Source organism: Dermochelys coriacea, chromosome 1 (genome assembly GCF_009764565.3).
Source record: "Dermochelys coriacea isolate rDerCor1 chromosome 1, rDerCor1.pri.v4, whole genome shotgun sequence".
NCBI lineage: Eukaryota > Metazoa > Chordata > Testudines > Dermochelyidae > Dermochelys > Dermochelys coriacea.
The window spans coordinates 156,365,898-156,437,224 of NC_050068.2; the positions used below are offsets into that span (position 1 = coordinate 156,365,898).

A 71,327-nucleotide genomic window follows, 5' to 3' on the forward strand; every position below is an offset into this window, starting at 1 on the left:
CCAAGAAGCCCAAGAATGTGGATTGGGGAGGTTCCAGGCACCCAGCCACTCCACTCCAGAGGATGGCCCAAGCAAGAAAAGGCTGTAATTCAAACAGTTTTGATTTGTAGTGTGGCTACAAATCAAAAATGTGGCCTTGTCCTTTCCTCCTCCCCCACCCGACCCGGGCTACCTTGTCAATTATCTCACTTTTTTTTTAATTAATAAAGAAAGAATGCATGGTTTCAAAACAATAGAGACTTTATTTCCTTTGCCAGCTGTGATTGAAGGGGGGACAGTGGTTGGCTTACAGGGAATTAAAATCAACAAAGGGGGCGGTTTTGCAGCAAGGAGAAACACACACAACTGTCACACCGTAGCCTGGCCAGTCATGAAACTAGTTTTCAAAGCCTCTCTGATGTGCAGCATGCCTAGCTGTGCTCTTCTAATCGCCCTGGTGTCTGGCTGCTCAAAATCGGCTGCCAGGTGATTTACTTCAACCTCCTACCCCTCCATAAATGTCTCCCCCTTACTCTCACAGATACAATGGAGCATACGGTAAGCAGCAATAAAAATGGGAATATTGGTTGCGCTGAGGTCTAATCTAATCAGCAAACAGCACCAGTGAGCTTTTAAATGTCCAAAGGCACATTCTACCACCATTCTGCACTTGCTCAGCCTATAGTTGAACTGCTCCTTACTACTGTCCAGGCTGCCTGTGTACGGCTTCATAAGCCATGGGAGTAAGGGGTAGGGTGGGTCCCCAAGGATAACTATAGGCATTTCAACATCCCCAACAGTAATTTTCTGGTCTGGGAAGTAAGACCCTACTTGCAGCTGCTCGAACAGCCCGGAGTTCCTAAAGATGCAAGCGTCATGCACTTTTCCCGGCCATCCCACGCTGATGTTTATGAAACGTCCTTTGTGATCCACTAGTGCTTGCAGCACCATTGAGAAGTACCCCTTGCAGTTTACATACTGATTGGCAAGATGGTCTGGTGCCAAGATAGGGATATGCGTTCCGTCTATCGCCCCACCACAATTAGGGAACCCCATTGCAGCAAAGCCATCCACTATGACCTGCACATTTCCCAGAGTCACTATCCTTGTTAGCAGAAGGTCAGTTATTGCATTGGCTACTTGGATCACAGCAGCCCCCGCAGTAGATTTGCCCACTCCAAATTGATTCCCGACTGACCTGTAACAGTCAGGTGTTGCAAGCTTCCACAGGGCTATTGCCACTCGCTTCTCAACTATCAGGGCGGCTCTCATCTTGGTATTCCTGTGCTTCAGGGCGGAGGAAAGCAACTCACAAAGTTCCATGAAAGTGGCCTTATGCATTCAAAAGTTTCGCAGCCACTGGGAATCATCCCATACCTGCAACACTATGCGGTCCCATCAGTCTGTGCTTGTTTGCTGGGCCCAGATTCAGCACTCCACTGTATCAACCTGCCCCACTGCTGCCATGATGTCTCAATTGCCACATCCTGTGCTTTTAGGAATGTCTGTGTCCATGTCCTCCTCACAATCGTACTCGTGCTGGCGGTTCCTAGCCAGGTTCTGCACATATTGCAGGATAATGCGCAAGGTGTTTACAATGCTCACAACAGCAGTGGTGAGTTGAGTGGGCTCCATGCTTGCCATGCTATGCTCACAGGTAACCCAGGAAAAAAGGTGTGAAACGATTGTCTGCCATTACTTTCACGGAGGGAGGGAGGGAGGGAAGGGCGACTGATGACATGTACCCAAAACCATCAGCAACAATGTTTTTGCCCCATCAGGCATTCGGAGCTTAACCCAGAATTCCAATGGGCAGTGGAGATTGCGGTGGACTGTGGGATAGCTACCCACAGTGCACCGCTCCATGAGTTGATGCTAGCTATGGTATTGAGGACGCACTCCGCCAACTTAATGTGCTTAGTGGGGACATACACAATCGACTGTATAAAATCTCTTCCTAAAGATCGACTTCTATAAAATCAACCTAATTTCGTAGTGTAGACATACCCTAAGTGCCTGATGGTGGGAGAAGGCATAGTTGCAGTCCTATGCTGCAGCTGTGATGGACACTAAATTCTTTTTCCCAGTACTACAAGATCTACACAAATCTAGATGAGTGAAGCTGTTCAGAGTGGTGGGCAACCTGCTGAGTATGGGCTGCTTGCTCAGAAACCAAGGTGACAGTTTCTCATTGAGCAGGATGAGCTGCCTCAGGGGTTCTCAGCCTGGGGGGCTCACAAACAGGTGTCAAGGGTTCACAACAGCACTGCCCTTTCCACATTAATAAGTGTGGGGTGGGAGTTGGGAGGCAGGGCCTTGGCTAGATGGGAGAGAAGTCCCAGTGGGGACCCAGTGTGGAAAAAGGGGCTCATGATTGAAGCTGGTTAAAAAAAAAGGCATTATTCTCCACATGGAAAATATCTACTTTTTGTAAAAACATGCACACACACACACTCCTACCTACCTACCCTGAAGTTGTCAGCCAAAAGCCAACTTTTTTTTTATTTTGCAACAAAAAATCAATATTTTTTCACTGACCTTCCCCTCCCCTATTTTCCAAGATGCTCTAATCCTGAGCTCTGAAATCGTATTGGTTAGTGTGAGCCTGCATTTGCAATACTCATCTGTAAGCCCAAGAATTTGCTCACAGATAGGCTGGATATGAAGGAAGTGTTTCTGAGTTTTATGGAGAAGTTGAAATGGATGAAAATAGATTGTCTTTAGTGCGGCTTGTTGTCTACAAGAGCCATGCTTTTGTTAATTGTGTTTTTATTGCATAAATATGCCGAGGCTTACGCTATTTCTAAACAAACAATATACAAATACATAGAATAATAAATAATGAATAAATTCACAGCTATAGTTTGTTGTGCAAGAGGAGGGGGGATCAGTGAGAGCATGGTTAATTTAGGTGAGCTGGGAACTGGTAACCAGGAAAAAAGAATTTGGAGAAGATTATGGGCAGGGATTGGGACACAGCATCAACCAGGTCATTCCACATATAGAGTGAGCAAAGGGCAAACGCTGGCCTAATAGCTTGAGACACTGAGTGTCCCAGTGTCAAGTAGATGTCAAGAATGCCTGCTACCACTAATGTAAGTGTGCTGGAGGGTATTGGTGGCTCATAGAAAGCATGCCTTTGATCTGTGGGCAATCACAGACCTCACTGAAGCTGATAGGCGTGCTGGCTGCCTTTAAATCAGACTAAATGGAAGGAGCAGATTTTAGCAGATGACAGAACGAGGAGTAATGGTCTCAAGTTGCAATGGGGGAGGTTTAGATTGGATATTAGGAAAAACTTTTTCACTAAGAGGGTGGTGAAACACTGGAATGCGTTACCTAGGGAGGTGGTAGAATCTCCTTCCTTAGAGGTTTTTAAGGTCAGGCTTGACAAAGCCCTGGCTGGGATGATTTAACTGGGACTTGGTCCTGCTTTGAGCAGGGGGTTGGACTAGATGACCTTCTGGGGTCCCTTCCAACCCTGATATTCTATGATTCTATGATTCTATGAGCAATTAAAGTCATTTTAGTATAAGATAGCTGGAGACAATGGAAGCCACCCCCAAGGCACTGAGCCACATGGGAAGGCCTAAGAAAGCTCAAACTCAGGGATAATGAAAGGTTTTTCCATGGGAATAACTGAAAATGTAGGGGTTGGGGCATTGATTGGTGGAGCTGTTTTTGTCAGAAGCAGAAAGGAACCAGAAAGTGAGCAAACAATGAGAGAGAGAGTGTGTGAATGTGGCTTCAAGGGGAAGCCAAAAGAGTTTCTTTAGGGCAGAGTACTGGCCAGAAAGGCAGGCTTGGAAATTATGACAAAGAAATTGCCTCTTATTTGTTTTTATGAAACAAGACATCGTACATGCTTTGTAAATAAACAAATCTGCCCCAGAGAAATTCCTTCAGCATCAATTTCTCCTCCGAACAGATATCACAGACAAGGTCCCATATATTAGCTAAAACACTCAAGCAAAGGGGCAGTAATTCTTTCAGAAATGTTAAAAGTAGTTCATTAATGTTTTCATGCAATGTATTCATGGGGAAAAGTGTTTCCTATCAGTCAGATGGTAGATTTAACAAATGGGGTCTGATTTTATTGTAAGAGAGCATGGGTACAGTAGAACCTCAGAGTTACGAACACCAGAGTTACAAACTGACGGATCAACCATACACTTCATTTGGAACCAGAAGTACACAATTAGGCAGCAGCAGAGACCAAAAATAAAAGGCAAACACAGTACAGTACTTTGTTAAACAAACTACTAAAAATATAAAGGGAAAGCTTAAAAAAAATTTGATCAGGTAAGGAAACTGTTTCTATGCTTGTTTCATTTAAATTAAGATGGTTAAAAGCAGCATTTTTCTCTGCATAGTAAAGTTGCAAAGCTGCACTAAGTCAATGTTCAGTTATAAACCTTTGAAAGAACAACTCTAACGTTTTGTTCAGAGTTACAAACAACCTCCATTCCCGAGGTGTTCAGAACTCTAAGGTTCTACTGTATTCTAATTCTGAAAAGGACTGAGATACCTGAACATTACATGGCAATTGGCAGTTTAAGAAAGTCATTGGGACACATTATTAAATATCCCCCAGTAATAGCTTGTTCCACTGTTATCCTCATCCATTCGCTTTGTTCCACTTCCTCACTCCAACTCCCATATTTAAAAGATAATACTGCTAAAAGATCAAAAAAGGCCCGTGCAATAACTAGCTTTTGCAGTTTATAGTGAACCCATGTTTTAAAAATCCTCTAAATATTTTCACATGAATCACTGTAGGATTTTGAATCAATATTTATGCTCTGTGACATTTACAGCATAATGTTTAGCCAAACAGGAAGGTGATGAAGCTGGAAGATCAAATGTTGCTGAGCATTTATTATTAGGTGGTACTTCACCACTAACTTCCAGTGAAGCAAGCTGTAGTTAGTGTGGTTATTCCTTTCATTCCACAAGACCCACTATGCTACTTATCTTAGAGACTAACAAATTTATTTGAGCATAAGCTTTCGTGAGCTACAGATCACTTCATCAGATGCATGCAGTGCATGTGATGAAGTGAGCTGTAGATCACAAAAGCTTATGCTCAAATAAATTTGTTAGTCTCTAAGGTGCCACAAGTACTCCTGTTCTTTTTGTGGATACAGACTAACACAGCTGCTACTCTGTAATCTATGCTACATATGTGAGTCATTCCCTCAATCCTGACTTGTATCAGCACTTCCTCATTTAACGCAGGGAGTTGGTTGCAGTACTACATTCGATTTTCAGCCCTCTTAAGCAAAATATCAGGAAAATCCAGAGACAAGTAAGTTGGTTCTTTTCAATATAAGGGGGGAAAAAACTATCGGTGCTGCATCTAAGACATGAGCTTATATTGATCTTTTTACATTGGCTTCAGGAGTGGTGTGTATCTAGAAAACAGGGAGTGAGAAATGAAAGTTGTTTCTGCTGTAGGTAGCAATGTGCTGGGGGAGATCAAAAAAACCCCAACGTTACAATCCCCAATGTCTTGTAAATGCCATTTGCTTTAGTTTTGAATTGGGGGCTGGGGGGAGTGTGAAAAGTGACTGCTTAAAAACTAATTGTAGAAGAGAAAAACAAATCAAGCCACTAAAAGCATACCGGTGAGAACAAAGCTAGCTCTCACCTGAAGCTAAATGTTATCTGCACTATTTGCTCAATTAACTAAATGGCATGCACTTTGTACTCACTTTTCTTGAGCATTGTATTGAATGAGATTTTGGCATCAACTTTGCTGCAAATATGAAGTTCAGATTAGTTTGCAGAAAGTGAATGCTGAACTCAAACATAATTACTCACACTGAACACTTGATGCTGCATAAAGAAAAGCAGTACTTGTGGCACCTTAGAGACTAACAAATTTATTAGAACATAAGCTTTCGTATCCGATGAAGTGAGCTGTAGCTCACGAAAGCTTATGCTCTAATAAATTTGTTAGTCTCTAAGGCGCCACAAGTACTGCTTTTCTTTTTGCGAATACAGACTAACACGGCTGCTCTTCCAGTCTGGGAAGAGAAACTGTAACAAACCAATCTATTAGTCACATCACTAAACACACTTTAAAGTTTCACAAAAAGAAAAGGAGTACTTGTGGCACCTTAGAGACTAACAAATTTATTTGAGCATAAGCTTTCGTGAGCTACAGCTCACTTCATCGGATGCATTTGGTGGAAAATGCAGTGGGGAGATTTATATTCAGTCCCTTTGGTATGATGTCCATCTGGTTGCATTTGGAGAGGAAGATGATGTCTGTCTGTATCTGTATGAGTTTTTTCATGAAGTTGACAGATTTCCACTTTATATGGCTAAATTCAGTGCCTTGCATAATGACAGGTTTCAGAGTAGCAGCTGTGTTAGTCTGTATTCGCAAAAAGAAAAGGAGTACTTGTGGCACCTTAGAGACTAACAAATTTATTTGAAATCTCCCCACTGTATTTTCCACCAAATGCATCTGATGAAGTGAGCTGTAGCTCACGAAAGCTTATGCTCAAATAAATTTGTTAGTCTCTAAGGTGTCACAAGTACTCCTATTCTTTTTGCGAATACAGACTAACACGGCTGCTACTCTGAAACCTTTAAAGTTTCAGATGCAGAGTGTTCCTAATGATTTGCTTGTGACCAATTCACAGAAGAAGAGTCAACTGCTGAAATTATCCAGCAAATATTGAAAAACAAATAAATTCAAGAAAATCTCAAGCTGCTGACAGACAATTGACTTACTGAATTATTATTTATTATTGCTATCGCAGTAACATCTAAGGACCCCAATGAGAGGTTAGGGTCCCATTATACTAAGCAAGTAATAAAGATGTGCCCAAAATAGCTCAGGTGAATTTGCATAAACTATGTAAGTCACAGAGATCAAAGTAGTCAGAGGTGTTTGTTATTTTAGCTAGTGGTAGTGATTTGTACACATCATGACAAAGGCATGCTTTAGGAGTTATGTAAGACGATAAGTTGTTGGTATTGTGAATTTTCATGGGAGTTTGTATTCAGTACAGTACTTGCTACAAATTACTCACTTATGTCTTCACTACCTGCTGGATTGGCGGGCAGCGATCGATCCAGCGTGGATCAATTTATCGCGTCTAGTCTAGATGCGATAAATCGAGCCCCGAGCTCTCTCCCGTCAACTCCTGTACTCCAGCTCTGCGAGAGGCGCAGGCCGAGTTGACGGGGGAGCAACAGCAGTCTACTCACTGTGGTGGAGACACCACGGTAAGTCAAACTAAGTAGGTCGACTTCAGCTACGTTATTCACATAGCTGAAGTTGCATAACTTAGATCGATTTTCCCCCCCAATGTAGACCAGGACTTAGTGCTACTCACAGAGGTGGTATATACTAATCATAGGTAATGGAGAAACCTGAAGCACACATATGAGTGAACTGGCATGACATTAAGAGAGCAGAACGTTTTTAAAATGTAAATATAAATAGTTACCGATCATGTCCAAAACTGTAAATAAATGGACCGTCTGATTTGGGCTAAACTGCCCCCACTATTCCTCAGAGGCAAGCTTAAACCATGATCATAATCAGACCAAAGCTAGAGGAAGTTTTTCCACCAAAAAGTTAGTTTTCCAAAAGCTGGGAGGTTCCCTAAGTCCCATTTTCAAATGAGATTGAGGCTTCCAAGTCTCACTGAAAATCTATAGGACTTAGGCTTCTAAGTCACTTATGAACTTTTTGAAAAATTGACTTGAGATAACTTAAATGATGGAGGACTGAAAGTACAGTGAAACCACATTTAGGTCATAGAATCATAGACTATCAGGGTTGGAAGGGACCTCAGGACGTCATCTAGTCCAACCCCCTGCTCAAGGTCTGGTCTACACTTGGGAGGGGGGATAGCGATCTAAATTACGCAACTTCGGCTACGTGAATAACGTAGCTGAAGTCGATATACTTCGATCTACTTACTGCGGTGTCTTCACTGCGATAAGTCGATGGCTGACACTCCCCCGTCGACTCCATCTGTGCGTCACCCTGGTGGAATACCAGAGTCGACAGGAGGGTGCTCAGCAGTCAATTTATCGCGTCTAGACTAGATGTGATAAATCAACCCCCACTGGATCGATCGCTGCCCGTCAATCCAGCTGGTAATATAGACAAGCCCTAACATCTCAGTCAGTCTGAAACCCAAAGGTCTGCTGCAATTTGCAGTCTGCCTCTTAGCCCCAGTCTACGTTACAAATTTACGTTGGTATAACTATGCTGCTCTGGGATGCTGGAAAATCCACACCTCTGAACGACGGGGTTACACTGACTGAATTCCCTGGACAGACAGCACTATGTTGATGGAACGGTTTCTCCCACTGACATAGCTACCGCCTCTTGGGAAGGTGGAGTACCTACACCGATGGGAGAAGCTCTCCCGTTGACATAGGTAGCATCTTCACTATGTGCTACAGATGGTGCAGCTGCACCGCTGCAGTGCAGTAAGTGTAGACAAGTTCTTAGTAATATAGTGTATGCAACACAAAAATGCAGGGACTGTTGAAGCTGATCCTCCTCAGGAAGCCAAAGAATATTTTCAAGAAGTAACAGTTGCCTTTTCCACCTAACATTAGGTCATCGAAATGTTTTCAAAATTCAATCAGTCACTTGCAAAGATTCTCTCATCAGTTAGTGATGTTCTAATAGAACGTTTCTCAAGTGGATATTCCTCACTTGGCAATGCAAAGTGCTCCTTCAGTCCTGTGAAAAGTCAAATGCCTTTGCTGAGCTTTCCTCTGATGGCATGAGTGTGCCCCTCTTCAAAGGAAGCCACCCCGAGAAAACTAAGTAACATTCTATTCTTTAAGAGCAGGCCAGCTGGCTCCCGCTCTCTCTGTGCTATGTTCACTTCATTTATAGTTGATTTTAAGTCAACAAAAACAAAGCCTTTTAAAAAAGGATTGTGAAAACTAAAATAAGTTTGATTAGTCACCTCTGAACCTCACTGCGTAACATCCTGCTCTGGTTCCCCTTCCCTCTTTCGTTGCAGAAATCATACCCAACGTAAGTCGGCTCTAATGTCCTGCACGAACTCTCACCAGAAGTAACATTGCTTCCACACTTGTTTTTTTCCTCCTTAAATATTTGCTTCCCTCTTTTGCTCCATCACCATCTGCCCCTCTCCCTGTTTGAGTCTCAGCCCCACATCTGCTTTAGTCACTAAGGGCTTGGCTACACTTGCAAGTTAGAGCACATTAAATCATCCCTGGGCACCCTAACTCCTGACCCATCCACACTGGCAAGGCACTTAGAGTGCCTGGACTCTGCAGCTGGAGAGCCCCTGGTACTCCACCTCCACGAGAAGCATAGAGCTTGCTGCGCCCCGGCTGAAATGCCCGGGTGTCAGTGTGGACAACGTGTTGCATTACTGTGCTGTGATTGGCCTCTGGAAATATCCCATAATCCCCTGAAGTAAAGTGGCCACTCTTGTCATTGTTTTGAACTCAGCTGCAGGCATGCAGATATCCCCTTTCAAAGCTCTGTTTCTGACAGCCAGCATGCTTATCTGCTCCAAGACAAAGCAACCATTACTGTGGAATGCTGCTGCTGAGAGTGTGTGTGTGAGAGAGAGGTGCGTGTGTGTGTGGGGGGGGTCTGCTGCTGTCTGAATTTACAAGACAGCATGCTGACATGCTCTCTGACCCCCAAAACACACTGTCTCTCCCCCCACATGCACACAACACACTCCTTGTCACACTCCACTGCTCACCCCATTTGAAAAGCATGCTGCAGCCACTTGCACACTGGGATAGCTACCGCAATGCACTGCTCTTTGTGGCGTTGCAAGAGCTGCTAATGTGGCCACACCAGTGCGTTTGCAGCTGACAGTGTAAACACACAGCAACATTTTCCCTGGTGCGGTCTCTGAAGGTTGATTTAACTCCCAGCGCTCTACATCTGCAAGTGTAGCCAAGTCCTAAGGACCAGAATCTAATATCCTTACTCATGCTAATTATCAGCTTATTGCATGAGTAGTCACAGTTAGGTCTATGGGTCTATTTTTGCTTCTCAGGGTGAGTAAGGGTATCAGAATCCGGGTCTCGGGGTTTCATTAGGACTTTCATTAGGACTTAGAAAGAAGCTCTGAAAACATTTTGTTCCTGGTAGATAAGATTGTTTGAAAAAAAAAATTAACTGGTTTCTCTCCCCCTCTTTTTTTGCTGAACTTATTTCATGACATTAGCTCCTTGTAAATAGGAAATGCCTTCCCTTCCAGTCCAGTGACAGCAATCCATGTAGGCAGCTTTCACTGTCATTCATGAGAGTTAAAGAATAATCTTCCTACAAAAGCATTGGAAAAGAGATCAGACAGTTGGTGACTAACATACAGATGGCAATGGAGCAATTTTATTTGGTTAGCAAGTTTTGGAGGACAATAAAATTGCATAAAAGTAATTAGTACTTGAGTAGACATTTCATGGACATAGGGCAAGTTCAGTGGTAAAGGAGCATAGTGAATTCTGATGTGTATTATTGAATTTCGTGGGCGAAGGTCAGCCAGTTATCAGTACATCACTCCCTCCAGATTATTTCAAGGCAGATCAAAATCCGTAGTAGGCAATTATTGGTCAGGTTTTTACACAGTATCTATTAATAATGATGACAGTGCCCCTGCCTGCTTGTCCTTTACTCAATTCTGTTTATTAGTGTGTATAATAGTCACATAAACTTTTATGTACACACACTATGCATTTATAATATATACACACACTGTCCTGCTAACATTTACATACAAGTAATTTTACTCACATAGATAATCCCACTGCTGCAATTAATTGCATCTTTGCACGTTCTTCATTTAAATAGGCTAAATTCAAACTACAGGATTCTCATTTCTTTGTGTACATAAATGTTTGCAGGATCAGGCCCCAGGAAGAGTAAGGTGTATCAGTGTAAAGGAAAAGGAGCCACTGTGACTTACAGATTACCTACATACAATGAAACACATTTAAAGTAATTTAAATCTGACACCTCCAATTTTGCAATTTTTAAAAATCATTGTAAGCACTGAACACATGACAGCCTGAGAAGCAGAGATATCATCTAGCTATTTCAATAAAGGAAGGGCAGAGGCAACTTCACTGCATATATTCTAAAAGAAATTATTCACTGGAGAAAACAGTGGGCCAAATTGTTCTCTGGTACATCCATGTAGGACCATTAACTTCAGTGGCCTGGAACAGAATTTAGTCCACAGTCAGTATGAAATATAAAAATGAAAAAGAACCACTTTTCTAACTGCAAACTCTTAACACAGAGAGAGAAGTTTTCTAGAGAAGCCTAAGTAAAGGCTAAACCAGGAATTGCTCCCACTAGCCCAGTGGTTCTCAACTCTGGTCCACGGCTTGTTCAGGGAAAGCCCCTGGTGGGCGGGGCCGGTTTCTTTACCTGCAGCGTCCGCAGGTTCGGCCGATCGCGGCTCCCACTGGCTGCGGTTCGCCGCTCCAGGCCAATGGGGGCTGCGGAAAGGGCGGCCAGCATGTCCCTTTGTCTGTGCTGCTTCCCGCAGCCCCCATTGGCCTGGAGCGGCGAACCGCGGCCAGTGGGAGCTGCGATCGGCCGAACCTGCAGACACGGCAGGTAAACAAACCGGCCCGGCCCGCCAGGGGCTTTCCCTGAACAAGCCGTGGACCAGAGTTGAGAACCACTACAGTAGCCCATCTTCACTCCCTCAAGACCTTGATATATCATCTCTGTTGCATTGAGGCAGTGAGCTGCCCGCCCCAGTAAGACTAATAGGAGGAAGGAAGTTCATACTTCTGAGTCATTCATTCAGGCTGCCTGATGATGCAAGATAAAAACGCTGCATCAGTTACACTCATTCACATTTGGAACATTATTTTGCGCAACCATGAGGGCTAGAAACTTCCTATTTTTTAAATTAAATCTTAGATACTACAACCTTATAATATGCCTAGCACACTCCAGATACCATCAAGATGCACAGGCCTTTGACAAACCCGCTCTATAGATTATTATGCCTGGGAGTGTTTTGACTTCCTCTAGCCCAAAAAGTTTAAAGGCATACTGGCGAGAAGAGGCAGAGTCATCTACAAACAGCTCCAGACATGAAGGATCTGCTTCTGGTTTCATGTCTATTTAACTATGCAAATGCTTATAAGGAATGTGATTCAGTGAAGATTAGTCATAGATTTTCTAAGAGATTTCTAGTTCAAAATAATTTAACCCCCCCCGAAAAAAACCATAATTTGTGTCCACACAACAAGGCTGTAACTTGGTTAGTAACCATAGCAGCTAATAGTGCATCCCTCTTGCCACAGCCATAGGTTGGCACATAAGGTATGGTTACACTGCACACTCCTTTTGGCAGCACGTAGAGCATATACACTACACGCCTCCCGAGCATGGGTATCAATAGCAATGTAAATGGTGAGGCCTGGCTTATGTGAGCAGTGTAGACACTCCAAAACCTTAGGGTACGTATCCTACATGGTTCTCTAGATGCCCAAGCAATGCCTCCTCCCTTAACACTGTTATTTTTAGCAGCGTAGCATCCTGACTCCAGCAGAGGAAGACTCCAGTAGCTCCCCGCTTCTGCTCCTTTGCCCGCTGCCAGAGCTTTTCACTGACAAGTGTAACTACACACCGCAGTGTGGACACAGCCTGCTTTTCACTGTGGCATGTAGCTATACACCCTACATTCTGCCACAATGTAGCAGTGTATGGTATGCAGTGTAGATGTATTCTGGTATGCAGTGTAGATGTACCCAGAGTGGTCGTACTGTCACTGGGTCAGCATGCTGTTGGTTAAGTATACTGTTGGTAGAGGAGGGTTTGCTTTGAGGACAGGTGCTGTGGCCATGCCTCTAACCAATTTGGCTAGTCCTCTGCTTTCCCAGATCTCTGTGCAGCTGGAAATCCCACAGTGCTTCACCCCACACACTGCTGGTGTCATTCTACATCTCTGTCCTCTGGACATGCTGCTCCCTGCTAAAGCGCTGTGGAAAAGCTGCCCATGCTTCAGATTCATGCACAGTGGGAACTGCATTTTGGCAGCATAGTAGATTTGCACACAAGCTTGTGACAGCAGAAAAGCTGTTATTTGGACACAAATAGAACCATGTTACATGTAGTTGGTTAAGATGACCATGCCTCCAATGAGTTACAAAAATTGTAGTTGTACTTGCAATGTGGACTTATACTGATCCAAAGCAGAGCTGAGCAACACTCACACTGCAGGCATCAGCACCACTCACGAATATGAAAATATGTGTCACCGAGCTGTGTGGAACTCAGTGGTTTCACTTTGCAGGGTTTCACTTGGGCATTTTATTCAGTTTCAGTCCATGCGATTTCACACACAGAGTTTCACTTTGGATTGAAACTCACAAGTCATAAGCGTAACTCAGCTGAAGCCACAAACCTATGTCTTTATACAAGTTCAAAGCTAAACTGTAATTTGACCTCCTTTGGTTTGAAACAGAGTTTGTTTGACTGAAAGGATCAAGAATTTTAGCTAATCTTGTAATAAGTCTCATGTTATTATTCAAGTTTGTAATGAAACCCGAAACAAGGTAAATTGCATACAGGTCTTTATACCAGCATTGTTAAATTTGGCTTACTAGGGCCAAAGATCCTCTGTATTGTTTTGTTTATTTTCTCTTCCAATTCCTCATGACCAGCAGCTGGCAAGATTCTGAATAATGGGCTGGAAGAGGAAGGGGGTCTCAATGCACAAACAGGGAAAAGCAAGAAGTTGTTTAGCTGTGGAGTCCAGATCCATTTCCCAGCTAAACATTTCTCAAAGAGGGATTATAATCTTTTAATCTACCCTGTGCATTTAGGCTGTGGATTTCTGCAAATTAACAAGGTTTCTGCATTTCCCTCTCAATCCACTGCACCATATGATGGGACTTCTGAACCAATGTATTGCTTCTATAAAAATGAACTTGCTCTCTGGGCACAGTTACTGACTGGATGGAGAAATTAGTTGCTGCTGTTTCTGGGATATTTTTGAGCTGTGGCTGAGGAGCTTCTTGCTAGCATGTCTGACAACACTGAGTCCTTTGTCTGCTATTTTGCTTTAGGAGGAGTAGCCAGTTCTCCCGCTCCATCCTGACCAACTCTTTCTGGAACCTTTCTTTTTTAGGGGTGGATTTTAGGGATTTGTTTTGTTTTACCCCCGCAAGGCTAAAGATGCTCATGCAAACTCTCAAATTCGGTATAGAGCTGGCAGTTGGACTATTTTTTCATTGTGAGAGTTCCACAGGGAAAAAAAAGACAACGTAAAATTGTTATGCTCCCAAGCCACGGGTGCTAATCTGAAAGTTGTTCTGCTTATGTTGTTCCAGTTGTGCTGAACTTCATCGCCCCAAACAGTGTTGCTTTTCCCTTCTCCCCAGTGTACACCACCATCTGGGGTGGGCCACATCCATTTGGAGCTAGGAGGGCAGGGCACAGCACAGCCTTCATCAGAGTAAGAATTAGTTTTGTGATTTTTTTTGTTTTCTAAGACTCAAGGCAGCAGAAGGGACTTCAGTGCCCTGCTGTGTAAATTCCTCATCTTGAACAACAGTTGGAACTGCTCTCAGGATGTTATTCTAGAATCTTCTTTTGAGAACAGGTATCTGCCACTTGGTGACTTCCAAAGAGTAAAACTAGGATGCAGCTTGGTATGGTGGAGAGGGAGGCAAACAGGGTGGGTTCTATTCCCACCTGTGCTGCTACTGAGCTGCTATAGGACCTAAGGCAAATCACATTACCTCTCTGTGCTTCCGTTTTGGTCGTGGCTATTTAAAATGTATGCTCTTTGGGACCCAGACTATCTCCAACTAGGTGTTTGGGGCCCTCTTGGACTGGACCATTGTATAGTCTCAGCTAGGGACTCTACCCTCTACCATACTACAAACACAAAACAATAAAACATTTATTGTTCAGAAGTGTCTTCATGAGCCATGGAGTCGTTCCTAGCAGAAAAGCCCTGAGCAGTATCCAGAGTAGAGGGTAACGAGGGGATTGTTGTGCTAGAAGCAATGACACCTACCGCTCCAGGTAAAACACTGCTGTGCTTGGTCTCCAGTATGTTCCCACATGCCTGTTGTATACATTTCTATAGAATATATGTGCAAAAGTGCTAACATAACCCCAAAGGTCTCACTTTCTCGCGTCCATTTTTATAGGAATTTCTTCCTATGCCAGTCTATGGGAATTGCTTCATCATGCTGTTGCTGAATCAATCAATCCTGACGGCTCCATGCTGCCATATGTTATCTTGTTCTTTGGTTCTCCCATTCTTGAGGCTGTTGGGTGGCTTCCAGTCTGCCCTCCGGGGGTCCACTGGTTATTTCCACTTGATGCCTTCTTCAGCCGATGGATGCTGAATTCTTAGGCTGGCACCTCCCTGATCATTCAGTTATTATCCTCACCAAGCATCCATCCATATCCATCCTCTATCTCTATTTTAATCACAATTGTTAACAAAGCGAGATGAATACAACAAAAGGGCGGGGAGTCTCTGGGTGCTGTTTCTGTTGTTACAGAGTATTGCTTTGAGTCTCTCTCTCTGTGAGTAGTTGTTGTTACAAAGAATTGCTTTGAGAACAGACTCTGTCTTAGGATGTACTAACACAATTACAGCTTGCAAGTTTCACACGGAAAGGGAGAGAAACCAAGAGACCTCTTAATTAGTAATACCCTGGAATTTAAACTATGGGGAATCAAACTCATTTGTGATTTTAATACAGAACTTCTTTAATATGATCCAACGGGGTGGGGGGGTCTGAAAGTTATTATAGTGGGGTGGTTGTGGTACTACTACCACCCTTACTTCTGCACTGGTGGCAATGCTGCCTTCAGAGCTGGGCCAGCTGGAGAGCGGCAGCTGCTGGCCAGGAGCCCAGCTCTGAAGGCAGAGCCGCCGCCAGCAGCAGCGCAGAAGTACGGGTGGCATGGTATGGTATGGTATTGCCACCCTTACTTCTGTGCTGCTACGTGCAGAGCTGGGCCCTCAGTCAGTAGCCATCACTCTCCAACTGTTCCGCTCTGAAGGCAGCACAGAAGTAAGGTTGGCAAGACTGTGATCCCCTACCTCCTAAAATAACCTTGTGACCACCCCTGCAACTCCCTTTTGGGACAGGACCCCCCAGAAATGCTGATCTCCCCGTGAAATCTATATAGTATAGGGTAAAAGCACATAAGACCAGAGTTCATGGGGGGGGGGGGGAGGGAAGACCAGATTTCACGGTTTGTGATGCGTTTTTCATGGCCGTGAATTTGGTAGGGCCCTATTCATTGATTTCCATTCCTCTTGTTTACCAGTCATAATTTTAACACAGTCCTTGAAGTATATAAATAGGCCTTTTTGTTTTAGCTAATTCAGTCTGTCTCCCTTTCGCAACTTTTATCATCAACATTTATTATGATAAGATATCATAATATATGAACTGACATTCACTTTTTACAGTTGAGCTCACAATTAGAGTACTTTTGTAGACCCAATTATCACAACATGCCTCTGCTCATTTTAAGAAAAAATGAATAGCTCACATGAAGAAGAGGGTTTCTGTGGAAAAGCCATTTACAAAACACTTTGAGAATTTGTTGTGGCACGATAAAGCAAGCCCAAAGGTCGGAGCCAGCAAACCAACCAAAACAAGACATTTTGTCGGTACTTCCAACATGAAACTAAAACATTAGGATTCCTAACATGATATGATATTTCTACTAATCCTAACAGAAGAAAATCCAGAACAAATAAGAGGTAACATTACATTCATTACAGACGAGATTTATCATCCTCTCAGGAATTATACATTGGGGTCCAAATTCAGCAAAACATTTAAGACCGTCTCTATTCATCAAAGCTTTTAAACCCTTGTTTAACTTTAAACACATGCTTGAGTCCCATTAACATCAATGGGATAACATATGCTTAAAGCTAAGCGCACGTAAAGCGCTTTGCTGAATGGGCATGGACTGCTGAATCAGGGCTTGAATGAGGCTTCCATATTATAAGACAAAATAAAAGTAAAACAAAGGCGTGTTTTAATAAACACATCTATCAGAAAACTACTGCTAGCAAACTGCAGTTGCTTGGACGATGTGGATTTATATCCTCTTTAGTTCAGCCATTTGGCTCCCATCTGTTTCATGTTACCCTATGGTTAGTTTAAAATCCTTGTGGGTTTTGTGGTGATGACGGCTATGTAAGGGAAGGGAGGCGCTGTTATTCCGTCTTCTGCATACTGCTCCTTTAAACAAAGTCTTTCTGACTCATGAAGGGCAGTTGCCATTTTCTGTGTTACATTTCAGATGCGGAACGTTACAGAGAGAATCAGTGGTCTCTCACTCGCTCACATACGCACGGAGGGCTAGACCCTCAGCCGATATAAGTCAGTGTAGTTCTGTCCATTGGAAGAGGTCAGTGAAGTGTCACCAATGGCTACCAGCTGAGGACCTGACTTGAATAGGTTAGATTGTTCTCTCTTTGTCTTAATCTGAAATAGAAGTAATCTAGATTGGGAAAAAAAAATAACACCACATTATTTGTTCCAATTGTTCCTGCTTCATGCCTCTTTGGTAACTCACAGCAGGAGTAAAGCCGCTCAACCTGCTACCCAGGAATCCATCCTGTGGAGGGGAAATCCCTGACTGGTGTAGAACCACTGTATCAGCTCCACCCCTCGTCTGTAGCCTGGGATAAAGGAAGCATGTTGGGGAGTGGCTAGCAGAACTACTAGATCAGCTCCACGCTTTAATCACGTGTGTAGTCTGGGATATAGGAAGCATGCTGGGGAGTGGCTGGCTGAAAAAGGGGACATGCCTGGAATGTCATGGCATGCCAACTATTCTTGGCTTTTAGCAGCCAAGGGTAGGTTAGAGCATCCTGGGGGCTGCTGTAGTTTATACCAGTAATCAGTACAATACCTGGCTGGCTCCAAAATCTAGGAGGCCCCAGAGAGGATTCAGAGACATTTACCTTCACCCCAAGCTATAGCTCAGAACTGGGGTCAATATCTTTCAACTCAGGTTCCCACTTCAGCGCTATCTTGAATGGCTCATTTTGTCTCATCTTTCATCCGCCTCCATCATTCTCCCTTGAACAAGTTTTTTTTTTATTATTATTATTATTATTATTATTTTTATTATTACTTTATTTAAACACAGCTTGGAAGAGGTGAAAGAAAGGGCAGTGTGCAGTAGTATTAGGTTTGATCCTTTAAGTTGACATGTTTCATGCAAGACCCAAGGCCACTTGTGAAATTGACAGAAAGCCTTGTATCCCAGTATAACAACGTAGTAGGGAAGGATCTAAGGACCACAGCAGCAGCAACCAGGCATGATACTGGGAAGAGGGATCCCAATTTGGACTGCATATGTGAGAGCAATACAGTAGTTTTGTTTGTGGTGGAAACTTACACAATGAGGAGGGGAGCTGGTTGCCTAGTTTTGGAAGCGGCTGTGTTGAGAGGTCTGTACCAGTCAACTGTTTCCTTCACATTCTACAGCTGTATTTTTCTGACTGTTTTCTATAAATCTTGTTATATTGCACTTCATATAAGTGACATGTTAGTCAGTGCCCAGGACACTGCAGAAATCAAAGCACCAGTGATTAGTGATCTGCAATATGTGTAGGCAAAGTGTCTTCGGCATTTTTCATGAATCCTCCTAATTTTGTTAACCCTTTGAATTTTGTTATCTTGGGGTGAAAACTGTTTTATTGTGATGCTCAGATCTATATATACTTCCCCATGACATCAGTTATGAAATACTTAATCCATGTGAAAACCACCTCCTTTATTACTACTCACAGTCACTTGGAATGTCTATTGATTTCTTTGTTAGAAAGATGCTAAGGGCTCTAACAACTAGACAGACCACTCACTTCACCCAACAGTGATGCAGCCTGCACCAAAATGAAAGATGGCAGCCAGTTAATTCTTGTGTAGACTTGTGCTCTATTGAAGATGGAAAGTGAAGAATCTTATCCAGTTAATATGAGTACTTTGAGATCCTTGGATGAAAAACATTTCATCAGAGCAAAATTCTTTTCAAACTTCCACCCCTCTGAAATAGATAGGCATATCCTCATTGTATAGGTAGGGAAACTGAGGCACTGAAAGTTTAAGTGACTTTCTCATGATCACAAAGAATGCCCCATCTCTTTCGATTCCCCAAATGAAACTACAAAGCAAGTTTTAAGCAGGCAGAATCTAATTGCCCTATAAAATGTTGGTCAAGATCCTGGGGCGAGGTATTCTAAGTCTTGTGAAACTCGACAGAGCTTTTAACTGCAGGAGCAAGTCATAAACCAAGGAAAGAATTTCCCAAAAACCGTCATGAAGTTTTTTCAATCACAATTTTTCATTAAAGTTTCTAATTTTGGTAATGTTCAGTCAGCTCTATTAGGCCTTGATTCAGCCAAGCGCTTGGCATGGCCTTAATTACCACAATAGTCAAGACTTCGGTTTTTCACCCCATCCAAAAGAGCTTAGTTTCAGCAGCAGCATGTTAGCATCCGGCTGTAGTTTTGAATCAGAGATAAATGTGACTTCTAATGCCATTACCATTTCCTACAGTGCCCTGGGTTCATGTAGGGGGAAAAGGGGGTTCTTTTCACCACCTCGTCCCTGCCCCCTGTGAAGACCTCTCCAATCACTAACAAGACTTTGCTGAGGAGTTCTGCCAACTTCGTGTCCTGGGATGGCATGGTCACATTGATCAATCACCCCTTCTGGTTACAGTGATGCTATAGTCCTGCCACAAGCCCTCTATCCCTAAAAACATAGGGCAAGACAAAAAAAGCTGCTTTCCTGGCACACTGCTGCTGCAGGTACAACTGGATATCACACTTTTTAGTGCTGTAAGAAGTGGTCTAGGCATCCCCTGAATACGTCTACTAATGCAAGTTGAACCTAGTATTATAACAGTGTGTGGGCTTCTCTCAAGCAGAGGCTACTAACAGTGCTAAATACTGTAATGATTCTTTGAGATTACCAAATCTATTTCACCAAGGATTAAAGCCATTCTTGAAGTCCCTACCCCATACCACCTCTTAGTTTATTTGCCTGTTAGTTCACAATGGAGTTAAATCATTAAGTTAGATGCTACTATAGTAGAAGAGTGGCAAAACAAGCAAACAGGAATAATTTTCATGGACTCAATACAACCTATTTGCAACTATCAGTTATCCAGCTTGATTTTAGTACATACACTTACATAGCATTTGTCATCTGAAAGCATCCCAAATTGCTTTAAAAAATTAAACTAATACACTGTGCAAACTACAGAGTAGTACTGAAATACAAGTTATGAATGACATATGGGTACTTACTATGAAACCTTCCATATGAAGGGCAAACAGGGTTTTGCCCAAAGAACTTCATAAAAACTGGTTATAGCAATTGCACCTGGACCGTTATTTCTATGGGTTTTTATGGGTCTTTTGCCTGGATAGACAATTTCAAAGAAGCTAGCTCTGGAGGACATTGGTTATGGTTGAATCTCTTAGACAAGGTGGATTTAAAAAAAAATTATTTTTAACATAAAAACCAAATTTTAAATCAGATTTTTTTTAATTTAAATATATTTAAAATTAAATTGGAAATTGACAACCTATGTTAAGGTCTAAACTTTTTATAATCTATTAAGATCATTACATTAGAAAAATAATTTAAACAATACATGTTTGTTGCCAAAGTTTTAAACAAAGTCAAACCACTAAACTGGTGGAAGTCACTTGCTAAACTCCTAGAACCAGATTTCAGAGTAGCAGCCGTGTTAGTCTTTGTTAGTTAGTTAGTAATTGGTTTGGTTCACTAACTGCAGATAATATCTCCTTTGTTTAATAAATCAGTTAATTTTAAATGGAAAACATGTTTCGATAATCTTTTTTCTCAGGTATCCATGACTTTTAAGTTACTGTTAGGTCATTAAAAAGAAGAAGAAGAAGAAGAAGAAATCTCTAAACTTGAAATGCTGGTTTTGTGCATTTTTAATTGAATTTAAATTTCCATCCAAACAGAACTTGACCGAAATCACAGGTTAAAAATTAATAACCTATTGAATCAGAAATGCATCATTCATCATTTTCTAACATAATAAAAATATAAAAATTAAGAATCAGAATAAATTTAGCTAAGATACATAATTGCTTAAATAATGTGTGTATAGTATAGTTATCCTCCTGGTTATCAAAACTCAAAGTTCATGTAGAGGCTATATTCAGTTGCAAATCAACAAGTTTTAATGGTTACCAATTAATAAGAATGAACCTTTCTTTAGGAAAATAACTAAATGTACAAATGCAAAACACAATTGAAATCAAGTTTCTTGCTAGCTGATTTTAATCATGATTAAAGTAGGTGATTTAAATTGCTCCACCCTGTTCTTGGAATAGTTCCTTTGTATTGTACAGCAGCTGGGCAAAAAGGGAATCAAGACCCAGGCTTACCTGAACTAGGCCTCATTTACTATGAGAGCTATTGAACATTGGTCTGAGGGGTTTTCCAACCAAGAGTGCCCAGGAGGGTTTTCTAGATTAGGAAAAAGGGTGGAGGTTAGGGTGGCATTAGCTAACCCAGTTTAGCCAACCCTGACCTTTGTATACCTTCAGGGCTACCTAAGATAGATCTCAACCAGCTAAATTGAAATGAAATGTATTGACCTGCTACTATGATGGATAAAATGTAAAAGTCAGGTTGCAGTTAGCAGCTAATTACTGTAAAACTAACCCCAGCCTAACCTTGGCCTTTTTTTCTAATCTAGACACATCCTAATGTTCAGAAAGGCTGTTGTGTCTACATTAAGATTTTTCAGACCCAATGGCTGCAGCTCCAGCTGTGCCAGTGGAGGATGCTGTGTAGACAGGACTCCGTTGTTGGTTTAGTTTTGTTCTTTAAACCACCATGTTGCCTGTGCTGGCTTAGATCTACTCTAGAGAGCACAGTGATTAAACACACCTTGAACTTGGTCTAGCCATCTGCTTCCACTGGTGCTGCCCCTCTGTAGGCAAAGCAATGGGTCAGAAAGGAAGTGGTTTTCCTGCTACAGGGCTGAATATAGCAGGGTCTTACTAGAGTTTCTCCAAGTTGAATTGCATGTGTACAATTAGGCTATTGTTCATTTTCTGTATCCAGGGTAACAGGACTTTGAGAATAAAACTAGGCTAGGAGAAAAGACATGGGGAATGTGTGTGGCTAATTGCTCCTCAGAAAGGAAACTAACTCACTGCAAATCCCCCAAATTGCCTACCCACTTGGCAAAAGGAGCAACAATAATTTGTCTCTGCTTTGTTTTTGAGGAAGGAAGCTCAGGATTTTCCCCTTCTCATGCTATTGGAACTTGGTCGCAGTTCAAGGGAGTGAAAATCTCCAGAGGAGCATGGCACACTTCCTCCCAGACATTATGAAACTGAATGGATATAAAAAAAAAAAGCTAACAAAATATTCCATTGCCTAGACTTTGGTCAGCTTGAAAGCAGTCTCTCATGACTTTGATAAATAAAGTTACCCTTCCACTTCCTGGAAAATTCCCAGAGAATTTTCCGACCATGTTTTTTTTTTTTTTTTAAAATAGTAAGATATGGATTTCAGAGTACAAGGGTGGTTTCCCCCTCCCCACCCCCACCCCCTCTGTGTGTCTGGACTGGTGACATTTGTTGAGGGGATTTTGTAGTCCAGCAGCTAATTTTAGCATCAGCCTGACTGAAAACTTGCATTTGAATGAATTAAATAAATAAACAATATTTATTAATTAACAGAAAATGTAAAGAGCCAGTCTTCAATCACGGCACCTCAAGAAATCTGCAAGCTAATTACAATAATTAGAAGCTGACAATTTGACATTTTTAAAAAGCTGAAGCTGAATAGAAATGCTCACAATTGGGATTAATTGGTTATACAGGTATTGTGTTTAGAGGCATCTGTTGCACTTGCTTGGGGTTTGATTCTGCTCTGTCACACTCATGTAACTCTGGAGTAATTCCATTGACTTCAGTGCAGCTACTCCAGACTTACACTGTTGTGACTGAAGATATTTATCCCTAAGTCAATAAAAGGTTTAAAATGAACACGATATGGGCACAAAATTTGACTCCTCCACTTGATTTCTCTACAAGGTTTTGCACTATCCATGTAATTCCCTTTGCAGGATGTGGTTACTTCACCAGAACACCCCCACCCCCTCAAATAGTTTGTTTTTCTTCAGTTAATTTCTCTATGCAACACACACAAATATTAGTGTCAATATAGCTCAACTTTACAACAAATCATTGCGCACACCAGATAGAGAAAGATACATGAGTGAGGAAAATAGTCTAATTCATAAAAAGTTTTCAGAAGCTGTCATCAAATGTGAGCAAAAGAGAATTTAAAAAAAATAAAGATACCTCAGCTGTGTGTTTGTCACCTTCAGACATACAAAATATGGCTCTTATTATGGAAGCACTTAAGCAGATGTGTAATTGGATTCATGCCGGTAGTTCTGTTCACATCAATGGAGATATTCAGGTCAGTAAAGTAAAAGGTATGTGGTGAAATGTTTATAGAATCTGGGCCTTCAATAATTTAGTGGTACAGCACTTAACTAAACCCAAGATCAAAATACTCCTGAGCTCTGAGATCCAGAGCTCAGGGCCGGCTCTAGGCACCAGCAAAACAAGCAGATGCTTGGGGCGGCACATTTCTAGGGGCGGCATTCCCCCCGCCGCCCCAGCTCGCCTCCACCTGCTCCCCTGAGTGTGCAGCCGCCATTCTGCTTCTCCCCCCTCCTGCCCAGGCTTGCTGTGAGTGAAACAGCTGTTCGGCGCGGCAAGCCTGGGAAGGAGGGAGGAGAAGTCGAGCGGCAGCACGCTCGGGGGAGGCGGCGGTGGTGGAGCAGAGGTGAGCTGGGGAGCGGAGTGGTTCCTCTACCCCCCCCCCCCCGCTCACCTCTGCTCCCCTGAATGCGCTGCCTCTCCCTCGCCTGAGAGGGAGGGGGGAGAAGTGGAGTGGCGGCCTGTTCAGGGGAGCAGGTGAAGCGGAGGTGAGCTAGGGCTGGGTTGGGGGAGGTGCAGGAAGCAATGCGGGGAAGGGGGAAATGTGGCACGCCCGGGGGAGGTGGGGGGGGCTGGGGATTTGGGGAAGGGGGAAGGGGCGGAGCTGGGACGGGGAGGCACGAAAAAAAAGCGGGGGCAGCCGAAAATGTTTTTGCTTGGAGCGGCAAAAATCCTAGAGCCGGCCCTGCCAGATCTAAAACTGACAGCTGGCCTCTATTGCTACAGGAAGCTGAACCAACATATAAGTTTTTTGGAGACCCAACCCTTACTCTCATGCGCCTCCCACACCTTACATGTGTGACTGAATTAAATTATTGCACACAGGAGCAGCCAACCTAGGTGACAGAAATACCACTAGGACAAACTATAGTTACTGGAAAAAACTGAGTGTCTCAGGAGATATTCAAGATTACAAGAAAGCATATGGTAACAGACCAGGGTAGAGCTAAGAACCTCCAGTTCAGGCATCCTGATTCAGTTTTCATCTGTGCCAACTTGAAGAGCCAGCTATTGTCAGTCATGTCACTTATTTTAGATAATTAAAAGTGGGTCGAAACCTATGAGAGGCATTTTTGAAATGCCTTTGGATTACTTTGGATGATCAATCTCTATATGTCTTTTACACAGAAATGCTAGAAGTCAAGTACTTGTGAATGAAAAAGATATCAAATGGATTTGAAGATGAGCTGGTAACTCCCTCCCTACTCCCATATGGCCTACTGTGGTTACCCATTCCTTACAGCAAGAAACTCATGACAGGGAAAAGAAATGCTGCAAGCACACACACTTTAAAAGGAGAAGGCTACGCTTCTCAAATATGCCTAATTTTCAGAGGTGTTCAGCTCTCAGTTCCCACTGACATTGATCAGAACTGTGAGAACCCAGCACCTCTTAGAAATCAACCCACTTTTTAACTTTAGTCACCCAGATTTGAAAATCTTGGCTTAAGGGTTAAATCTTTAAGGCCTTGATCCCACAAATATACATGTATGTGCTTAAATTTTGTATATGTAAGTATTCCTATTGAACTCCATGGGGCTCCCAACATCAATTAAGTTAAGTACATGGATAAGTCCATATTATGTAACTGATATTTTTTTAAAGAAATTCCATACTGATTTAGACAGAAGTGTCTTCCTAAAACAAAAACAACCTATCCATAACATGAGATAGCCCTTAATTCCACACTAATGCACCCTACACTGGTTATTACATGATGCTGCTAACTGACCAGCAGCTCATTGCATTGTTTTAGAGAACTTCTTAGAACCCAGTAAATAAAATTTTAAACTGCAGCTGCTTTTGAAACCAGTCAGTCACACTGATACCAATTCCACCAATCAGCATTGATCCCTGCTCACATTAATACAACTCGCAGTCTAGACCTTGGAGATTTCTGGTTCAGTTTTCAGAGCCATGAGCTTTTCAGATAAAAATGAAAACCATTTCAACGATCTTCCCTGCTATTCATTTCATTCCTCCAGCACACAAAGGAGTTTGGAAATGACAGGGAAGGGGCAGCAGAAACTTTCAGGGGAAGAAAAGGGAATCAGAAGAAAAACAAAGTTCCTTTCTGGCTGTCAGAGAGAGACCACAATAAGGAACAAAATCTTCTTCTGACTTCCTTTAAAGTTTCACAAAAGGGCAGGAGACCATCACGTCACTAGCCTCAGGAAATAAGTCTAGTCCTACAGGCACAAAGCAACGCATGGACAGAACATGCTTCTTGGGATTCTGTTTGTAGGATGGGTTTTCAGGACTCTCCATGGGATATTAAAGACTCTGGGCTTTCAGAAACCCAGAATAATTGACTTTAGGAGAAATAGTCAATCATGTTTAATGACACACTAACCTTTCACACAAAGGCAGTCACCAAGTCACAAGCAGTTTCTCCCTGCAGGTCTGAAGAGAAGGTGGCCCCCGCTCATCTTCTTTCTGCAACAGATTGGAGAAGCAGGGAGTTATTTACTAAAGTATAACTGCCACCTCTGGTGCACATGTGCTATGAACAAATCCCATTTTTAAAATCTGGGATGTAAACATTCTGTAGAATGGAGGGCTTGTGAGAGGCATGGGATTGATTGTCCTGGAGACTGAAGTTCAGAAGAGGTTCACCACAGGCAGCCGCAGTGCAAGCTTCTTCATGTACTCTTATACCAGTGTGCCTCAAACCTTCCCTAGAGGGACCTTCACAGGAGAAGAAAGTAGTTCAGTCTCCATTCCCATTCAGGCATTCGTCTCTGACCCAAGATCAGCCACACTGGTGGCGCTTGAAGTGGATTTCATGGCTCACTGAAAACTGGACTCAAACGAACCATTTCATAAAGAACACTAACCAGCCATAAGATTGTAACAGCTTTGGGTCACTACAAACCAGGGCTGGCTTCTAACCATTTGTGTAGCAGTGAGAAGTAACATCCTTATCAATTCCCTGAGCCATCTAGAGCCTCTCCATTTTTCAGACCCAGGCAGAGACAATGTTACATCTATTAATATGATGAAACTTTATTCAGAAATCAAAGAGCAAGGCCAGGAGAGTCCCTGTGAATTTGCTTCTTCCTCTCTTTTGTCTGATGCTCCCAGACTTTGTTACTTTGAGGGCAAACTGCAAGGTTCACCTATTTTACCTAGCTTTTTAGAAGCTGCGTGTGGAGAGGTAGAATACAGGTTGTGGGAATGGGAAAAATTGATTCTGATGGGGGAGGCTTTTTTTTTTTTGAGGGGGGCAAATGTGAGTTCTGCACAATCCTATCAAAGTCACTCGTGTTTAGAACAAAGCAGCTAAGGGCTTTGGAACTTCGGCAGACTATAACTTGTGGCTAGAATTTGTGATTTCACATCATTCCTATATCCTTTTAAAGTGATCCCTTTGTCAGTCTCGAACACCAGACTGATGTCTGAAATATTCTCCTGTACAGTGATCTTTCAGAGCCAGATTGCAACCTGTGCTAAGAGGATTTAAAGCTGCCCTAAATGGGTAACTGGGAATTCCTACAGCATGGAGAAATCTCAGCAAGCATATGGCCACCACCATAACCCCCTTCCTTCCCAGCATAGGGGCACATTACCTGAGGAAAGGAGCAAGCAAGCACATAGTATGCTATATTCTGGGGATAACCAGCTGGCATGACAACCCTCTACAAGGCTATCACAAACCACAGCAATTCTGAACAGCTGTGAGATTGTTGTAGATTATGTCAAAGGCCAAACAGCCTCCAGGATTGAGGGGAGGGCAGAAAGGTGGCATAAGTCACCTTTACTCCTCCATCCCACAGATGGCCCAAGCTCTGCTACAGTGTATCTGAAGACTGAGCCCAAAGTCTGTGACTGGCCTTTCATCTTGCGTGACCTAGTCATGTTTGGCGGCATGCAGCATGAGAAATAGCATTGCATCACTTTGGAAGCATCAAAGAAAATAAATCAGATAATCCTACAAGGCTCCATTTTCTGAGAAGCTGCACTATGCAATAGGTAAAATGAATAAGCAGCAGCTGCCAAAGCCCTGTCCAAAGCCTGGAAATCCCCAGAAATTTACCTTCTGATTAGAGTTTAAAAACAAAAACCAACAAAGTGATTTAAGATTAGGAAGAGCTACATCTTTATGGATTCTAGCCAGTGTCTTTGTTGACTTGAGACACATTTGGGAAAAATCTCATTGAATGAGCCGCAGTGAATGACCTTTCATTCCATTTACAGGTTTGGTATGCTTAAGAGAAGGCTGGGAGTGTTGCCAAGTTTCAGTATGGACTGCTGAATCATCAGCACAATGTCAGAGAAGCCAGATCTGGAGTTCTATTTGCACGTTCAGCTGCAAGTGCCCTGAAAGCCAGATACCAAGGTAAGAGGATTGTGTTGGTTGAGACAGATATAACCCGCACACCTTCTGGGTGTGGTGTTCTGTCCTATCTTGTGGCACCGAGACCACTTAGAGAGAAAGATTAAGGAGTCTACTCTGCAGCCTTAGCTAACAGTCATTTGGCTTTTAGCTCATGCAATAGAGGTTCATGCACTAAGCTCCCGAGATTGCAGGTTCAATACCGCCCACCGAGAACCCAGGTTTATCAGCGTTACACCGGCAAAGGGTGTCTGCCATGAAAACTCATCATTTTTGCAGCTTCTTTTCACTGGAGAGTAGAAGTTTGGCATCTCTCTCCTGACTTTAGTGTCATGGTTTACAGGAGTAGGTCACTAAGCAAAAGAGTTTGTCTGTTTGTTTTTTTTTAAGTTCAGGCAACAAGGATCATACAACTCTACTTTTTCTTAAAAGCCAAATAACTCAAGAAAATCCTAAAGGGACTAATTAATAACCCACAAAGAAGTGCATAAAGGATGCCTGGCAATTCCCTTCTTGGTTCTCTTAGTCCAACTACTAGGGTTTCTGGTTAACCCTTTTGAAAGTGTCAGTGTTTTATAGAGTAGAAGTTTGTTCAGTTTCATCACAACACTGCACTGAAGAATCTCACTGTAAACCAGCAGTGCTCACATTTCTCTGTGGTGTGGTAGACTTGGGGAGCCGAGAGGAAGAGTTGGCAAAGATATCAGCCCTCTTAAGGGTGGTGTGTGCCCACCGTACATTATTTGAGTTCAGTTTGGAGGTTCTATTAGATCCACTGCTGACTGTAGATCAGGACTTTGTAACCAGGGAGGCACAACACAAAGATGGCTCATGATATGGCCGCCCTTCCCAGGTCCTCCCATCCAAGCACCATACCAGTATGCAACAAGCGCCACCAACCAAACCCACCCAGTACTCCCAAGCCAACTCTCATTTCTCACCCAGACCCTAATCCCCCAATCCTCTGCAGCCAAAGCATTGCTGCAAAAAGTCACAGCTAGATTTTGGGTTCTGGGTGAAAAACCACTGTTTTAGATAAGGTATCAAAATGTGACCAAAACTCATACATCACACTAGGAGCACACTATACCAGCTCTCTATGATCTGCTGACCCACCATCCAATAGCTGCTTATTGATTTCTGGGTCAAACATGGCCTGGAACATATCTACCTAAAGAATTATTTTTCTTCCTGTTACTCTGACAGTTCTATTCAGCAAAAGTTCTCAGGTGGAGTTCCTCTGGGTTAATTGAAGGGAAGACTGCTGACAGGCTGTTCTTATATCTACTTCAGACTAGGAAAATAGATTGTATGTTTTAAAATAAATGATTTTCCTATGGTCAACATGGGCATGAAGAGCCCACAGCTTTGGAATTCCCCTCCCCCCCCAAGAAATAATCTGAATCTATCGATCTCCAGGCCATGATATAAGGGCCATGTTTTTTTCAGGCATTTGGGAAAGCTGTGGGTATTTGTTTGCATGTTTAATTGTCAAGCTGGCTGATTCAGTTTTATTGCAGGGTTGGGCTAATTTGATTGGCTTCTAGAATTGCAACTTTTATATGGCGTAATATTTTAATTGCTGTGAAAGTTGCCTGGGGCTGTTGGAAAGTGCTTTTCCATATTCTAAATCAAAACAGTTTCTCCAGCAGTTTAGGGTGGTAACAAGACCTGACTGGCCTTCATAACTGTTTAGGGAATTACTCTTCACTGAAAACCCCACCACATTTTGGTAGTTTTTCAAACATGGTATTGCAGGGATCCACATGGCTAGCACCTCCTGGTGACCACTTCTTTGGCCACACAATAGCCTAGACCTGCAGCCAGGTCACATTTAAGTTCAGTCCTCTTCCCACATAAGGAGAGGCCAACTAACAAACAGTAAAACATATGACCCTCCTGCCCTTCTCAGGCCGTGCTGAAGTTCCCTGCTCCCAGGCACTGCCACATTTCATCTTTGCTCTTTTGGCTGAGCCCTGCATCCCAGGGCTTTTCCCCAGAGGCTCTTTTTAGCAGCTTTCTTCATTATCTTCCCTCCTTAGGCACAGCCAGCTTCTGCCAAGGATCTCCTTGCTTTGCAGAGCTTTCACCTCAGGGTCACCCCCAGGAGCCTCACCCGCTCTCTGCAGTTCTCTCCAGCCCGACTTCACCAGGCCCTATGTAGGAAGCCAGGGTGGCTTCCCTCTGAACCAGAGGGTAAAGAGCCACTCTCTCAGCCTGAGTGGACGGGGCCAGACCAAGTTTACGCCAATCCCTGGAAGGGGAGGGGTGGAATAGGAAGTACAAAGGGTGGGGCCCTTAGCCCAGTGAGAGCAGCACTAGGGAGGGGGACAGACACGGACACGGACACAGACACAGGCTGTTCCCTCCAGCTGCTGCTGCCGCCACTGCCCCAAGAGAAACCTGACCTGGAGGAAGGACTGGGGCTATCAGGACTGCTGGCCGCCAAGTACCTGGAAGGCCTGGAGGGGCCAGGCTGTAACCTGGGCCAGCGTGAGCCTGACATAGAGGGGGAGCTTGCGCTGGAAGCAGCTGAATACCCAGATGAGCTAGAGGACCGGAGGGACCCGCTCGAGAGACCGGGTAGGAAGTAGCCCAGGGGCAGAACTGCACAGTGCAGTGGGTCTATTTGGTCAGCGTGTTGTGGATGGTTCCCTGCTGCCCCAGCGGCGGGACCCTCTCCTCCCGCCACTGTCAGGGCCCTGGGCTGGAACGCAGAGGAGTTGGGTGGGCCTGCGTTCCCCTCCCCTCGCCCGAGGGGCGCGCCGCACACTCGGGCCAGTGCACCTTCTCTGCTAATTCCCCACTGACCGAAAGGTGTGAGTAAGGCTTGCCAGTGGGACGGTAGCTCTCCATCATCCCCTACAGGCTCGATGGCCTGATTGAAACCTGTCACACCCTATTTCCTCCCCCGGGGAGTGCTCCTATCTGCTGAGTCATCTTCTCCTGAACGAGCTCTCCTCTCTCTCTCTGTAGTGCCCCCGACACTCTCATAGCTGAGGGCACTAATGTTAATTACGCCACCCACTGTAGGAGCAGCTGGGGGCTAACTGCTAGCTCACAGGCAAGACTGAGCCTGACTCCCCTTAAAGGGTCAGCAAGCCAGTGATAGTGTCTATAATACTAGCCCACTCGGGACCCTAAAAGATCCATATAGGGCTGCCAGGCGTCCAGTTTTCGACCAGAATGCCTGGTCGAAAAGGGACCCTGGTGACTCTGGGCTGTTAAAAGTCCGGTCAGCGATGCAGCGGGGGCCCAGGCTCTGTGCAGCTCCCCAGAAGCAGCAGCCAGGTCTGGCCCCTAGGGACAGGGGTGATCAGGGAAGCTCCACATGCTGCCCCCAGCACCGGCTCCGCAGCTCCATTGGCCGGGAACCGCATCCAATGGGCGCTATGGGGGCAGTGCCTGGGGGCGTGAAGCTGCCTGACTACCCTGGCACCTAGGAGCTGGGCTGGACATGCCGGCCGCTTCTGGGAGCTGCAGGGAGCCTGCCTTAGCCCCCTACACCGCTGACTGGGAGCTGCCTGAGATAAGCGCCTCCCGGCCGGATCCCACACCCCAAGTCATCTCCTGCGCTCAACGCCCTGCCCTACACTGGAACCCCCTCCCACACCCAAACTCCCTCCCAGAGCCCACACCCCTTCCTGCACTCCAACCCCCTGCTCCAACACCCCAAGCCCCTCATCCCAGGCCCCATCCCAGAGCCCATGCTCCCACCCGGAGCCTGCACTCCCTCCCGCACCCCAGCCCCCTGCCTCAAGCTCACTCCCACACTCCAAACCCCTTGGCCCAAGCCTAGAGTACCCTCCTGCACCCCAAACCCCTCATTCCCAGCCAGAGCCCTCACCCCCTCCCGCATCCAACCCAATGCCCCAGCACATTGAAAATGAGTGAGGGTGGGGGAGAGTGAGTGACGGAGGGAGAGGGGCTTGAATGAGGTGGGGGCAGGGCCTAAGGAGGGATGGGGCAGTGGTGGGGCCTCAGAAGGGGCAGGGCAAGGGTCTTCAGTTTTGTGGCAATTAGAAAGGTGGCAATCCTACATCCAAGGCTGACTCCAAGGTCCTGAAGGGAGTTGTGGAATTTCATCCATCCCACACCCTGCTGAAAATGAAATCCTTCATTTTACATTTACATTTTACATGTTTAATATTGTGAACTAATGAACAGATAGAATAGATTGAACCACAGCAACAGTGAGTGAATGGAATATGAAACTTATTCCCTTCATCCTCCTTTGGATAAATTCCCCTGGACAACAGAAATCATTCACCATTCCCTCTGTGTCTTTGTTCTCTGTACAGGGAAAACCACCCCAGCTAATGGAGTGAAAGGATTCACAGTGACTGGGACACTGCAAAAATGAACAGGTAAACTTTACCGCAGTGCAGCTCATCGGGTGGTGCACGTGACTGCCACAGGAGCAGAGAATAATGTCAAGACCAGACTGTCTATGTACACATTGACTAACTTACTTCAATGAACATACCCCAGATGTTCCTGCATAGGAACACCAGATCCAAAATCACCTCAAACTGTGGGGAAGTTCAGATCTGAAGCCAAAAGTCACGGCTGACACCCAATGCTAAAAGATTAATCCAACTGAGAGTCTAACCTGGGTATCAATGTGAATCTGGATAAAAACATTATAGCCTGGGATGATTTATGGGACATAACAAAAATGTAATGTTTGCTATGCTAACTAAGCAACAATCCTGGAATATCAGAGCCAAGATTATTCCCATATCATAATTCTACTTTTCTCTGTTTTTTCTTACTATATAGGGAATATGTCCTCTGGATACTCTCCTACTCACTGCTGTGCTTTTTCCCTGGTGGTAAGTATACTACAATATGCATCCACTAGTCAGTGAAGAGGCTTGCATGTGTTCGTCAAACTTGAGATTGTTACACTAATCTAAAAACCAGAAGACTGAGACTCCTAATCTAAATTTCATAATATTAAAAATCATTTTTCTCACTCTTTATAATCGCTCATTCTACATCTGTTTGCTTATTGAAATTGTTCTCCTTCATTGCACATGCCCTGCCATGTTAGTGTAGGGTTGCGTTGCTGATGAGTGCTTGGCATTAACCTGTTTAGAAAGCCAGCATTACACATGCTAGGGGTATGACACCAAAGAGGTTACCCTAGAAAAACTATATATTATGATCAAGGTAAAATAATGAGTCGTGGGAGTTTTCCGTTGCGCAGTTGGGGTCAGGCCTTCTAGAAGTTTGTTCCATTATTTTCAAAAGTTCTGTAACAGAAGAGCAGGATAGGACTACAGCGTATGGCTAAATCTTTGGCTCTGTTGCTAAAAGCACCATTCTCATTATATTTAGTGGAATTTACATATATGATTCTCCATGTAGCAAGAAGAAAATATGATTCCTGCCATCCAAATGGGTACCAGTTCAATGGAAGAATGTGTCAAACTTGTCAACCTTTGAAGTTTGACAATGAAGTGAGCTGTAGCTCAGGCAAGCTTATGCTCAAATAAATTTGTTAGTGTCTAAGGTGCCACAAGTACTCCTTTTCTTTTTGTCAACCTTTAAGACACTTCCATGGTTAATTAAATCTTTGGCTCACCTTTCTTTTTAAAATGGGGAAGTACACATTCAGTCCTTCCAACTGTGCCGCTGTGACGGCTCTGCCACACATCCTCTTTGGTATTTAAGATTAACACATGTTTGTAGGGAATTATGAGGTTATTCCGCCACAGCATCACAGTTTTCAGCTTAATCTTTATAAATGCGCAGATAAATAAGGGAAGAACTTCATCATTGTACTATTTCTAATAGAGGAGTAGATTTCTGCTTAGTTCTTTGCTGCAGGCATATTTGTTTAACAAGACAAAGGATTAGTCAGACATATGCCATCTTAGAATCTATTGAACCAGAAAGGGATAGTCATTTGCTTCACTGTTCTGGTACCTCCTCCCCAGGTGCCTACTACAACATGTCTGGCTGTCTCCTGCTAGGTTTTTTCAAAATGTTGATTAAAAACCTATATTATGAGCCTAAATTCCCTGACAGTCTCTCTTTAAAAGCATTGAGGTTCGTTAAGTCTCATTTCTAAAACTTCATCATTTTTTATAAGCTACATTGTAGTATGTTTTCCCCTATATTATGAAGTAGTCAAACAAATTAATAATTTTGTCAAAATAAACAAAGTACATTTTGGGACAAGTTCTTTGATTATTTTTGAAATGTTTGTTTGCTTATTCACTAATTTGCAAAATTTGTGAATACAGCATGGGTCTCCTAGTTGTTAAAGCGCTAGCAAGTCTCTGCTCAAAGAGGAAATTATATGGGAAATATACTTCAATCTCCCTGATCACTCAATGGCAGACCTAAAAGTGGCAATTCTTCAACAAAAAACTTCAGACACAGACTCCAACAGAACTGGAATTTAATTTTCAAACTTGACACCATCAGATTAGGCCTGAATAAAGACTGGGAGTGGTTGAGTCATTACAAAACCTAAACCTAATTTCCCCCTACTGTTACTCGCACCTTCTTGTCAACTGTCTGAAATGGGCCACTCTCATTACCACTTCAAAAATTATTTTTCCTCCCTTGGTATCCTGCTGTCAATTGAATTGTCTCATCAGACTCACCTCACACTTGGTAAGGCAACTGCCATCTTTTCACGTATTTATACCTGCTCCTGTATTTTCGACTCCATGCATCTGATGAAGTGGGTTCTAGTCCATGAAAGTTTATGCCCAAATAAATTTGTTAGTCTCTAAGGTGCCACAAGGACTCCTCGTTGTTTTTGCTGATACAGACTAACACGGCTACCACTCTGAAACATGGGAAATATAGTTCGTCACAAGCTTGTACAGTGAAACACATTTAAGAATATTCTTCACAGGATTCCAGCTAGTAACAAGTTACTCCAGTTTAAAATGGCAAGAGACATTTATGACAAGTTCTATATAAGTGATAACACAAAATATATCCAGAGATCAACTTTTGCTGTGATTTAGGCACTAGTTTGAGACTTGGGATACCTAGGTTCAACTTACTGCTCTGCCACATATTTCCTATCTGACCTTGAGCAAGTGAGTTGGGCCCAGATCCACAATGGTATGTAGGATCCTAAACTTCCATTGATTTAAATGGAAGTTAGGAGCCTCAATGTCTTTGTGGATCTAGGCCTTAGTCTCTCAGTACCTGACTGATGTTATGGGTATAACATTTTCCTAACTCACAGGGGTGTTGTGAGGATAAATGCATTAAAGATTGAGGCTCTCAGATACTGTTGGTAATGTGGACCATATTAAGTGCCATAGATTTACAGGAGATCCACCAATGTTGGCGGCTATTAATAGCTACTGTTTTCAAGATGTGTAGGTATTGGTAAATTTGTCTCCCCATTACAGTTATTGACAAATTTAGAGCCAAATTCTGAGAGGTGCTGACCAATGGGAGTTGCAGGTGCTCAGCACAATTTATCCCTTGACAATATAAATTTATCTTTTCACACTCAGCATTTTTTTTTATTTTACAGCTGTTCCCCACCTAACCTTGTGCCACGCAGTCAGCGGAGGCACCGTTATTTTGCCATGTGCCATTAAGACTTCTGAAAAGCTGAACATCTTCAATTATTCTATATACTGGCAGATAAATACATCAGTGGTAGTGCATTTTTTTTACAATGGGAAGGACTTGCTGAAAGATCAGTCCAGAAGATACCTCAACAGAACTAGGCTGTTTTTGGATCAGCTGGAGCGTGGTAACTTTTCTCTAATGCTCTCTGGAGTTGAGCCTGCTGATGAAGAGGTGTATACCTGCATCTTGAGAAACAAAGGGACCAAAATTACACATGCAGTTAAACTCAACGTCTCATGTAAGACCTTTAGAAGTTGATTTCAAAGGGAGGGAGTTCAGGTGGGAGATCCTCCACTGAGCTTATTGTACCTGGTGGAGACTCACACTGCTGACACTAGGCATGATAAATTTAAAAAATGGTAAAGTTCCACTGATTTTCACCTCTCCACTTCCTCATTTAAGTAGAACAAGGAGATGGGCAAAGGGGAGGAATGAGAATCTTTGGGAAGCCTCAAGACTTGAATATCAGCAGAGGATCCAAGAACTGAGAAGCCAAACCTCTCTGACATTCCTCTCTTTAAATGAAACACATCTTGGGGAGAGTGCCTCCCAAGTTTTTATGTTTACATTTTCTACTGGGTGCATCCTTTCCCTACACCTACGCTAACAGAAGGTGTGGGAGACTCCAGTCCATTACCCCATGCATCAATAGCTTAACCCATACAAGTTTGTTCCAAAGCCCAAGGAAGTCAAAGGAAAGACTTTTTGTAATTTTAATAGGCTCAGGAGCAGGCTCTATAGCCTTTCAGAGCAAAGACACAAAATTAACTACCTTTGCACCCGTGACTTGTCCTTGAATGCTGGGATGCAAAGAGAAAATCTGCCATACAAAGAGCTGAATGGGGTCCGACTTACCCTGTAACTCATGGGATTCAGAGACTAGAATATGCAGTAAAGGTCTCTTTATTTCCCTCCTATGTGAAAATAAATTATTCAGTCATTATAACAAATGACTGGATAATGGTGACTTATTAATCTGCACAAGGTTTTTAACTATTCAATAGTACATGTTTTTTTTTCCTTTTTAAATATAAATGAATAATTTTTTTATTTTGTTTTTGTTTTTTCCAGCTCCAGATAATCAATCTATAGGAAGAAATGTTTCCCCTTTTGGTAAGTGAACAATCCTGAACATGCCTTGAATTAGGCTAGATCATTAGCAGGGCTAGTTTGTTTTATTCTCTAATTGGCATGACTTGTTATAAGCACTGGTAAATAGAAGAAAGTCCTACAGATTTTTGGCTTTTGCTGTCACTGGCAACTCTCCTTATTGGTCCCTGCAAACTACAGAAGAAAGGAGTATGTACACTCACTGTCAGAAAGGACTCCCACTTAAATCCTTGATAGGACTATTTTAGATAGATTTGTTTAGGTAGATTTGTTCTTCTCTCACATTAAAAAGAGCAGTCTCTGGCCCTTAATAGTGATTAATGTTTTATCAATATTGGCACCCTGCAAAAAATCAATCAACTTGGAAGCCATAAGTGAGGTTAAGATTTTGTCACGGTTATTTTTACTAAAAGTCAGGGACAGGTCACGGGCAATAAACAAAAATTCACAGAAGCCTGTGACCTGTCTCTGACTTTTCCTAAAAATAACTTATAAAATAGGGAGTGGGGGATCCAACACCCACTGTTGCTGCAGCTCCAGGGTCCATCCCCCCAGTGGCTGGGAGCTGTGGGGGGTCCCCCACCACCTGTGGCGGTTGGGAGCTCAGGGCTAGTGGTTGGGAGCTGCGGGGGGAGGGCACCGCCTGCAGCAGCTGAGAGCTGCGGGGTCCCCCATGCCCACAGTGGCTGGGAGCTGCAGGGAGTCCCATCGTAGCTCAGAGCTCCGGAGCCGGGAGCGGCAAGGGACCCCACCACCTGTAGCAGCTGAGAGCTCTGGGGCCTCTGCTGGTTGACAGCCCTGCAGCCCCGTGGCTGAAGCAGAAAATGTCACGGTGGTTTCTGGAAGTCACAGATTCCATGACATAATCATAGCATTAGCCATAAGGCTCTTAGGATTAACAAGAGTTTCTTCTGTAAGTTCTCTTGGTATAGATGAATAGTCAGATCAAAAGATCTGAGAAGGCACTTGAATAACACAGTAATAGATGACCTAGAAATACGTAAGGTAGATGGATTTGCATAAACCCTTACAAGGAAGATTCAAATGGCACTTGTCCCAGTGCAGTTCTGCAAGTAAAATGCAGTTGTTGAATTCTAAGCATATTCACATCATATAATTAACCCCCCCGAGGTCACTTGTAGAAACTTCTGGGCTTAGTGAGTTATGAGCAATGAATATGAGCTATGCAGAGAAATTGTTATTACAAGAGGATAACCCTTTGACCTCTGTGTGTGTCTCTCTCTCCACTACCTAAAATCTCAAAGCTAAGGAGGGGGTCTCAGGTTCTGGAGTTAGGGAGAGGCTGTGGGGTAAATAATATAGTATAATATATTATTTGAATTCAGATGTGTTACTATTACCTTAACGTCATACCAATCTGATTGATTATTTGCCCCTCATTGGTAAATTCTCTATTTCCACTGCTGCTGATAGCTTAAATTAGCTTTCCAGAGTGTTAATTTGTATTATCATCGCCCTTACACTTTTTGTATACTGTAAAACATTCTTAATGACTCATTTTACATACTTTAGATCAAAGACACGGTTGATTCCAGAATAATTAACCCTGAACAAATTAACCCACCCACAACATGACATTTCTGTAGGGTCTGAAAAAGCACTAAACTCTCTCAAAAAAACTAAAGGAAAGAAAAATATTTTGTGTATTTAAGTTATGGAGTTTGCAGTAGATGATTTTTTCTTTTTGGTCGTTCTCAGCATTGTACATTACTTGTAAGAAAGAGCATTAGAATTACAGGAAATCTCCCCCACCTACTTTTAAAAGTTCCAAATGGTGCAAAATCCAGCAGCCTTCCTCCTCAGCAACTCCAGCCTGACTCATAGGCCTTTCAAAGAACACAGGATTAATTTCAAAACAGTAGTTTTCATCTTTAAGGCCATTCATGACAATGGACTAAGTCACCCCTCAAAAAGACCTAAGGCAGCCAAGACTTCTCTTGCCAGTTACATTCCAAAGGAATGATCAACTGATCAGGAGTCAATCTTGTGAAAACTGGGGGGCAGAGTTTTCATGGCAACAGTAAGGCCTTGTCCACACGATAGACTTTTGTCAATGCAAGTTATGCTGACATACAGCCCTGCTTTAATTAAACTGCTATTGCATATCCACACTAGCAGCTCTTGCATTGACAGAGAGAGCAGTGCATTGTGGGTAGCTACCCCACTGTTCAACTGGCCGCAGGGTGCTTTGGGAAGGATTTGCAACGCCTCATGTGGCAGGTACAGCATCACATGATGCATGTATCTCAATCCCATCATTCAGTGTAGACACTGTGTTCTACATGGACACTTTGTCACTCTAACTTTCCCACAAAAAGCTTTATGACTCTCGTCTAGGTGGTTTTATTTTGTTGGCAAAACAGGAGAGTTTTGCTGCCAAAAGTAGCAAAGGGCCACTACTGCAGCTGGAGCCCTGGCCCTTTAAATTTTGATTTAAAGGGCCCGGGGATTTAAGGCCCTGCCTCTTCCGGTTGAGGCCACGTCCCCTGCTCAGGACTCCGGCGTACCAGTAAGTCCTCTAACTTACTTTCACTCCTGGAAGCTACCCTTTCATTTTTAAAAATAACTTGCTTTGTCTAGAATGACTGAAGTCATAACTAGTGGACTGCCAGAAGCTGGGTAGGAATAGGAAAGTGTAGTTGACTTAGGTTCATTTCTGAGGTCATACAGAATATGAGATACAGAAAATGGAAGGGAAAAGATAGGAAATACCTGTAATGGGTAACATGGGAAGGTGATGTAGGCAGGTGAGTGCTAATTGTTTACAGATGTTTTCTTCTCTTTCAGGTCAAACTCAGGATTTACCAAATTGCCCTGGGGATGCAAAAGCCCTGGATATTCTTGCACTCTGTTCTCACTTCCTGATGGTGTTGGTGGTTTGGATCTTGTAACTGTGAAATCAGGGCTTTTGTCTGCAAACTTCTCGTGGCAAGTGACTCTTGCAGCACAACACCCATCTATAAGGGTTGCACAACTACTATTCCAGAAGCCACAGACAACAAGGCATCACCACTTGAAAACTGGCCTTATATTAGGCACCTATTACCATAGTTTGGTGCTCAAATAAGCAACCTTATTTTTCAGAGGCACTGGCCCTCTGCAGGTCCAAGTGACTTCAGTCAGATGTAATGAGCCTGATTTTTCATCCATCTTCAAGAGCCTAGCTTTAGGCCTCCACATTTGAAAATTCTAGCCATACAATTTTCTTGTGTGTTTTTGACAACAATTTTGAATCCAACTAAGGTTCACAGTGTTATTATAATTTGTCCTTAATGTGATCTTTCACATAAGATTGCATGTGCTTTACAAAAAGGAGAAGTAAAAGAAGGAGAAAGCGTAGCCGTATTATACGTCAGAGAAAAATTGGAAGTTGCGGGGGTGGCTGCCTTTGTGAAAATCAAGGGTGGAAACATTGTGACAGGAAACTGGAGGCTGTGAACTATAATGCCTCTTTTTCACTCCGATGCATCAACTATGTCATCAGTACAAAGAAGTGATCCATTCAGTCAGCCAAAGGAGAAGTTGTTGCCAAAGGATGTTAAAAAAAAGCAAACAATTCCAGAGGAAGAGTGCTGCAGACTACAAATAAACCAAAAACTCTAAAAGACTATAGATTGTTTTCATCGCTCTGCATTCCAACGTGTCCACGGTTTAAGGAACTAAAACTATCATCCATGTCTATGGGGATTGCATTGCCTTATTCCTTAAAATGCAGATATACCTGAAGCTGTAGTCTTGCCATTGTTAAAGTTGAAAGTAGCTTCCAACTGATAATATAAAGAAAGTACAGTATTTCTTTGACAGCCCAGCGCCATTGCAACTGCACTATTGTGTAGCTGTGAACAGGCTAAGGCTAAGGAACAGGCTCACCCAGGTTGGAAGGGAGAGTGTGAAAGTGCCATTACACAGCAATGTAAGAGTGGGCTCCCGGCTCAAGCCTAACCCCCCCTTGTGTCCACATACTAATGGTGTTAACGCAGGGCTCGAACCTAGGGACTCAGAAGCCTGCAGGGCTGGAGGGTCTGAGCAAGTGTTAAGCTGGGACCTAAGGTCAGAACCCTATTGCTTTCCTGTGTGTATGAGATCCCAGCTTGACTTGGGTCCTGGAAGTCCTTTGGATGTATCCCAGAGTTCCTTGGGGAAACTTCCTTAGTCATCTCTATGCTGACAATATGTGGTGCAGTCTATTTCAAACATATGCCACACTTCCCTTTGCAAAGGGCAGCAGGTCAGATCAGCGTTAACCCATCATCATCTGAACACTGGTCTTTGAGCACACTATCGGAGAACCTGCAGCATAGGCGCTGACTGTGAGAATGCTGTGGGGCTCAAGCACCCCCCCCCCCATATGGGGTGCTCAGCACCCACAGAGATGGATTAATCTTTTGTGGGCCCTGGCACCTGAACCAAGGCTCTGCCCTGAGGCCCCACCACCACTCAGCCTCTCCCTCCAAGGCCCCACTTGGCCTCTTCCCCTTGAGGTCCCACCCATGCTCCATCCCAAGACCCCAGAGAGGGCAGGCGGGAGGTTCGGGAGCAGAGCAGGCACTTAACAGCTGCCCTGAAGAGAGGGAGTGGTAGAGCTCCCAGCTCAGCATGGCCTGGGGAGGGATGACCCCTAACACACTGGCCGCTCCCCCTCCCTGCCGGGCTGCTGTTTAGTCCCTGCTCCGCTTTGTGGTTCCCACTGGCTGGGCAGCGTGCACTGTCAGAGTGGTGAGTGGGAGCCAGCCCCAAAACCTCCCCGCAGCCTCTTGCAGTGGTGGCTTCAGGTCTTCCTCAATGTTGCATAGCGCTTGCCCAGAGCAGGAGCAAAGCTGACAGGAGGGAAGTGGCTCCTTGCTGCCAGGATGTTGGGGAGGGTCATCCCTCCCCGGCTGTGCTGAGCTGGGAGCTCTGCTGTTTCCCCACCCTGCAGGGCAGCCCCATACTCCCAGACCCCTCCTGCCCTTTGAGCTGTGTGTGCAGGAGTGCCCAGGCAGTATGCACGGGGAGGGTGGTGAGTGGGAGCCAGCCTCAAAACTTCCCCACAGCCTCCTGGGCAACTCTTATCCCTGCCACCAAGGGTGCAGCAGGAGCAGGGATAAGGTATCCCCCGAGGAGGTGCTGGATCACACTGCACCGCAAGCCCTGGGGAGGCACGTCATTGCTCGGCCGCCAGCAGCAGCTGGGGAGGGTGAGGGGGTGTTTTTCTTCTGAAACCTACATTTTATGTCAAACTACAAAACAGACAAAAATAAAAAATGAACCAAACAAAAACACTCTCACTGAATATCCCAATTTAAAAAATTAAGAATTGCAAAGTTTCATTTCAGTAGTTTGACAGTCCGGAAGAATGATGTCCTGATTATCCTCAGAATCAGTGCACATGGGCATTTTCCTGCCCATGTGGTTCAGCCTAGAGGTGAAGAGCCCCATTCTCAGATCAACAGTAGTTCAGTATAAAGCCTCCTCACACTGCAGGCAGCCAGCAGAGGAGCTACTTTTGCAGTTTCTGGGCTCCTTATGGGCACCTGTATCCCATCAATAGCACCCTCACAGTAGGAAACAGGATGGGCAATAGAGTTTTCCACAGTGCAGCACATGCATAGGGCGGGAGGGAGGGGTGCTAGGCACTCTGGGATAAGATTACTTTGGCTCAGACCTGTGCACTGCAGTGTGGATGCCAGAGCCTAGGTTTGAACACAGGTCAGAAAATCCTTAACCTAGGGTTAAAATGCAGTGTAGATGCTCAAACCCAGGATTCTCTGACATGGGTCAGATGACTCGAGTCCCATTAACCCTAGGCTTACATTGCTGTGTAGATATACAGTAACTTTTGAGCATCGCTGAAGTAGGGGGAAGTGGCTTACAAGCAGCAGGATGTTTTAAGTATACACAAGTATTTTTTGCTACAGCTGAAGTCACTCCACTCTCCTTCATAAATAAGGCACCTAACTGGTTGTATTTGTTGGGAAGGACATGGAATAAAATAGGAAGCCCGGAGCTCAATCCTGCATCCACTGAAAGAAATGAGACCATTGACTTCAGTGGGTGAAAGATCAGATCCTCGCTGTAGGGAAAAGCAGATGAAACTCCAGGCATTCTGAGTCACTGCTACGGTTGGGTTGAGCTGGAATTTATACCCAACTGGTTGAAAAGCAGACATATGATATATGTATTTAACAATAAAAAGTATTTTTTATATAAAAGTGTATGTATTTTGATTGTCTGCCTCTGTTCCAGTCTTCTTAAGTTGCCTGACATCTAAGATTGTAAACTCTTCAAAACATAGCCTTGCACATTGTAGGAAAGGCTAGAATACAAATAAACTATAACTCAATCACATGCCATACCAACACTTCTCTGCTGACCCCATCACCTTCCACAGATTTGAAGCTTTTTGAAAAGTTTCTGGCTGTGAACAAAAACTGGAACTAACATAGGAAACTATCTTCACAAGTCTGGTTAGCTACACAAGCCATAGCTCTCAGAGGTGTGAGTGGCCTCCCTTCATCACAACGGAGTGTTAATTCTAAAATCCCATGGCAATTAGAAGGCCATTTTTTAAAAAAAGCAGTCCATATATGCAAAAATATATATATTTCCAAGTGCAAGTAGCGTGATTTTACATATACATGAGTTATTTGGGCAAGCAAACCAGCAGACCAAAATAGCTGTTTACCTATAAAAACTAGCATGCAATCACAATAGCTTCACAAGCAAAAGCAAGCATAAACTACAAGATCATTTTGGATGCTTAAATGGACCCTTTTCTTTATTCAACTTTCCCCAAAATGTCAACACTGTTAATTGCTTATCTAATGGTAATATGCCATTAACAGATAGCTGTTTTGTTGGAGAAGTTTGGGAATGTATATAGGTAGAAACTGAATAGAGCACCATCCCTCCTCCTTATCTGGCCCCATGGTGAGCTATTTGTACTCTCAGAACACATGTAAAAAGAAAAGGAGTACTTGTGGCACCTTAGAGACTAACAAATTTATTAGAGCATAAGCTTTCGTGAGCTACAGCTCACTTCATCGGATGCATTTGATGGAAAAAACAGAGGGGAGATTGATATACACACACAGAGAACATGAAACAATGGATTTATCATACACACTGTAAGGAGAATGATCACTTAAGATAAGCCATCACCAGCAGCGGAGGGGGGGGGAAGGAGGAAAACCTTTCATGGTGACAAGCAAGGTAGGCTATTTCCAGCAGTTAACAAGAATATCAGAGGAACAGTGGGGGGTGGGGTGGGGGGGAGAAATACCATGGGGAAATAGTTTTACTTTGTGTAATGACTCATCCATTCCCAGTCTCTATTCAAGCCTAAGTTAATTGTATCCAGTTTGCAAATTAATTCCAATTCAGCAGTCTCTCGCTGGAGTCTGGTTTTGAAGCTTTTTTGTTGAAAGATAGCCACTCTTAGGTCTGTAATCGAGTGACCAGAGAGATTGAAGTGTTCTCCAACTGGTTTTTGGATGTTATAATTCTTGACGCCTGATTTGTGTCCATTCATTCTTTTATGTAGAGACTGTCCAGTTTGGCCAATGTACATGGCAGAGGGGCATTGCTGGCACATGATGGTATATATCACATTGGTAGATGTGCAGGTGAACGAGCCTCTGATAGTGTGGCTGATGTGATTAGGCCCTCTGATGGTGTCCCCTGAATAGATATGTGGACAGAGTTGGCAACTGGCTTTGTTGCAAGGATAGGTTCCTGGGTTAGTGGTTCTGTTGTGTGGTGTGTAGTTGCTGGTGAGTATTTGCTTCAGATTGGGGGCTGTAGAACACATGTAATGATAGAGAACAGACCATTCTGTGCCTCAAGCCTTCCAAACCTTCGGCAAGAACTAAGAGAAAGAGAGAGAAAGCTTTTAAAACTAAAACGGACTGAAACAATTTATCCATTTAAAAACTCAGTATCTTAATTTTGCTTACTTGAAGTTCACCAGTGGCACATACCTCCATCTGATACTGGGAGACCATACTCAGATAAATTAACCTGTCAGATTAAGTAAATCTCCAGGCAACCACTGTGAATTTCTCTTATAAGTAGTTGCATGGAGGCAGGAGTGCAGTTTTTATTCTTCCTGCTTATTCATTTTAGTTGTAGTAAGGTATAAGTAAACAGAGCAATAGTTTTATCAGAACAAATTGTTCATTTTTTCAGCTTGTATATTATTAAAGTTTAAAGACCTCTCTCGTAACTAACTGATTACATGCTTTCAGAGTTCATGTAGTCTTATCTTGATATGCGAGGAGTGACACTTGCCACCAACATCAAAGGAATGCCATTATACTGCAATGTGTGGGAATTTCACCAGTATCAGACAGCCAGAGCATAGACAGTGTTTCCCCTTTTTCAGTCACCAGTCAAACCAAGCAAATGAGTTGATAACTATTAAAAATGGACAAAAGGTTTTTATAAACAAAATTCAAGAAGCAGAGCAATGTGCAGCAAGCATATTCTCTAAATCTACCCTCATTCCATTTGCTTTTGTTTGGGAGGTGTCCTAAGGCTGTCTCCATATCTTCCTACTTCATACCTTGTCAAAAATATAAAGGGAAGGGTAAACACCTTTAAAATCCCACCTGGCCAGAGGAAAAACCCTTTCACTTGTAAAGGGTTAAGAAGCTAGGATAACCTCGCTGGCACCTGACCAAAATGACAAATGAGGAGACAAGATACTTGCAAAGCTGGAGGGGGGGGAGAAACAAAGGCTCTCTCTGTCTGTGTGTTGTTTTGCCAGGAACAGAAAAGGAATGGAGTCTTAGAACTTAGTAAGTAATCTAGCTAGATATGCGTTAGATTCTCTTTTGTTTAAAAGACTGATAAAATAAACTGTGCTGAATGGAATGTATATTCCAGTTTTTGTGTCTTTTTGTAACTTAAGGTTTTGCCTAGAGGGATTCTCTCTGTTTTGAATCTGATTACCCTGTAAGGCATTTACCATCCTGATTTTACAGAGGTGATTCTTTTACTTTTTTCTTCAATTAAAATTCTTCTTCTAAGAACCTGATTGCTTTTTCATTGTTCTTAAGATCCAAGGGTTTAGGTCTGTGTTCACCTATGCAATTGGTGAGGATTTTTATCAAGCCTTCCCCAGGAAAGCGGGTGTAGGGCTTGGGAGGATTTTGGGGGGGGAAGACGTTTCCAAGCGGGCTCTTTCCCTGTTATATATTTGTTAGACGCTTGGTGGTGGCAGTAATAAAGTCCAAGGGCAAAAGGTAAAATAGTTTGTACCTTCGGGAAGTTTTAACCTAAGGTGGTAAAAATAAGCTTAGGGGGTCTTTCATGCAGGTCCCCACATCTGTACCCTAGAGTTCAGAGTGGGGAAGGAACCTTGACATGGTGGCAGAGTGGTGGGATTAACTTGAAATCATTTTGAGATCAATTTGAGATTTTTTGAACAAGAAGCACAGATTTTAAAAAGGGAATTTTTTTTTCCTTTGCGGTGCTGGAAAGCAGATTTTCAGCTGAAAGCAGTTAGAGTTTTTTTTGTTTCTGCTTGGGGGCCAGAGCAAAGACAAAAGGGAATTGTCTTTTGTGAGCTGGAGTTTTCTCTACCTAAAGGCAGGGTAGTTAACCTCCTGCAGGGAAATTCACAAGTCTTCACAGACCTGAAGAAGTGGTTTTTTGTTTGTTTGTTGTTTTGTTTTTTTACCTAAGAGCATCTAGAGGGGTTTTCTGTCTATTTGCCTGGAGCCAAAGGTGTTAGGTTGGTTTGTTTGTTTGTTTTTAAAAGGATTTTTCTGTAGGCTGACAATCACTATCAGAGAACATAGGTATCCGATTACAGCACAGCAAAATTTTACAAGCCAAGTTTTTTGTTTGTTTTATTTCTAACTCTCGGGTGTAAAGTTAGTTAAAAACAGAGAGGCAAGCATGACAGAGCCCAAAACAGAAACAGCCAAAGAGGCTGCCCACAGGAGAGCTATGGAGGCAAAGGAAAAAGAAATGGAGGAAAAGGAAAAAGCCCAAGAGGCTGCCCACAGGAGAGCTACGGAAGCAAGGGAAAAAGAAATGGAGGAAAAAGAAAAAGAATGGAAGCATGCTGAGGAGGAAAGGGAGGCTTCCCACAGGAGAGCTATGGAGGCAAGGGAAAAAGAAATGAAGCATACACTGGAGATGGAGAAGGCAAAGGCTCAGCAGAATAACAATCCTTCTCCAGGTACTGCTTCACATCCCAGGAAGTTCCCCACCTACAAGGCAGGCGATGATACCGAGACCTTCTTAGAAAACTTCAAAAGGGCCTGCCTTGGGTACAGTATCTCTACAGACCAATACATGGTAGAGCTGAGACCGCAGCTCAGTGGACCTTTAGCTGAGGTGGCGGCTGAAATGCCTAAGGAACACGTGAACAAGTATGAACTGTTTAAAACCCAGGCGAGTCAGAATGGGGCTAACCCCCGAGCATTCCCGTCGGCGGTTCAGAGCCCTAAGGTGGAAACTAGACGTGTCATTTATCCAACATGCCTACCACATTGTGAAACGTTGGGATGCCTGGATATCAGGAGCAAGTGTTAAATCTCCAGAAGATTTGCCCTTCCTAATGCAAATGGAGCAGTTTTTAGAGGGTGTTCCTGAGGAAATAGAAAGATACATCCTAGATGGGAAACCCAAAACTGTAATCGAGGCGGGGGAGATTGGAGCCAAATGGGTGGAGGTGGCAGAAAAGAGAAAAAATGGTCACAGTTGAAGCAGATACCTGAAGAGACAACCTCAGACCACACCCTACTACCAGGGGCAGCCCAAGGCCCTAACTACCTCCCAAGGAACCCTCCAGACACCTTGTCGTCCCGCCACACCATTCTCCAGCAACCCACCTCGCCCCAGTGACCCGCCAGCTGGACGATGTTTTAAATGTAATGAGCTGGGGTATGTAAAGGCCAACTGCCCCAAGAACCCCAACAGATTACTATTCATTGCACCGGAATCACACCAGAGGTCCTCTGGCCCAGATACCTCCCAGATACCCTTGGAGTGGAGGGAAACTGTGAGTGAGGTTGGGAAGAAGGTCACCGCGTGGAGGGATACCGGAGCACAAGTGTTGGCTATCCATTCTTCCTTAGTGGACCCAAATTTAATCGATCCAGAGATCCAAGTGACAATTCAACCCTTCAAGTCCAACTCTTTCAATTTGCCTACAGCCAAGTTGCCTGTCCAGTACAAGGGCTGGTCAAGAACATGGACTTTTGCAGTCTATGATGATTATCCCATCCCCATGCTGTTGGGGGAAGATTTGGCCAATCATGTGAAGCTAGCCAAGAGGGTGGGAATGGTTACCCGCAGCCAGGCTAAACAAGCTGTCACACCTAGCTCTGTTTTGGAAACTTCTACCAGGACCCGGTCAGAGGTGATGGACCCAGACCCCAGGCCAATGTCTGCAACAGCAGTAGTGGATCCAGTCCCAGAGACCCAGACAGAGCCAGTCCCAGAATCAGAACCGGTGGAACAACCAGCACCAGACCCATTGCCAGCACTGAATCCAATACTTGCAACCCCAACACCAGAGGGCTCCACCAAACCTGAACCGGCAGCAGCCGATAACCCTACACCAGAGGCTCAGCTGGAGCCTGAACCCCAACATAGTGCACCAGCAGAGAGTGGTTCACAGTCAACGGAAGTAGCCCCATCCCCTACATTGCTTCCAGAGGGACCAAGCCTAGGTCCACAATCCAATGAGGAACTGATGTCTCCAGCATCAAGGGAACAGTTCCAGACTGAACAGGAAGCAGATGAAAGCCTCCAGAGAGCTTGGACAGCAGCATGGAGCAACCCACTGCCTCTCAGCTCTTCTAATCAATCCAGGTTTGTTGTAGAAAGAGGACTTTTATACAAGGAAACTCTTTCTGGTGGACACCAGGAAGACTGGCATCCTCAGAGACAGTTGGTAGTTCCAACTAAGTACCGGGTCGAGCTCTTGAGCTTAGCCCATGATCATCCTAGTGGCCATGCTGGGGTGAACAGGACCAAAGACTGTTTGGGGAGGTCATTCCACTGGGAGGGAATGGGCAAGGATGTTTCTACCTATGTCCGGTCTTGTGAGGTATGCCCAAGAGTGGGGAAAACCCCAAGACCAGGTCAAAGCCCCACTCCAGCCACTCCCCATCACTGAAGTTCCATTTCAGCGAATAGCTGTAGATATTCTGGGTCCTTTTCTGAAAAAGACACCCAGAAGGAAGTAGTACATACTGACTTACATGGATTTTGCCACTCAATGGCTGGAAGCAGTAGCTCTAAGCAACACCTGGGCTAAAAGTGTGTGCCAGGCACTAGCAGGCATTTTTGCCGGGGTAGGATGGCCCTCTGACATCCTCACAGATGCAGGAACTAATTTCCTGGCAGGAACTATGGAAAGCCTTTGGGAAGCTCATGGGGTAAATCACTTGGCTGCCACTCCTTACCACCATCAAACAAATGGCATGGTAGAGAAGTTTAATGGACTTTGGGGGCCATTATAAGTAAATTTGTAAATAAGCACTCCAATGATTGGGACATAGTGTTACAGCAGTTGCTCGTTGCCTACAGAGCTGTACCACATCCCAGTTTAGGGTTTTCACCATTTGAACTTGTATATGGCCACGAGGTTAAGGGGCCATTACAGTTGGTGAAGCAGCAATGGGAGGGGTTTACACCTTCTCCAGGAACTAACATTCTGGACTTTGTAACCAACCTACAAAATACCCTCTGAACCTCTTTAGCCCTTGCTAAAGAAAACCTACAGGATGCTCAAAAAGAGCAAAAAGCCTGGTATGATAAACATACCAGAGAGTGTTCCTTCAAAGTAGGAGACCAGGTCATGGTCTTAAAGACGCTCCAGGCCCATAAAATGGAAGCATTGTGGGAAGGGCCTTTCACGGTCCAGGAGCGCGTGGGAGCTGTTAATTATCTCATAGCATTCCCCACCTCCAACCGAAAGCCTAAGGTATACCATATTCTCTAAAGCCCTTTTATTCCAGAGAATTAAAGGTTTGTCAGTTTACAGCCCAGGGAGGATATGATGCTGAGTGGCCTGAAGGTGTCTACTACGAAGGGAAAAGTGCTGGTGCCATGGAAGAGGTGAACCTCTCCATGACCCTTGGGCGTATGCAGCGACAACAGATCAAGGAGCTGTGCACTAACTACGCACCGACGTTCTCAGCCACCCCAGAACTGACTGAACGGGCATACCACTCCATTGACACAGGTAATGCTCACCCAATTAAAGTCCAACCTTACCGGGTGTCTCCTCAAGCTAAAACTGCTATAGAACGGGAGATCCAGGATATGCTACAGATGGGGGTAATCCGCCCCACTGGCAGTGCATGGGCATCTCCAGTGGTTCTAGTTCCCAAACCAGATAGGGAGATACAGCATTTAGCTTACAGTAGTCCACGCAAAAACGTAACTCGCCCAGACAACTATCCAATGCTATGCACATATGAACTATTAGAGAAACTGAGACGGGCCCAGTTCATCTCTATCTTGGTCTTAACCAAAGGGTACTGGCAAGTACCACTAGGTGAATCCGCCAAGGAAAGGTCAGCCTTCACCACACAGGTCGGGCTGTATGAATTTAATGTACTCCCTTTCGGGCTGCGGAATGCACCCGCCAACTTCCAAAGACTTGTAGATGGTCTCCTAGCGGGATTAGGAGAATATATAGTCGCCTACCTTGACCATGTGGCCATATTTTCGGACTCCTGGGCAAAATACCTGGAACATTTACAAAAAGTCTTTGAGCGCATAAGGGAGGCAGGACTAACTGTTAAGGCTAAGAAGTGTCAAATAGGCCTAAACAGAGTGACTTACCTTGGACACCAGGTGGGTCCAGGAACTATCAACCCCCTACAGGCCAAAGTGGATGCTATCCAAAAGTGGCCTATCCCAAAGTCAAAGAAACGGGTCCAATCCTTCTTAGGCTTGGCCGGTTATTACAGGCGATTTGTACCGCAATACAGCCAAATCGCCGCCCCACTGACAGACCTAACCAAAAAGAAACAGTCAAATGCCGTTCAGTGGACCGAAGAGTGTCAGAAGACCTTTAACCAGCTTAAAGTGACACTCACGTCTGACTTGTGCTAAGGGCCCCAGACTTTGACAAACTGTTCCTAGTAACCACAGATGCGTCCGAGTGTGGTGTGGGAGCAGTTTTAATGCAGAAAGGACCGGATCAAGAATTCCACCCTGTCGTGTTTCTCAGCAAGAAGCTGTCTGAGAGGGAAAGCAACTGGTTAGTCAGTGAAAAAGAATGTTAGGCCATTGTCTACACTCTGGAAAAGCTACGCCCATAAGTTTGGGGACGGCGTTTCCACCTGCAAACTGACCATGCTGCGCTACAGTGGCTTCATACCGCCATGGGAAATAACAAAAAACTTATTCGGTGGAGTTTAGCTCTCCAAGATTTTGATTTTGACATCCAACACATCTCAGGAGCTTCTAACAAAGTGTCTGATACATTCTCCCGTGAAAGTTTCCCAGAATCAACTGGTTAAAATCGTCCTGGAGATGTGGAAAATATTATTAGTCTTCTATATACTTGGTAGTATATTTAGAGGTGCATGTGTCTTATTAACTCTATTTTCTCCTAGAGCTCCAGGAAGAAATCACAGCCAGCGTTTCACCCAATCTGTGATGGGGGGCGGGGGTGTCATAAATATAAAGGGAAGGGTAAACACCTTTAAAATCCCTCCTGGCCAGAGGGAAAACCCTTTCACTTGTAAAGGGTTAAGAAGCTAGGATAACCTCGCTGGCACCTGACCAAATGACCAATGAGGAGACAAGATACTTTCAAAGCTGGAGGGGGGGGGAGAGAAACAAAGGCTGTGTGTGTGTGTGTTGTTTTGCCAGGAACAGAAAAGGAATGGAGTCTTAGAACTTAGTAAGTAATCTAGCTAGATATGCATTAGATTCTCTTTTGTTTAAAAGACTGATAAAATAAGCTGTGCTGAATGGAATGTATATTCCGGTTTTTGTGTCTTTTTGTAACTTAAGGTTTTGCCTAGAGGGATTCTCTCTGTTTTGAATCTGATTACCCTGTAAGGTATTTCCCTTCCTGATTTTACAGAGGTAATTCTTTTACTTTTTTCTTCAATTAAAATTCTTCTTTTAAGAACCTGATTGCTTTTTCATTGTTAAGATCCAAGGGTTTGTGTCTGTGTTCACCTATGCAATTGGTGAGGATTTTTATCAAGCCTTCCCCAGGAAAGCGGGTGTAGGGCTTGGGAGGATTTTGGGGGGGAAGACGTTTCCAAGCGGGCTCTTTCCCTGTTATATATTTGTTAGACGCTTGGTGGTGGCAGTAATAAAGTCCAAGGGCAAAAGGTAAAATAGTTTGTACCTTCGGGAAGTTTTAACCTAAGCTGGTAAGGATAAGCTTAGGTGGTTTTCATGCAGGTCCCCACATCTTTATCTTAGAGTTCAGAGTGGGGAAGGAACCTTGACATACCTCTTCCACGCACAGAGGTTCTTTTAACAGACCACACACACCTTTCTAGAAAGAGAGAACTAAATGTAACTTCCTTAGTTCTTCAGAGAATTGACACCGACCTATAAAAGACATGACCTTCTCCTCAGCTGCTACAAGCCCGGGAAGAGGGAAAGGCAAGGAATCTAATGTAAGACCTTTCCAACCTCATTACAAACAAAACTCTACAATAATGATACTCAGACTGAGGCTCAAGAGCTGCAAGTGGTTCTTGAATGCGTCTCCTGCTGCTCTTTACAGCACATGATATTAAAACAATGTGTGATTTAATTATTAATCAAACTAAGTTATTAACCAATCATGATGCTTTCAGTATGTTATTAACCAATTGTAGTTGATAAAATAATAATACTTGGTCAGTCAAAAGCTAAATATTTCCCATCATATTGTTTAAATATGAATATATAGTACTATAGTAAATGAAACAATGCAGTCGCACTACTGTGGCTCTTTTGGGTAATGTGGATTGCTAATTTGGCTCCTGAACCACTGAGGGTCTGAGTATCACTGCCCTACAACTAGACTGCAAATGCATTCTTTAAGGAGGAATCAGGCTTCAATTTGTTTTTTCTTTAACTAAATGGAAAGCAATGTTTATTATTTTACCTTATTATTTCAGTGCCCCAAAAGTGAATATCCAAATAAAAACATAATAAGGGAAAGCAACAGCTAGACTACAGCAGCTTTTCAGTTGAAGGAAACCTCTGTCCCATAAGACTGTTCAGAAGGTGCCCCCTGCTGGCAGCTAACATGTTTGAAGATTGTTTTTATACTAGCAGGAAAGCAATGAGACAAAGCTTTTGTCCTTACCCATAATTTCATTCTTAGAAATAAACAGTTTCCAGCTGTTGGGAGTGAGACAGGCCAAAGCTTCAAACTGCAGAGAAATTGGTATCACAAGCTCAGGCCACAGTGGATTTTTTTAACAAGAGAACATGATACTACATGTTTACATGGAACACTTTGCAACTCAGACCTTGCATATACATGCGTAACAGTGAATAAAGTTGCACATCCTCCCCACCCACTCTCCCAAAAAGTGTAACAGAAGCGTGTGGCAAGAGGATCAGTTAACCATAGTCCATATCCATCAAATGTATTTAGATATGTGAACTTTTGGAGAAGCCATGCTAATACAGGACTAAAACTGTTCATTTTAGTGATATAAATCAGCTCTCAAAACATTTTGGCTGCAGACTGAAAACAACATTGTCTATGGACAAATTATTGTGTGTGTAAATGTGTGCCTGCCGGAAGAGGAACGGAGAGAAGGGGGAAGACTTGATGAACACACCTCTGAGTTCTGATGATAGTCACGTGCTCAAGTGTACTTACTATGCACCTTTGACCACCTCAGCTGCCCTGTGCCCACCTCTGATAGAAAGAATAAGCTTCGAGGCATCTTCAAACAGCAGCCATTTTGCAGAGAGAAGGGAAAAAAACAATCCTGCCAGAGAGGCGTTTCCTTCTTCCTATTAATTCCACCCACAACACATGGACTTTCCTTCCAAAATTACACTTGGGTAAAAGCCAGGGTAATATTAAAGTCCTGAAATAGCAGCAGGTTTAAAACCTCATCTCACAACAAGAACCAGAAAGGGTTTTGTACTGTACTCATCGCTGTGCGTGATTCATTCTCTCGTCTTTGGTTCTTTCTCCCTTACCTCTCCTTGGTGCTGAAGGGATGTTTTAAAAAGCATTTCTTGCTGAGGGCAAGCACAGTGACAAGTCTTGTCTTTGTAAAGGCAGAGAAGCTAATTTTCCTCCTGATCTCCCCACTGAAGGCACTTCCACAACTATGCGCCAGTCCTGAACAAAGCTCTGTCCCCAGCACTCATGACTCCCTTTCCTTTTGTAGGTGGCTCCCTTATTCATAAGGAGCACAGTTGTCATTAAAAGGTCTTGTTGACTGAGGGCTGGGTTCCCAAGTAAGAGTCCCAAGCTCATGAAAACTAAGAAAATTAGGACAGTGACCTTGATCCATTGTTAAATGGGCTCCAGTACAGAAACCAGAACTCCAGGGTGAGGTGTTCTCTTCAACCGCTGCTGCTTACCAGGTACACTGTTGCATTCTACACTAGTTGGAGTTTTAAGGGCTTGTATGTTTATTCCCAGGCATAGGGCATTGCAGCAATCCAACCTGGAGGTCCCAAAGCCATGGATCACCATGACTAGGACTGCAACTGTCCAAAGAAGGCATAGTTGAAAGAAAGGATTTCTGGAAGTCATTCTTATTTGGGTAGCTACATTCAGTGAATTAACCAGGACTGAAGAGCTGTACATTGGCTTGATCTGTGGCCTAGTTCTGCAATGACTGGTGGTGCTATAGGACTAACTATTTCTTCAAAATATCTCCCTTTCTCAAAAAAGATCATCTCTGTCTAGCCCAGAGAAAAGGAAGCTTTATTCCAACAGAAAGGGAAGATTCCTGAATCTGCACTACAGCTACCTCCAATGGAGCTGCACTCACTGGGAATTGCAGGTATGAAAAATCTTAAGGTACAACAGCCTTATTGTGGTAAGACGAGAAGCTAAAGAGAAACCTCCACCCAGTCCCTGGGAGATGTAGTGCCATAGAAGAGGGGTACACACAGTCCTGTAGAAGACAGCACAACAGCTATCACAGACTGTAGGAGTTCTCACTAATCCTAGGAGTTCACTACCTTCTACAGGCAAAGTATTGTAAGTTTTGCAGTGCTATTTATATACTATTCTTTTTTAATTCCTGCACATGTAAGGAAGGCACACATTTAAGAACGTGTGAAATGTTCGTGTAAAAAATTCCTTTTATACAGCCCCTTCTTCTAGAGCTTTCCCACTGACTCAACATTTAAAGATAGTTAGAACATTTCATACCCTCAATAAGGTTCAAATCCTGCCTTCTCCCCACTAAGATAACCCCATATCCGTAAAAATAAGTTGATCCATAAATAAATTTACAAGAGAAACATATGGAAGCAGCCTTTATTTGTAGTCAGCTACATGAAAACATGTCTTACACTTCTATTCTTGCTCCTTTGATAACTGATAATTTCCTACATTTTCTGCACCCACAAACCCAGCATTGTAACAAATCATGAGCAACATAACGTTTACTAACCTCCACCCAAATGTACTTAATAATATAATTTGTATGTAGCTCTTGTTTTTAGCTTCCTGAGAATCTCCACAAGAGAGGATACTATTGAAGCTCACAATTTTGACTATTAAAGTGATCAACGTGAATAGTGCATATGCTTGTGGTGCAATTTCAAAACCTCAGCTCACGCCAGAGATGTACTTGACAAAAATGTTTTGTATTTTTTAAAAAATGCTCTAATAGAGAAAAGAAAAGGAGTACTTGTGGCACCTTAGAGACTAACAAATTTATTAGAGCATAAGCTTTCGTGAGCTACAGCTCACTTCATCGGATGCATTGAGCTGTAGCTCACGAAAGCTTATGCTCTAATAAATTTGTTAGTCTCTAAGGTGCCACAAGTACTCCTTTTCTTTTTGCGAATACAGACTAACACGGCTGCTACTCTGAAACCTAATAGAGAAAAAATCTCTTCCACAGGAGTACTTTTCTTTTCACATGTGCATTGATTAAACAAGATTAAGAACATAGTTTTTCAAACTGAACCATCTTTTTTACAGAAGAAAAGCATCTTCTTAAATCCCCACTGCTCTCCAGTCAAGGGTATAGATAGTATTTATGATACCTCAATGCGATATCACACAATAAACCTTAAATCAGACAGCGTCAGAATCTAAATGAAGCTCATTAGTTTAAATTTACAGGAACCACCTATAACTGAAACACCCACTACAATACATATATTCCCTGGAGCATACCTCATACATGACATTTTTGTTAACTTTATGTACAGTGTTTTACTGTAGTATTAAAACTACACACAGAAAATTTCTGTAGCCACATCAAAACTAGTTTAGTTTTCTTAACAGGGACAGCAGGCCTAAAGTCTAAATAAGAAAAGCACTAATAAACAGAAAAATGTATATTCATATCATTACATCTCAGAGTATGCGCTGGCAAAAATATCCTCAAAATCCATGTTGTAACCTTTTAGGATCATTGTCGTAATAGGACAAAAGAATTGGTACTCTTGAAAAACAACTTCATGTACATGTCTTAAAATTCCTGTTGATTAAAAAACACAGGGCAAATGTATTTGGAACATGGTACTTGTCTGTGAAAAGCAGGTGCTCATGGGGCACAAAGTTCTGTTATGTCAGCATTATTTTTCTGTGAATAGAGAGAAAGACAGACAACTTGGAGCTGAAAGAGAATAGAACACTATGCTGGCCTATAAAGGGAAAAGTTAATGAGGCAGGAAGAAAAATAAAAATAAGAAGTGAACAGACAAAATTTAGGAAAGAGATGGAAATGCTGAAAGTTGTTGGACTCTATGAATCAGTAAAGGCTCCTTCAAATGCAAATATTCTATGATTAAAAGAGATGCGGGAAAAAGGTAAAAGAAAATAACTAGACAACATTTAATTAATTCATACCTCATTCTTCTTTCATTTGATTGTATTTCTATGGAAGCTGCTCTGTTAGTCTGGAAAGGGGAAGGTGGTAACAGCACTGGAGTCAGCCTGTTGCCCATTGCTAGGCAAGTAACTACGTTCTGTGGAAGATATCTTTAAAATGTACAAGGCACTGTAGCTGATACTTTTTCCTTGTTTCAAGCCCTCTTTAGATATAAAAGGCCTATTGTGCAGTTAAATAAGGAGAGATTCTTCAAAATGCTAGGGCATTAACAATAAGGTGTGTCCTGCTGTTGGCGCACATATTTATTCATATTTGGAAAAAGCACACCTTTTAAAACAGAAAAAAGCCATGAAAAGAATATGGAAAGGAGGGCTATGCAACACAATGTTTTTAATTAATGTTGAGTTAACCATGGGGCATAGAAATGACTGTTTCCATTGGCTACATCAAAGCTGATCCTGACTTTTACCTCACGGACATAAGAAATGACTACATACGCAGCAAACTATTACAGCCTTGCTTGAAACACACAGATAAGTGAGTCCCTATTGTTCAGTCTCTTAAATTTCTCTGTTCCCAGATCCCGGCAATTTCTCAATGCCAAAGTTCAGACTGACACACCCAGAAAACTAAATACAATAGCTGTTTCAATGGAAGGCAGCCAGACTAGCCAGGGATGCATTTTAACATAGCTTTCCTCACAAAGAACAGCAGTCAGCAGTAACTTCACTCCCCACCTCTGAATGGCAGTCAATCCTATAGCAGCTGTATCTACTCTTTGCAATAGCAATTTAACTGGTGCATTTCAACCACACTATGCAGCCTCTGAAACAGAACTGTGAAATCTACAAAGCAATCCAGCCCTATGCTCAGTCCACTGCACCAGGCTACTGCTCCAAATATTCTGACTTCACAGCATTCATGTCATTCGGTTTTCATGTGCGTCCCTAGTATTTTTCAAAGGGATGGAGGGTATTTTTGTTGGAATAGTATGCTGGCTAGTCTCAGAACATTCTCACACAACCCGCACCAATTGTCCAAGTCCAAAAAATTATTTAAGTTACAGGATGCATTACCTTTACTCAAAGAGCCAGTCAGCAGACCCTTTTGTTAGGATGTGCTTGAAAATCAATGCATTTATGTAGCAAACATTTTTGCAATCTCTGAACAGAGCTGGGAATCAGACTGTCAACTTCATGTCTGTGGTTTATAAAAGTGCTAATGGGGCAAGCAGGGGAAATATGTTTCCACTGATGCATGATATTTCTGGTATTATACATTTAATTTCCTAAAGCTTACTATTATTATTATTATTACAGATAGCCACTTCATTTGCCTGTTAATTTCAGCACACCCTTTACCATGGCCCCAATACCATCAAAGATGTGATGTAATTCCGTTTCACACATAAATGCTGGGGTAGTAACCATCTTGTTATTCACATCTACATGAGCTTCGTGGAAGAGAGTTAAGGAAAACACAGCCAACCTAGTATTTGCAGATGCTGTCTGCAGAATGAAACACTACCACCTACATCTTCAATAAATATCTTCCCCAACCCCCAAATAATGTAAAGGTGGTCATAGGTGTAGCCTTGGAATGGAGATGTTCTAATTATTTTTTCAGAAATACCAGTATTGTATCAATGGGGAAAAGAGCATTAACGATTACATGAAAAGATGGGAAACTCCTTGCTTAGAAGTTAATGCTTCAGGGTAAAGATGTCTTGGTCACGGCTTTAGACTTTTGGAAAAAGAAAGAAATGAATATCAAACAAAACTGACTAGTTATGGGGTCCTTTTCCATGGATAGATTGTACTTGTAGGCCATTATGTATAGCACTTCTGACTTAACCGCTGCACTGGTTGTGCCAGAGGAATTTTCAGGCAACAACTGAGCACCATGTGTAAGGATTCAGCCACACAATTAACTTGATAAATCAATGGGAATAATGTTGCCTAATCCATATGTATCATAGTACAGTATAGTCCTACCACATTATCAACAGTTAAGCATCAACTCTGTGTATTTTTGCAACTATGCTGACTTATACATTAAGAATAGCAGTGTCCCTCAACACTTGGTCACGGATTATTAATTGGGAAAGGATATAGTTACTTCTTTTACACAATGTTTTCCTCCCAGTGCTTTAATGGCTACTGCAGTTCCGGCATAAGGCCATTTCCCACCTTCCTCTTCTTCATGTCCCACAGTAACCTCCACACCAGAGAGTACTTTTGCAGCCAACACTGGTGAAATGCAGCACAGGCTACAAGAAAAACGGAAAAGGTTACTCCAGTGAGACTACTACTTATAAGAATGAATTATAATTATGAAGATTCAAATGCACATGCATTTAAAGACATTAAAGTCAAACATGAAAAGGTCGTTTCTTTCCAACGTCATCAGGCTTTTCCTGGCAAGCAAGGTAAACATTTTCTTAGTTTCTCTTTCTTCCTACCATCTTGAAAGAAGATTTTTTTTTTTAAATGAACCAGTAATAAATGTAAGGCTGAATACATTTTTTCTAGCTCAAAGACTAACATCCACCCACTTACCTAGCATTTGTTTTATCTCTGCTCTCATAGAAATCATCAAATACACAGCAACACTTTCAATTGCTCCTCTAAATGTACTATACCCAATGCTCCTAGAATGTACATACCCAATGGGTTTCCCAGCTTTGTGGAACTCCTTCAGGACACGTTCAACCTCTCCATTCACTTTGCAATCCTTCCCATCCACAGCAAAGGTGGAACTGCCACAACAAGAAGCTTTCGTTAACACCTCAATATAATTCTATGACTTTATATGTGGACGCTCAGAGCAGCTCTCAATGGACATCAAAAATGGAAAGTGGATACTAACGCTTCACTGCATAAGTAAATTATAAGCCACAAATCTTAGTTTTAACTAAGTACTAAGTGTTCTAACATTTTGCAGAAACAGTATAGCAATGCTACCAGATTTTCAGATATTACCAGAACAGAACAAATAATTTCTTATGACGACAAAGCAAGGAACATCCTAGAAGAAGCCATTTCATAGAATCCTAGAACCACAGGGTTAGAAGCAGTGGTGAGCTGGAGCTGGTTCGCACCGGTTTGCTAGAAGCCCTTTAAATTTTCGTTCTGCAAGGGACAACCGGTTCTAAAAGGGCTTCTAAATTTAACCGGCCAAAAGTGGCGCCTTAGGTGCCGACTCCACAGGTGCTCCAGCCTTGGAGCACCCAAGGGGAAAATTTGGTGGGTGCAGAGCACCCACCGGCAGCTCCCCGCCCCACCCCCGGCCCGAGCTCACCTCACCTCACCTCCGCTCCGCCTCCTCCCCTGAACGCGCCGCCCCGTTCTGCTTCTCCGCCCCCCACCCCAGGCTTCCCATGAATCAGCTGTTCGCGCAGGAAGCTAGGGCAGACTGAGAAGCAAGCGGCAGCTTCCCGCTCAGGCCCAGGGAGGCAGAGCGGAGGTGAGCTCGGGCGGGGGCGAGGAGGGCCACCCATGCCACAGCAGGTAACCTGCGGGGGGGGGAGGTCCACAGGGGAACCACTCCCCGCCCCAGCTCACCTCCGCCACCCTCGACCTGAGCGCGAAGCCGCCGCCTGCTTCTCAGCCCTCCCAGGCTTCCCGCCAAACGGCTGATTCGCGGGAAGCCGGGGAGGGGGTGGAGAAGCAGAGCAGGGTGGCGCGTTCAGGGGAGGAGGCGGAGTGGAGGTGAGCTGGGGCCGGCGCGGGGCGGGGAGCTGCCGGTGGGTGCTCTGCACCCACCAATTTTCCCCATGGATGCTCCAGCCCCAGAGCACCCAGGGAGTCGGCGCCTAAGGCGCCACTTTTGATGTGATCACTGGGGGGAGCAGCTGCTCCCCCGCCCTAGGAGCCAGAGGGACCTACCGGAGGCTTCCTGGGAGCTGCCCCAGGTAAGCACTGCTGGGACTCCCCACCTCGCCCCCCCGGCAGGTGCCTCTGGCTCTTAGGGGTGGGGTGGGGACCCACTACTGTGTCCCACGAGACTCTCCTGCCCCGTTCTGGGGGCAGTCAGGGGACAGGGGAGGAGGGTGGATGGGGCAGAGGTCCAGGGGTGGCGTCAAGGAACGTGGGGGGGTTGGATGGGGCAGGAGTCCTGGGGGGCGGGGGTTGGCAACGACCCCCTCGTGGGGTGAAGAGGGAACCCGTTGTTAAGATTTTGGCAGCTCATCACTGCTTAGAAGGGACCACAAGGATCATCTAGTCTAACCCCCTGCCAAGATGCAGGATTTGTTGCGTCTAAACCATCCAAAATAGATGTTTAAAAAAATAATACACTCAAATTTCTTAAAAGAATCAAAGAGAATAAGAAGACTAATTGGTCACAAGACACATGGGGTTTCACTTGGCTAATCCACGAACTTTTTGAAAGGAAATTATTTAGTGATTAGTTTAATACTATCCAAACACTTTCTATATAGACTGAGGCAGAAAGAAGTAAGAGAAAGATCCTGAAGATGATCTAAAATTAAAAGGTTCATAATCTTCACTACTTCCCTCTATTATGCCCCCAAAACCACCACCACAGAGAAAGGAAAGGGTTTTTTTTAATGTGGTGTGTAAGCACTAGAATTGCTGCCTAGTTTTGGTGGGAAATTTTTCAGTGTGGAATTTTCAGATTACAAAATGGCACACTAAAAATAGTAAGAATCATGTAGGGAAACCTCTGCCCACCCATCTATGTGCAGCACTGAAAATGTTATACTATGGGAATCCCCAAACAATTTGAAAGAAGTCTTCCTTAGCTCCAATGTGTCTCAACCTTTCCCAACTACTGTACCTCTTTCAGGAGTCCGATTTGTCTTGCGAACCCTCAAGTTCCTCCTCACTTAAAAACTATTTTCTTACAAAATCAGACATAAAAATACAAAAATGTCACAGCACACTAGTACTGAAAAATTGCTTACTTTCTCATTTTTACCATATAATTATAACTAGGACTGTCAAGTGATTAAAAAATTAAGCGGGATTAACTGCACTGTTAAACAATAATAGAATACCATTTATTTAAAGATTTTTGGATGTTTTCTACATTTTTAAATATATTGATTTCAATTACAACACAGAATACAAAGTGTACAGTGCTCACTTTATATTGGTATTTTTGATTACAAATATTTGCACTGTAAAAAACCAAAATAAATAGTATTTTTCAATTCACCTAATACAAGTACTGTAGTGCAATATCTTTATCATGAAAGTTGATCTTACAAATATAGAATTATGTACAAAAAAATTGTATTCAAAAATAAAAAATGTAAAATTTTAGAGCCTGCAAAAGTCCACTCAGTCCTACTTCTTGTTCAGCCAATCACTTAGACAAACAAGTTTGTTTACATTTGCAGGAGATAATGCTGCTAGCTTCTTGTTTACAATGTCACCTGAAAGTGAGAAGAGGCCTTCGCATGGCACTGTTGTAGCTGGTGTTTCAAGGTATTTACATGCCAGATGCGCTAAAGATTCATATGTCCCTTCATGCTTCAACCACCATTCCAAAGGACATGCATCCATGCTGATGACGATTTCTGCTCTATAACAATTCGAAGCAGTGGGGACTGATACATGTTCATTTTCATTATCTGAGTCAGATGCCACCAGCAGCAGTTTGATTTTCTTTTTTGGTGGTTGAGTTCCGTAGTTTCCGCATCGGTGTGTTGCTCTTTTAAGACTTCTGAAAGCATGCTCCACGCCTTGTCATTCTCAGATTTTGGAAGGTACTTCAGATTCTTAAACCTTGGATCAAGTGCTGTAGCTATCTTTAGAAATCTCACATTGGTACCTTCTTTGCATTTTGTCATATCTGCAGTGAAAGTGTTCTTAAAATGAACAACATGTGCTGGGTCATCATCTGAGACTGCTATAACATGAACTATATGACAGAATGTGGATAAAACAGAGCAGGGGACATACAATTCTCTCCCAAAGAGTTCAGTTACAAAATTAATTCACGCATTATTTTTTAACGAGCTTCATCAGCATGTCCTCCGGAAAGGTGGCCGAAGCATGAAGGGGTATACGCATGTTTAGCATATCTGTCATGTAAATAGCTTGCAATGACAGGGGGACAGTGTGGCACAATAAGTAAGGCACTGGACTGAGAATCCAGAGACCTTGGTTCTGTTCTCAACTCTGCTACTGGCCTGCTGGGTGACCTTAGCTAAGGGCATGGCTACGCTTGCAGATGTAGAGCCCTTTGAATTAAACCAGCCTTAGGAGAGCGCAGTAGGGAAAGCGCTGCAGTCTGTCCACATTGACAGCTTCAAGTGCACTAGCATGGTCACATTTGCGGCACTTGCAGTGGCATTGGGTGTGGTGCATTATGGGCAGCTATCCCAGCATACAAGTGACTGCAACGTGCTTTTCAAATGGGGGAGTGGAGTGTGACAGGGACTGTGTTGCGGGGGAAGAGAGAGAGGGGTTTTTTGGGGGGCTGACAGCATGTCAGCATGCTGTCTTGTAAGTTCAGACACCAGCAGACCCCCCCCGCCCCACCCGCCTCTCTTTCTCTCACACACACAGCATTCCATAGTAATGGTTGCTTTGTCTCGGAGCAGACAAGCATGCCAGCTGTCAGAAATGGACCTGTCAAATGGCATATCTGCATTCCTACAGTGATTCAAAAACAATGAGAAGAGTGGCCACTTGACATAAGGGGATTATGGGACATTTCCAGAGGCCAATCAGAGCGCAGTAATGCAACATCTCATTCACACTGACACCCAGGTGTTGTAGCCAAGGCTCAGCAAACGTTATTCCACTTGCCAAGGTGGAGTACCAGGAGCGCTCTACATGCCTTGTCAGTGTGGACGGGTAGTGAGCTAGGGGGCCCAGGGCTGCTTTAATGCACTCTAACTCACAAGTGTAGCCAAGCCTTCACTCACTTCATTGTGTTGTTTTTTCTGGGCTCCAGCGGTGCAATGGGTTAGCGCACATTACTTATAGAGCAGTGCTGCATGGAGTGATGCCGAGGTTGTGAGTTCAAGCCTCATCTGGAGCACCAGTTTTTTTTTTCTTGGGAGGTTATGAAGCACTGGAATGGGTTACCTAGGGAGATGGTGGAATCTCCTTCCTTAGAGGATTTTAAGGTCAGGCTTGACAAAGCCCTGGCTGGGATGATTTAGTTGGGGATTGGTCCTACTTTGAGCAGGGGCTTTGACTAGATGATCTCAGGAGGTCCCTTCCAACCCTGATATTCTGTGATTCTATGACACCTACAAAAGTGCCATGCAAATGCCTATTCTCACTTTCTGGTGACATTGTAAATAAGAAGAGGGCAGCATGATCTCCTGTAAATGTAAACAAATATGTTTGTCTTAGCGATTGGTTGAACAAGAAGTAGGACTGAGTGGACTTGTAGGCTCTGGAGTTTGACACTGTTTAGTTTTTGAGTGCAGTTATGTAACAAAAGAAAATTTACATTTGTAAATTGTACTTTCACAACAAAGATTGCACTACAGTACTTGTATGAGGTGAACTGAAAAATACTATTTCTTGTGTTTGTCATTTTTACAGTGCAAATATTTGTAATAAAAAATAATATACACTTGGATTTCAATTACAACACAGAATAAAATATATATGAAAATGTAGATAAACATCCAAAATATTTAATAAATTTAAATTGGTATTCTATTTAACAGTGTGATTTAAACTGCGATTAATTGCGATTAATTTTTAAAATTATTAAAACATAAATCAATTGAAATATAAATATCATACTTTCATTTCAGTGCATAGTACATAGAGCAGTACAAATAAGCCATTGTCTGTATGAAATTTTAGTTTGTACCGACTTCACTAGTGCTTTTTATGTAGCCTGTTGTAAAACTAGGCAAATTTCTAGGTTAGTTGATGTACTCCCTGGAAGACCTACGCATATCCCTGGTTGAGAACCACTGGGGTAGACTATGTAAATTAACATATTTTACAAAAAGGCCACTAACTGTTTCCTATTATTACTGTCTGAGTTATGCATAAAGGATTTCTTTATCACTTTACTTAACTTGGCACTCACAGATTTTTAGCAGCTCCGAATCCACCAGGGAATATCACAGCATCATGGTCCTTTGTACTAAGTTTAGCCAGGTCTGTGATTTTACCACGAGCAACCCTTGCTGATTCCACTAAAACGTTTCTTGAAGAACAAGAAATAAAGCAATAAGAGGAATGAAGCCAGTGCATACAAGTGTGGTGAAACTGTATAAGAAAAGTTTCAGAGCAGCAGCTGTGTTAGTCTGTATTCGCAAAAAGAAAGGAGTACTTGTGGCACCTTAGAGACTAACAAATTCATTTGAGCATAAGCTTTTCTTTTTGTATAAGAAAAGGGTGTTATTTTTGAAGAGTTGAAAATAATAACTAAATAACTACAGCTGCTTCTGAAATAGAACTGGAATATACAGTACCCATGAGCAAGGAGTGAGATAAGGGGGTAGTCACAAGACAAAGAATCTACTTTTTTCTCACATACAAAATATTAGTACGCATAAAGTTAAACACTTTGGGAAAATTGCTACTAGTAAATATTTAGCACAGGGCATAACTCCTGCAGCACGTCCCTGTGGCACAAGCTCAAGAAGCAGGAATCATCTTGGGCAAATTAAATGTAGCTCTTACCTTGATTCAGCCTCAGCTGGTTGTCCTTTGCTGTGGTCAATAACATGCATCTGAGGAATATCTGGGGCATACATCTGAACTTCAGCTCCCCCACGACTCAGGTGAACCAAAATACTACAAAATAGGTAAAAATATGATGAAAGCCTTAGAAGAGAGGGAGTCTTAAGGAGCCAGTTAGAGAAGATTTTTATCAGGCTCTGAGTCCTACCAGAAATATATTATGTTTTGGAAAACAGTACTAACAAAGTAGCATAAAAATTGACTGCAAAGTGTCAGTTTTTAAAGAATGTATAGGGCAGTGGTCCCCAAACTGTGGGGTGCGCCCCTGCTAAGGGGATGCAGGGAACATTCGGGGGGGTGCCCGCAGCAGGACCTGGGCCAATGCCCACAGGGAGTGGGAAGGAGCACCACCCCACCCCAGCACAGCTCCACCTCTAGCCATAGCTCCTCCCCCATTCCCAGTTCTGTCCCCAGCTCTGCCTTCAGCCCACATATTCCTCTGCTGACCCAACTGTGGAGGGGGAGGAGGGAGAAACAGACAGATTCCATTACAGGTAAGGGGAGGGGCACGACAGGAAAAGTTTGGGCACCACTGATATAGGACATTTATTATAGTCTGTCAAGGTGGGAAGTGAGATGGAAGACTAGATGAGCTTCAGTTGTTACCTAAACCCCTTTGATTGCCGTGTTATTTACTCTTGTTACAGAAATCAGTACAGTCTTCCTTCAGAAATGTAAGAGGAGTCCAAATATCTCACGAAAGGGCATTAAGATCAATGTCCCCTTATCTGATATACAGTGTGATAGGTTAAACTCAATGTGAATATTAACAATCCTGGCACTGGAACTTGGCCCAGAAAGGTGATTATGAAATAAGTGAAGTCTACGGTCTTGCTTCCTAAGCTGGAAATGCTAGAGCAGCAGCTAGCTCTTGGGAGAGAAGGATTGTTGACCAATAGCTCATTGCTCTGGCTTAGCGTGTGGTGGTGATGGAGTCTGTCCACTCCTTCTCATCCGGAAGCATCCAATATGAGAACTTAAGGAGGACCATAAAGCTGAGACAAAATGGTGGATTTTCATGGGGTATGGAAAGAACCAACCCTGGGAGAAAACCACACACCATCAAGGCTCTTCCAGGGTAGTACCAACAGCCCTGGGAAACTGGAAATTAATTAAACAGAATAAAATGCTCTAATCATGTGAAGAATACATTTCTGGACTCTGCAGTAATGCAAAGCTGCTTACGCTGAGGCCTCATGGACTTCCGTACCATCATACACACCACATCCAGACAAGACCTGCAAAGAGAAAATCAAACACAATATTTCAGACAAAATATGTATTTTTCTGCATCGGTCTTCACTGCAGAAGATGTGGGGGAGATCCCCACACCCGTCCATTTTTTTCAGGTGATAAATCTGAGAAAGTTACGCAAACTGAGATGTCAATACAGGAGATTTTGGAACAAACTGATAAATTAAACAGTCACTGGGACCAGATGATATTCAACCAAGAGTTCTGTAGGAACTCAGATATGAAATTGCAGAACTACTAACTGTGGTAAGTAATCTATAGCTTCAATCTGTAAGATGACTGGAGGGTAGCTAACATAAGGCCCATTTTTAAAAAAGGCTCCAGAGGTAATCCTCGCAATTAGAGGCTGATAAACCTAACTTCAGTACCAGGCAAATTGCTTGACATGACAGTAAAGAACAAAATTATCAGACACATGGATAAACACGATATGTTGGGGAAGAGTCTTTTGTAAAAAGAAGTCATGCATCACCAATCTATTACAATTCTTTGAGGGTGTCAACAAGCATATGGACAAAGGTGATCCAATCAATAGGGTGAGTAAACTTTCAGAAAGCCTTTGACAAGGTCATCACCAAATGGTCTTAAGTGAACTAAGCAGTCGTGGGATAAGAGGAAAGGTCCTCTCATGGATCAGTAACTGGCTAAAAGATAGGTTTCAGAGTAGCAGCAGTGATAGTCTGTATCCGCAAAAAAGAAAAGGAGAACTTGTGGCACCTTAGAGACTAACAAATTTATTGGAGCATAAGCTTTCGTGAGCTACAGCTCACTTCATTGGATACATTCAGAGGAAAATACAGTGGGAAGATTTATATACACAGAGAACATGAAACAATGGGTGTTACCATATACACTGTAACGAGAGTGATCAGGTAAGGTGAGCTATTACCAGCAGGAGAGCGGGGGAAAGGGGGGGGAACCTTTTGTAGTGATAATCAAGGTGGGCCATTTCCAGCAGTTGACAAGAACGTCTGAGGAACAGCGGGGAGGGCCCTCAGACAGAGACAAACACCTACAAGATCTCTATCAAGCATTCTTACAACTACAATACCCAGCAGCTGAAGTGAAGAAACAGACTGACAGAGCCAGAAGAGTACCCAGAAGTTACCTACTATAGGACAGGCCCAAAAAAGAAAATAACAGAACGCCACTAGCCATCACCTTCAGCCCCCAACTAAAACCTCTCCAATGCATCATCAAGGATCTACAACCTATCCTGAAGGACGACCCATCACTCTCACAGATCTTGGGAGACAGGCCAGTCCTTGCTTACAGACAGCCCCCCCACCTGAAGCAAATACTCACCAGCAACTATACACCTCACAACATAAACACTAACCCAGGAACCTATCCTTGCAACAAAGTCCATTGCAAACTCTGTCCACATATCTATTCAGGGGACACCATCATAGGGCCTAATCACATTAGCCACACTATCAGAGGCTCGTTCACCTGCACATCTACCAACGTAATATATGCCATCATGTGCCAGCAATGCCCCTCTGCCATGTACATTGGTCAAACTGGACAGTCTCTACGTAAAAAATAAATGGACACAAATCAGATGTCAAGAATTATAACATTCAAAAACCAGTCAGAGAACACTTCAATCTCTCTGGTCACTCAACTACAGACCTAAAAGTGGCAATTCTTCAACAAAAAAACTTAAGAAACAGACTCCAACAAGAGACTGCTGAATTGGAATTAATTTGCAAACTGGATACAATTAACTTAGGCTTGAATAAAGACTGGGAGTGGATGGATCATTACACAAAGTAAAACTATTTCCCCATGTTTATTCCCTACCCCCCCGCTGTCCCTCAGACGTTGTTGTCAACTGCTGGAAATGGCCCACCTTGATTATCACTACAAAAAGTCCCTCCCCCCCTCCTGCCGGTAATAGCTCACCTTACCTGATCACTCTCATTACAGTGTGAATGGTAACACCCATTGTTTCATGTTCTCTGTGTATATAAATCTCCCCACTGTATTTTCCACTGAATGCATCCGATGAAGTGAGCTGTAGCTCATGAAAGCTTATGCTCCAATAAATTTCTTAGTCTCTAAGGTGCCACAAGTACTCCTGTTCTTTTGGCTAAAAGATAGAAAACAAAGCATAGGAATAAATGATTGGTTTTCACAATGGAGAGAGGGAAGTAGAAGGGACCCCCAGAATCTGTACTGTGGCCAGTGCAGTTGAATATATTCATAAATGATCTAAGAAAAGGGCGGTGGCAAAATTTGGAGATGATACAAAATTACCCAAGAATCTTGGGCCAAGACAGTTAAGTTCAAAGCTGACTGTAAAGATTACAAAGGGATCCGACGAAACTGGGGGTGACCGGGCAACAAAATGGCAGATGAAATTCAGTGCTGAAAAGTAACACATACTGGGAAAAATAATCACAACTATATGTACAGAACAATGGGGTCTAAATTAGTTGTTATCACTCAAGAAAGAGATGGATAGTTCTCTGAAAATTTTCACTCAATGTGCCGTGGCAGTTAAATAAACGAACAATGTTAGATATCACTAGGGAAGAGGTAGACAATAACACAGAAAATATCATATTGCCACTATATAAATCCATGCTATGCTCACATCCTAAATACCGCATGCAATACTGGTAACACAATCTCAAAAAAGATGCATTAGAATTGGAAAAGGTGCAGAGAAGGGCAACAAAGATGACTAGGGGTATGCAACAGCTTCCATATGAGGAGAGATTCATAAGACTGGGACTGTTCAGCTTAGAAAAGAGACGACTAAAGGGGGCTCTGAGAGAGGTCTATAAAATCATGAGTGGTGTGGAGAAAGTGAACAGGGAAGTGTTACTTACTCCTTCACATAACACAAGAACTAGGGACCCGATTAAATTAATAGGAAGCAGGTTTAAAAACAAAACAAGGAAGTTCTTTTTAACACAACACACAACCTGTGCAACTCATTGCCCAGGATGCTGCGAAGGCTAAAAGTGTAACTGAATTAAAAAAAAGAATTAGACCTATTCATGGAGACTAGGTCCATCAGTGGCTACTAGCCAAGGTGGTCTGGGACGCAACCCCATGCTCTCGAGGTCCCTAAATTTCCAAAGACCAGAAGCTGGGACTGGATGAGGGGATGGATCACTTAAAATTGCCCAGTTCTGTTCACTCCCTCTGGAGCACCTGGCATTGGCCACTATGGGAAGACAGGATGCTGGGCTAGATGGGGCTTTGGTCTGACCCAGTAGGGCCGCTCTTGGGTTCTTAAGCCTCACGCCCTGTGTTAATACAGCAGTACCTGGGGTGGGGATCCTAACAGGGGAGAGGCAGAGCATTTCAGCTCCACGCCTCTGCTTGGTGGGTGGCTAGTTGACGGAGGCTGGCATGAGCCTTTCCACGGTCTTAAAAGCCAAATAACCTGTGCTAATCGCGCAACGATTCCCGCGGGATCACCGCCCTCCGCAGAGCAGGGATCTAACGAGGCAACTAGCCCCGCACCCCGGCCCGGGCCAAGCAGAGGCCACCGGCACAGGAGCAGGCAGCGAGACTGTCACCTTGGGCTTATCACCCGCCCCGGGGGGCGGCTCCGCGCAGCTCCCTGGAGCTGCCCAAGTGGAAAACGCCTCCCCGTCGCCTGGAGCCCAGGGCCGCCCCTCCGCAGCTGGCGCCTGCTATGGGGCCCAGCCCCCCCGCCTGCCGCGAGCCCCGCCGGAGCCCCCCGCGGCCGGGCCGCACCCACCACGGCCACCCGGGCCCCGCGCAGGCGGCGGGCGGAGCCGTGGAGCGAGGCTAACCCGCTCGGGGCCGCCCGCAGCAGCCGCCGCGCCGCCAGCATGGCCGGGCTCAGGGGAGGCGCGGGCTGGACTCGCCGCAGGGGCCCGGGCGCCGGGCGGGTGCAGCAGCGAGTCCCGAGGCGTAGCCGCACAGCGCCGGCTAGAGGCGGGAGGTCCCCGCCCGCTGCCTGCTCCGTGCTGGGCCTCTCAGGGCACCTGCGGAGCGGCCGGGCCGGGGTGGGGGGGTCACAGCCACTCGTGCCTCGCCCCCATCCTCGCCCCGCTGTCCCCTCTCTTGGGGTCTCCGCTAGGGCCCGCCGGTAGCCCCACTAGCCCCTGCAGGACGGCTAGCTCCGCCCGGGGAGCGGGACCAAGCCGCAAGTGTGGAAAATGGGGACAGGGGGTGCGGTGGGGGGCAAGAGGAGCCTATACAAGCAAAAGACCCCCAAATGGGGACTGCCCCTATAAAATCGGGACCTCTAGTCACCCCCGTCCGGGGTAGCAAGTGCTAGACGCCCAGCAGTAGTTGCAGGATCAGACGCCCCAGCTCATCGACCATCCAGACCTGCCTTTGCAAAAAGCGCTGTATAAATTTAATGAATTTTAATCATTATTCACATTGAAACTTGGGGCTAACCATTCAGACTCCTCCTTCAAAAACGCCCCCCACCAAGACACATTTTCATGGGATTTACTATTAAGCTCAAGGGTGGGGCGCTAGGGCTCATAGGTGCTGTTTTCCTTGAAGCTACAGCTCCTGAAATCATGTACCTACAGAACCCCAGCTTTTTGGTGGGTGTTTTTTTAAAACAGAGGTTTCTTGCCTTCTTGGCTGCAGAGAAAAGCTTGAAAACATTAGCTGAACGTTCCTGCATTGTTCAAAGATTAGAAGACAAATAAAAATCCAAAAATACCTTCTTTTTTACATCTCTCAATTTTTGAACACTCAGGGTTTGGTAAAATGGTTAGTTCATTATTACAGCTAAAATAAACCCCGACATCACAAGCTCAGTAATAGGGTAAATGTGGCATATAGTGATGTGCAGCAAGAGGCAAAGATCAACACACAGACCAAAGATGTT

General features: G+C 43.7%; 2 protein-coding genes and 1 long non-coding RNA gene across 10 annotated transcripts; 1 reads left to right on the plus strand and 2 right to left on the minus strand.

Moving 5' to 3' along the window:
* Positions 1 to 5,166: 5,166 nt before the first annotated feature.
* Positions 5,167 to 43,126, plus strand: LOC119841128 (CD276 antigen homolog). Of its 6 annotated transcripts, none has more exons than XR_006278336.1 (8): positions 5,198 to 5,287; positions 23,375 to 23,485; positions 27,693 to 27,834; positions 32,133 to 32,198; positions 32,614 to 32,666; positions 35,348 to 35,686; positions 36,520 to 36,561; positions 39,367 to 43,126. XR_006278336.1 is itself a non-coding variant. In XM_038368249.2 (7 exons), the coding sequence occupies exons 3-7, from the start codon at positions 32,191 to 32,193 to the stop codon at positions 39,468 to 39,470; spliced, it is 546 nt and encodes a 181-aa protein (XP_038224177.1). In that variant the 5' UTR covers positions 5,167 to 5,287; positions 27,693 to 27,834; positions 32,133 to 32,190; the 3' UTR covers positions 39,471 to 43,126. The 6 variants fall into 6 exon arrangements, 4 of the variants coding, with proteins under 4 accessions (XP_038224177.1, XP_043362393.1, XP_043362409.1 ...); XR_006278335.1 differs by having other exon boundaries at positions 23,375 to 23,469; XM_038368249.2 differs by lacking the exon at positions 23,375 to 23,485 and having other exon boundaries at positions 5,167 to 5,287.
* LOC122458339 lies at positions 20,277 to 25,927 on the minus strand. Its single transcript, XR_006278337.1, has 3 exons — positions 25,849 to 25,927; positions 23,349 to 23,443; positions 20,277 to 20,409 (listed from the first exon to the last, which is right to left on the minus strand). It is a non-coding gene; the product is annotated as an uncharacterized LOC122458339 (long non-coding RNA).
* Positions 43,127 to 54,993: 11,867 nt separating the features above from the next.
* On the minus strand, positions 54,994 to 70,516 carry GATD3 (glutamine amidotransferase class 1 domain containing 3). Of its 3 annotated transcripts, none has more exons than XM_043506502.1 (8): positions 70,212 to 70,516; positions 66,419 to 66,471; positions 65,174 to 65,287; positions 64,575 to 64,694; positions 59,206 to 59,298; positions 58,653 to 58,809; positions 55,575 to 57,997; positions 54,994 to 55,360 (listed from the first exon to the last, which is right to left on the minus strand). In XM_043506502.1, exons 1-7 carry the CDS (start codon positions 70,305 to 70,307, stop codon positions 57,869 to 57,871), a joined length of 762 nt encoding a protein of 253 aa, XP_043362437.1. In that variant the 5' UTR covers positions 70,308 to 70,516; the 3' UTR covers positions 54,994 to 55,360; positions 55,575 to 57,868. The 3 variants fall into 3 exon arrangements, with proteins under 3 accessions (XP_043362437.1, XP_043362440.1, XP_043362438.1); XM_043506505.1 differs by lacking the exon at positions 70,212 to 70,516 and adding an exon at positions 69,771 to 69,832; XM_043506503.1 differs by lacking the exons at positions 66,419 to 66,471; positions 70,212 to 70,516 and adding an exon at positions 65,841 to 66,382 and having other exon boundaries at positions 65,174 to 65,289.
* Between the last annotated feature and the right edge of the window lie 811 nt (positions 70,517 to 71,327).

Bases quoted from the DNA above. Each gene is read 5' to 3' on its own strand.
- LOC119841128 (XM_038368249.2), top strand. The intron at 32,667-35,347 runs GTAAGTATACTA...TTTATTTTACAG, and splicing joins GCTGTGCTTTTTCCCTGGTG to CTGTTCCCCACCTAACCTTG. The intron at 36,562-39,366 runs GTAAGTGAACAA...CTTCTCTTTCAG, and splicing joins AAGAAATGTTTCCCCTTTTG to GTCAAACTCAGGATTTACCA.
- GATD3 (XM_043506502.1), bottom strand. From the start codon at position 70,307: ATGCTGGCGGCGCGGCGGCTGCTGCGGGCGGCCCCGAGCGGGTTAGCC. The intron at 59,299-64,574 runs GTGAGTGCCAAG...TTGTTGTGGCAG, and splicing joins TTCGGAGCTGCTAAAAATCT to TTCCACCTTTGCTGTGGATG. The intron at 58,810-59,205 runs GTATGTACATTC...TTTTTCTTGTAG, and splicing joins AAAGCTGGGAAACCCATTGG to CCTGTGCTGCATTTCACCAG.